Source organism: Lycium ferocissimum, chromosome 8, assembly GCF_029784015.1.
Source record: "Lycium ferocissimum isolate CSIRO_LF1 chromosome 8, AGI_CSIRO_Lferr_CH_V1, whole genome shotgun sequence".
Classification (NCBI taxonomy): domain Eukaryota; kingdom Viridiplantae; phylum Streptophyta; class Magnoliopsida; order Solanales; family Solanaceae; genus Lycium; species Lycium ferocissimum.
Window position 1 is genome coordinate 23,021,184 of NC_081349.1, and position 72,089 is coordinate 23,093,272.

At 35.3% G+C, this 72,089-nt stretch overlaps 4 protein-coding genes and 2 long non-coding RNA genes across 10 annotated transcripts in view; 4 read left to right on the forward strand and 2 right to left on the reverse strand.

Moving 5' to 3' along the window:
- Window positions 1-11,166: 11,166 nt before the first annotated feature.
- On the forward strand, window positions 11,167-33,566 carry LOC132067584 (protein DETOXIFICATION 14-like). 2 transcript variants are annotated; one of them, XM_059460855.1, is made up of 6 exons: window positions 11,167-11,517; window positions 31,217-31,761; window positions 31,860-31,946; window positions 32,045-32,101; window positions 32,183-32,421; window positions 33,031-33,566. In XM_059460855.1, exons 1-6 carry the CDS (start codon window positions 11,212-11,214, stop codon window positions 33,300-33,302), a joined length of 1,506 nt encoding a protein of 501 aa, XP_059316838.1. In that variant the 5' UTR covers window positions 11,167-11,211; the 3' UTR covers window positions 33,303-33,566. The 2 variants fall into 2 exon arrangements, with proteins under 2 accessions (XP_059316838.1, XP_059316839.1); XM_059460856.1 differs by lacking the exon at window positions 11,167-11,517 and adding an exon at window positions 29,312-29,792.
- A 735-nt stretch (window positions 33,567-34,301) lies between these two features.
- On the reverse strand, window positions 34,302-41,135 carry LOC132067587 (uncharacterized). Of its 4 annotated transcripts, XR_009417179.1 has the most exons (10): window positions 40,357-41,135; window positions 39,078-40,263; window positions 38,708-38,771; window positions 38,544-38,630; window positions 38,163-38,254; window positions 38,002-38,073; window positions 37,597-37,675; window positions 37,375-37,484; window positions 35,909-36,001; window positions 34,302-34,608 (listed from the first exon to the last, which is right to left on the reverse strand). It is a non-coding gene; the product is annotated as an uncharacterized LOC132067587 (long non-coding RNA). The 4 variants fall into 4 exon arrangements; XR_009417181.1 differs by lacking the exon at window positions 34,302-34,608 and having other exon boundaries at window positions 35,870-35,984; XR_009417178.1 differs by lacking the exon at window positions 34,302-34,608 and having other exon boundaries at window positions 35,870-36,001.
- On the forward strand, window positions 35,664-36,627 carry LOC132067589 (uncharacterized). Its single transcript, XR_009417182.1, has 2 exons — window positions 35,664-35,791; window positions 35,903-36,627. It is a non-coding gene; the product is annotated as an uncharacterized LOC132067589 (long non-coding RNA).
- A 14,573-nt stretch (window positions 41,136-55,708) lies between the features above and the next one.
- Window positions 55,709-60,469, forward strand: LOC132067590 (uncharacterized). The gene is made up of 4 exons (XM_059460860.1): window positions 55,709-55,902; window positions 56,004-56,097; window positions 58,105-58,314; window positions 59,587-60,469. Exons 1-4 carry the CDS (start codon window positions 55,828-55,830, stop codon window positions 60,282-60,284), a joined length of 1,077 nt encoding a protein of 358 aa, XP_059316843.1. The 5' UTR covers window positions 55,709-55,827; the 3' UTR covers window positions 60,285-60,469.
- A 338-nt stretch (window positions 60,470-60,807) lies between these two features.
- Window positions 60,808-66,898, reverse strand: LOC132067591 (sec-independent protein translocase protein TATC, chloroplastic). Its single transcript, XM_059460862.1, has 4 exons — window positions 66,526-66,898; window positions 63,396-63,703; window positions 62,146-62,436; window positions 60,808-61,248 (listed from the first exon to the last, which is right to left on the reverse strand). The coding sequence occupies exons 1-4, from the start codon at window positions 66,770-66,772 to the stop codon at window positions 61,039-61,041; spliced, it is 1,056 nt and encodes a 351-aa protein (XP_059316845.1). The 5' UTR covers window positions 66,773-66,898; the 3' UTR covers window positions 60,808-61,038.
- Window positions 66,899-68,008: 1,110 nt separating this feature from the next.
- LOC132067592 (origin of replication complex subunit 4) overlaps window positions 68,009-72,089 on the forward strand; it is an 8,920-nt gene continuing 4,839 nt past the window's right edge. Inside the window, exons 1-4 of the mRNA XM_059460863.1 lie at window positions 68,009-68,198; window positions 68,875-68,965; window positions 69,124-69,180; window positions 69,313-69,360. Coding sequence (XP_059316846.1) covers window positions 68,089-68,198; window positions 68,875-68,965; window positions 69,124-69,180; window positions 69,313-69,360 — 306 coding nt within the window. The 5' untranslated portion in view covers window positions 68,009-68,088. The remainder of the gene's footprint in view (window positions 68,199-68,874; window positions 68,966-69,123; window positions 69,181-69,312; window positions 69,361-72,089) is intronic.

Consider the following 72,089-nt stretch of genomic DNA (forward strand, 5'->3'; position numbering starts at 1 on the left):
AAGGAATTACAAATTTTATCCGGACCGGCATACTCATGCCTTATGGGCGGACTTGGCATAAGTATGCCGGGTCCGGCATAACTTTGATAATTCCTTCACAAAGTTATGCGGGTCGGCATAAAAGTTTGCCCTTTAAAAGTATGCCCCATCCGCATAAACTTGTTAAGGATTTACTAAACTTATGCCGATGGGGCATACTTATGCCTTATGGGCAAACTTTGCCTTGAAGGTCAGCTTTAACTTTGTCTTTGTAAAAGTTTTTTGGATGGAATAAAATAGACTTTCAACCAAAAAAAAAAAGTTTGCCTTATAAGGCAAAGTTTAAATTTTGTATGCCCCCTCCGGCAGACTTTTAGTTATGTTTAACTAAAAAGGGAGAAACTTTTGTCTTGAGGGGCAGACTTTTAGTGTAAGTGACTTAATATATATGAAAGGGTAGAAGTGTAATTAATTAAATTCTTATCGGGTTATCGGGTAACCCGTTAAAAAACCATTCTCAAATGCCATGACAACCTAACAGTTTTTTTTTTCATTTTTAAAGTGCACCGAATTTGTCACTCAAATGTGCCGAAATTCAAAGATCAAACCATTCTCAAATGCCATAACAACCTAACGCTTTTTGAGTGACAAAATGCACAGAATTTGTCACTCAAATGCCCGTAATTCAGCTTCAAAAGCATTCTCATATGCCATAAAAAAATAACAATTTTTTGAATGACAAAATGCACGCATTTTGTCACTGAAATGCACCATATATAAACAAAACAATTCTTAAACATTGGGTGTAAATAGCAGAATTCAGTACCATTTCCAACATAACAAAAAACAAATGGTACATCTGAATACCAACATGAACAAAGCAGTTACTTCAAAGTCTTAAGTCTTAATGTAGCTTCAAACAAACAAATTACAACACTTCCAGCTGGCACTTAACATTAGATCTTCCATCGGTCTCTTGGCGATTGAAGGATTGGTGCTTTGCCTTGCTTTAGCCCTTACTTGATCTCTAATCTCTTGAAGCCTTCTTGTTGTGAGTGCTTTAGCTCCCTTCCACTTCAGAGTACTTGTTGGTTTGAAACCAATATCACCAATTACATCAGCTGATCTTACTATTTTTTTTGGTCCAGTAGATACTATTCTTTGACTTGGCAGTCCAGGCTATTTAAAAAAAAAAAAAAAAACATAAGTTATTGTTATTAAGAGAACAGTACAATATAGTAATGTATGAATACTTACATTAAAAGTTGTGAAGCCATTCTCAGCTTGAAACACACCTACTCCCATCACTCTTGGCCTTTTATATGGTGTTGTTCTTGCCACACCTTTTCCTTTTCCTCTAGTTGCAGCAGTTGAACTAGGTGCAGTAGTTGAACTAGGTGCAGTAGTTGAACTAGGTGCAGCTGTACTTCCGGAGCAGTTAAACCAACTTTCAAGTGGATGATTAACATCCTCTCCCACATTTCTTCCCACACTTTTTCTTTTTCCTCTAGTTGCGACGATTGAACTACGTACGCGATTGAACTAGGTGCACGGTGTTGAACCGGTGTACTGTTGAACCAGTGTAGTAGTACTTCCGGAGAAGTTGAACCAACTTTCAAGTAGGTGATTAACTTTTTCTCCTCCCACATTTCTCCCCACACCCCTTCCACTTCCTCTACCACCTCTAGTACTCTCTCGGTTCTTTTTGTACTTTCGTGACTCTTGAAGAAGTTTCATGTGCCACATTTGGTGTTGTGTTAGTTGCGGATGGAACTTCAAGAAGAATTGTACTTTTCCTAGTACCTCGGTTCTTTTTGTACTTTCGAGCGGCTCTTGATGAAGTTTCATGTGCCACATTTGGAACTTCAAAGACAATTGCATTTTTCTTAGGTACGCCTCTCCCTCTCTTTTGCGTGGCTCAACTTCAACACTTGTTGTTTTCTAACATACAAACACACATATATTAGAAGACACAACCAATATTAGAAGACACAAAATAAAATAGTACATTACCTTTCTCGCCCATCCTTGTTGTTGAACTTGATGGAATTGATGAACCAGGATGATCATGTGCATCGGTTGAACTTGATGGGCCCGATGAACCAACATTTTTCAAAGTACATCCTCTTCGTTGTGACCCTTAACATGGCAGAGACCACATGTCATAGTCATACCAGTTTTAGGCAATTTCCCACACTTCTTTGTTTCATTTTGCTCTTTCCTTCTATTTTTTTTGGGCACCGCTTCGGCATTGGTTTCACTGTGGTGGTGCAACAAAGTAGGATGTCTATTATCAGGCCAAAAAGGCATATTATTTACAGGCTGAATGAAGTGAGAATATGTCATCAAATATCTCTCTTTTTTGTAGCAGCTATCAACATATTCAGTTGGGTCATATTGTTTAAAAACCATGGCAGATATGGCATGTGCACAGGGTATCCCCCTAAGCATCCATGATCTACAACTACATACCCTCTTTCTTAGACAAACAGAGTGTTGTTTGTCTCCATCCAACACTTCATATCCTGATTCTCCATTAAATTCCGATTGAGCAGTCCATTGCCTTGTCAATATTATCCTCCAATATCTTCATTCCCATTGGAGAAATGTCCCTATCCAAGTATTTGCAAATTGACTTAACCTAGCAATTCTAGTCATAACCTTTACTCTTATCTCCTCAAGCATGCTAATGATAGTTTTGTGCCTAGCCGCCAAAATCCAGGCATTAAAACTCTCACACATATTATTATCAATCGAATCACACTTCACATCGGTGTTAAAAAACATCTTGCACCAATACTCTTTGTCATAGTAGAGTAGATCATCAACTATTCCATTGCCAAGTTTTCCCAGTAACTTCAAATTTGCATTAAATTCTGCCTCATAAGTGCTTTTAGCACACTTCCAAAATACTTGCTTCCTTTGAAGCCCTCTCCATTCCTTTGACCAGTTAGCAAGAATGTGCCTAGCACACCTTCTTTCTTCACATTTCGGTAACAGTTCCTAGTTCCGATTCAAGTCCCTACAACAGTTGGCATCAAAGAGTGAAAAAACAGAAACAATAAAGAATAAAGAAACAGTAAGTATGAAAATAACTAGAAGGTATGATAAGAACATACCTTTTGCATGTCTGAAATAATAGTGTAGCCTGTGCCATCTCCTAATCCCAAGTCCTCCTTCAGCAAAGTCAAGAACCAAGTCCAAGTATTTTTGTTCTCATATTCCACTACTGCCCAAGCAAAGTGGAAGCATTTGGTTATTCCCATCCCTAGCCACAGCACATAGTAATTGCCCCCTACTAATTCCTTTAAGGAAACAACCATCTAATCCTATGCATTTCCTAACAGCCATGAATGCCTTCTTGAGTGCATCAAAACAGATGTAAAAAAGCTTCAAAAAGCTGGCCGACCAAGATCATTAGCATCACCAAGTTTAACAACACAACTACTTCCGTGGTTTGTCCTCAACAACTCATCCTTATAATCAAGAATTCTCCCAAACTCAAGAACATGATCTCCCATTATCTCCTTCAGCACCTTAGCTCTTGCTCTCCTAGCTGTGGTCTTACCAACATGGACTTTAAACTTCTTCCTAACTATCTCTTGCAACTTAAACACTCTAATGTTTGGTTGTTCAATTATTCTCTTTTTTAAGGCATGAGCCAAGAATTTAGCATTGCACAAGTAATTTTACGGAGGATTTTTCACACTTATGAACCGGAATGTAAGTCCTAATAATAAAATTATTACTTACTTTGTCAAGGCTAGCAAACAAAAGCCACTTGCAACCTTTCTTGCAACACCTCACCCTTACTCTATTAGGCTCATTAACATACTTCTCAATCTGAACTCTCCTCTGGATTGCATACCTAGTGACTGCATCTCTAAACTCCTTCACACTCACAAAAGTCATTCCCAACTGCCACACAATTTTTTTACAAGTTGGATCAAATCTCACACCCTTTGTACCAGATTTTTTTCTTTTAGATTTTGACGCTTTTACCCTCCTATTGCCCCTCCTCAAACCAATATTCATCATCATCGTTTCATAGGCCCCAGATCGAACTTGGGTAATATGGTTCATCACCCCCTAGTCCGCCTTCTAAATTATTTTTACCTACTTCGCGGTCTCATCAAATCCCAAATACTGGTCACCACCACATGGTACTTCTTCTGTCTTTTGGAATTCTTTCCTCTCTATTCCTCCTTGTCGCTTTTCTTCTCTCATTCTTAAGCTCTATGTACTCCTCATGTACATCACCGAAATAATCATCCTCTCCGGTCAAGTCACCATTTTCGTAACTGACTTTCATCGGTTGATTCATCGCATCCCTTTACCGAAAGTTCCGTTTTCAGAATCTGATGGAGCAGCAACTAGATCTATTGGATCTTGAGTGTTTGGAAGTACTACTTCTAATGGAGGAGTAGTATTTGGGGCAGTATCTAGGGCATTTTTTGAGGCAATATTTAGGGTTGAAGCTGGGGCATTTAAAGATACCTCACCAACTTCAATGTTTTGACTAGCACTTCCTTTAATGGTCCCTACCCCTTTATAAAGAGAAGAATCAGATTCCCCCTCATCCATGTGCACATATACTTCCAAAATCTGCCCACTTTGCAAAGTCCTACCAAATCTTGAAAGAACCCTATCATTGTCAATATTTCCTAAAATGCCACCGTTAGGTGGCCTAATACTAAAGTTGCAACATGAGTTGTACCCTAGATCCGTAATATAACCCTTGACTCAAAATAAGAAAGCGTATCAACATCAACATTAGTAAATTCACTCATTACCCCACCCACATATCTTGCTTCATCCTCATCATCTTCATACACTAAGTCCCCACCATGATACAGTCTTACAGTGATAAATGTAAACCCACTCATACCTAAATGCAAACAAACACAAATAACAAAAAAAAAATCATCATAATTCTCAACAAACTAAGTAATCGACAAAAATGAGAAAAACTCACTAAAGCAAAAAAGCAGTGTAGACATGCAAATCAAGTGGAAATTCTAACATTTTACCAGCAATTCAAGAAAAATACTACTTTATTCGATTCATCAAAATCGCAAACATAAAAACCCCTAAAACCCTAGACTAACACAAACCCAATTAAATGTAGTAAAGTACTAACCTTTGGTCGAAATGTAAGCTTAACCTTCCAACTGACCGTGAATCAACAAGTTGTACCACCAAAGAGATCAAAAAACAAAAAAAAACCCTAGACTATACTTTTTTTGAACCGAAAGGAGGTAGAACGTTTGATTGAAGAACTTAATAGTCTACACTACATACTTCTTTTCACTCTATTAATGATGACTAGGAGAATTAAGAGGAATTAAGGATTTAGGGAAATTTTGTTGAAGAATCGAAGAGGTTGGCTGATTTTTGGGTTATGCTCTTTTGGTCAAACGAGCAATGTATTAAAATTAAAAGGAAAAATGAATTGTCTTGGGGCCCACAGCGCGTGTGTAACACAGATTGTAATATAACTGGGACACTAGTCCAGGTCAGCACAAAAGGTGCAAATAATTACGGGAAAATATAGTTTAGGGGATAATAGGACCCCTTGAAAGGAAAGGTGTGCCCTAGCAAATTTGATACAAGTTGGGGGGGTAAAGGCTTTATCTTATCCTTATCAAAACTTGTTTGGTTAAGTCTTCTTGAAAGGCTGTATCAAAAAATTGTTTCAGAAAAAACTTTATCGGAAGGAGAACAATTACAATTATTCAAACACGTTTTAATGCACAAGCTTTTCATTAACATATTTTTAACATAAATTTTGATGATTTGCGACAAAGTTCTTGTGTAAGTGATAAAATATTGGTCTCAATTGCATAAAATCTGACACACAAGTTTTTCCTTAAAATTAAGTAATTCTTGTACATAATTCTTTTAAAATGAGCTCAGAGTAATTTCACTTATTATTACTGCACTTCACCCATCATAATAATTAAGTTATACGATGATCATTTGTCCCTAAGTAATTAAAATTTAAAGGGCCAAAATTACCCCTGAACTTTGAAAAATAGTTCATCCATACCCTTCGTTATACTTTAGGTACAATTTACCCTTACGGTTATACTATGGGGTCAATTATACCATACGTGTAACTATTACCACATTAGCATCATCCTAGCCCTTCAAAATTATTTTACCCTCAAATAATTTTTTACCCACTAATACGAAATTATTTTTTTTTCAGCCCAAACTAATACGAAATTATTATTTTTTTTTTGCTGGAAAAATTATCCATATTATTTTTGCTGAAATTTTTTTTTTTTGGGTCGGATTGAGTTATTTTAGTGGGTAAAAAAATTATTTGAGGGTAAAATAATTTTGAAGAATCAGATGATGCGCGCGTGGCAATAGTTACACGGCAGATAATTGATCCCATAATATATAGCTTATAATTGGCCCTAAAGTATAACGAAGGGTATGAATGAACTATTTTTCAAAGTTCAAGGGTAATTTTGGCCCTTTTCCGTAAAATTTAACCATTTTGTTCACAAAATTTTATTTACTCTAACAGTAAAGTTACAAAACTTTGTGCACCATAATAAATTGGGGAAATAACATCAATGCCCACTACATATAAAATAATTACCCTTACTTTCATACCCCTAAAACTATTTATCCTTTCTACCCATTGTAGCTTTTGTAGGTAATTGTCTTTTTTTTTTTTTTTTTAATTTCTATACTTCTTCTTTTTTCATTTTTTTTTCTTTTCCTTTTTTTTGTTCATTTATTTCTTTCCCAAATCATACTATTTTTATTTTCTTTTTCACCATAATTTGATTTCATATTTAATTCTAGCTCCTCTATTTTTATTTTTTTCCTCTATTTTTTTAGTTTCTTGTTCCTTTTAATTTCATATATTTCTTTTTTTTTATCTTCATAATCTAATTTCATTCACCTTTTTTGGTAGTTTTATTTATTCTTCTTTTTTTATTTCTGGTGATTTTTATTTATTTTTTTCTATTTTTTTTTTTAATTCCATTTTTTCAAATTATTTTTTTTCTTCAGTTCCTTTTTTTTCATAATCTAATTCTACCTTTTGGCTTCCTTTTTTTTTTTTTTTTTAATATCAATAAAAAGGATGACTGATATATTATTTTTTTTATTTTTTTCTATATCTCAAAAAACAACGTATTTTAGCATATAGTATACCAAATCAGTAGCACTTGAAGTATACAAATGTAGTATATTATGATACCCATGTGTCATATACCATATACTAACATGGTATCATTGGGGTCTGTCATTTCATTCCTTTAAGAAAAACACTCAGTCCTCTATGATACCCATATGGTATATATTATATACAGATAAGGTATCATAGAACGTTGGATCATTCCTTCAAAAAATATTACTCAGTCTTCAGTGATACTCACATGGTATATCATATACTGACATAGTATCATACGACAGTGATAGTCCATTCCTTCAAGAAAACATTGAGTTCTCTATGATACCAACCTGGTATATCATATACTAACAAGGTATTGTAGATAGCAGATTCATTCCAACACTACTCAATCCTCTATGATGCCCAGACGGTATATTCATATACTGCCTGGGTATCATAGAGGACTGGTTCATTTCTTCAAAAAAAAAAAAACACTCTTCGGTCCTCTATGATACCCACACAGTATATTCATATACTTCTAGGGTATCATAGAGGATTAGTCCATTTCTTTGGAAAAAACCACTCCTCGGTCCTCTATGATACCTACATGGTATATTCATATACTGCTAGGGTATCATAGAGGACTGGTTCATTTCTTCGAAAAAAAACCCACTCCTCGTTACTCTATGATACCCACAAGGTATATTCATATACTGCCAGGGTATCATAGAGGACTGATTCATTTCTTCGGAAAAAAACACTCTTCAGTCCTCTGTGATACCCACATGGTATATTCATATAGTGTCATGGTATCATAGAGGACTGGTTCATTTCTTTTTAAAAAAAAAACACTCGTCATTCCTCTATGACACCCACGCGGTATATTCGTATACTGGCAGGGTATCATAGGAGATTGGTTTATATATTCGAAAAAACCACTCATCGATCCTCTATGATACCCACACGGTATATTCATATACTGCCAGGATATCATAGAGGACTGGTTCATTTCTTCGAAAAAACACTCATCGGTCCTTTATGATACCTGCACGATATATTCATATACTGTCAGGGTATCATAGAGGGCTAGTTCATTTCTTTGGAAAAAACACTCTTCTGTCCTCTATGATACCCACGCGGTATATTCATATGCTGTCAGGGTATCATAGAGAACTGGTTTATTTATTCGGGGAAAAAAAACTTCTCGATCATCTATGATACCCACATTACCCAAAAAAATTAAAATATTTCAGATCCATTAAGTTTAAGCCCAAAAAAAACCCAATTGTAATAAGCTCTCTTTTGCTTTTGTATCCCTAATTTTCCACTTCAGTTGAGAAAATCAAATATCCTTAACAAAGAAAGGTGACTAGGATGTGTCTTTAGGATTAATGTATGTCCTTTATGTTTTTTCTTAATTATTCTTACTGTATATATATAACACCTAGTAATCCGATATTATGGTTATGGTTATGGTTTTCTGTTCTTGTGTATCCTGTTTGTTTGATTTTGATTTTAATTTGTTAGTTTTATGCTTTATTGCTTTTGAGAATATGAATTAGTATAAATGGAATCACTTCTAATATCATATCAAAAAAACCTAATTGAAAAAATCGAAACCGAACCAAACTTCAAAAAACCGAAACTGAAAGAACCGAACCAAACTAGTTTGGTTCGGTGTTCGGTATCCACCTTTAAAAAATCGAAATCAAAATAGCCAAACCGAAGTTTGATAAAATCGAACCGAAGAACCGAACGCCCACCCCTACTTCAAACAAACCGCTAGCATCATTACATAACAAAATTCTCACACTTTCTTGTTTTTTCTTGGGCACACCGCCACAATCGAATTTGTTTTTTAATTTGATTTCCTCTCTCATAAAGATTCAATCTTTTGCCAAAAAGGATCTTTTCCCCCGCTCTAACTTTATAAAAATCCAATCTTTTCCCAAAAGGGGTCCTTTTCTACAAGTTGAAGACTCTTTTTTCACCCCTCTAACCCAAGCTTTTCACAATCTTTTCCCAAAAGGTTTTTTTTTTTTTTTTTAACCAAGTTCAAGACTCATTTTCCCCCTCTAACTCTATAAAAATCCACGCTTTCACAATCTTTTTCCAAAAAGGGGCCTCTTTTATAAGTTCAAAGGGGTCAAAATACATAAATCATTAACCGAATTTGGGCAACATCTAAAATACAATTTCATTAAAAAAAAATATATATATATAAAATCAAAAAATACCTGCTTGTTCAGAGTTAATTGTTGTTCTCCGGTATTTGTCTCTACAACATTCTTCCCTTTGCTACTAGAAGCAACATCGGATGTTTTCTCCTCTTTGTGGCAGTATCAGAATCATTTTTTTTCTCCAAATTAACAGTTGAAGGATTTCTGATTCTGACAGGATCATGGATTTTCTTAGATCTCCTTTCAGCAACCAATTTCTCAGCAGAAGCTGCATCAACATCATGTTGTTCTTTGAGAAATACCCAAATCAAAAGAAGGAGAATCTAAATTTTGAAAAGTATGGGGGTATACCTCTCGTAACCCTACTAGATATGCTTTCATCCGCCATTAATTGATGTTTTTCAGTACTCAAATTGGGAAACCCTGAGCATTGAAAGTTAAAAGGCTTGAAAAAAGTTAAAAATATTGAATTAAAGTGACCAAAACACACAAAATAATGAAAGCTTACACAAATACGTCACCACCCACAAATCTAGGCACAATGAATTGTGGTGGAATCGTGCTTGATGGTAATGGAAAGATTCTAAGTGGAATCGTGCTTGATGGTAATGGAAAGATTCTAAGGAGAAAAAAACGGCTAAAATTTATGAAAAGGGAGAGAGAAACGTAATGTATATTACGTGAGTTTCAAAATGGGGATTTGGGATAGTGGTTACCGTAATTTACGGTGTATTTGAGAACTGATAAATGTAAGTTCTTTGTTGTATCCATGATAGGTAATTTAGAAAAGTAATTAGCTATTATTATTAATTAAAATAAAGGGTAGTTATTAACATTAAATAGATACTCAAAGTAGCTATAACAAGTAAATTTTCCATTATTCAAACACATTTTATTGCACGAGTTTTTTTTAAAAAAAAATTGTCCAAACATAGTATTAACATCTTTTTAATGCTTTATGACGAAGTTGTGGCTCTAATGCATAATTCTTATCTAAATGAACTCGGACTAATTTCACCTATGGGCTGCGATCACTACATTTTTTCCATTATAATAACAAGTAAAATTATTATTTATCACATTCAAAGTGTTTGAACTTTATTCATCATATCAGTAAAATTAGTAAAATTTATGCAGTACGGTCACAAGATTTTATCCTCTGTAACAATAAAGTAACAAAAATTTACCTACCATAAGAAAATTTGCACAAATAATAAAGATCATGTCGCACTGTTTTTTTATCTTAAACCCCGTAAAAAAATGTGTGAAAACAAGTGTCACAGTCAGAAGTTGAAGTCCAATTTCTCGCTGATTACTAAAAGACTTGTCCCGTGTTCAATTAATTAAAAATTAAATACACTTATAGTCAAATATCATAAAGCCTAAAATCAAAATTTATTAATAACACAAATATTAAAAGTAATAGTACCCCTTTAATTAAAAAATACCCCATGTTCATCGTGGGAAGCAAGGAAGATTAGATTAAAGATGGATTAATTTAACACTTTAGTCAACCAAACTACAATCCAATAAACAGTCCGCAGAGACAAACAAACGCCTCTTCAAACAAACCATTACATAACAAAAACTTTCTTGTTTTTCTCTGCCAGACTGCCACAGCGCCACAATCCAATTTGTTTTTTAATTTGTTCTCCTCTCTCATAAAAATTCAATCTTTTCCCAAAAAGGATTTTTTTTTTTTTACAATTTCAAGACTCTTCCCCCCCCCCCCCCCCCCTCTTCTTTCTAACTTTATAAAAATCCAATCTTTTCCCAAAAGGGGTCCTTTTTTTACAAGTTCAAGAATCTTTTTTCCCCCTCTAACTCTATAAAAATCCAAGCTTTCCACAATCTTTTCCCAAAAGGGGTCTCTTTTACAAGTTTTTTCCCCTCTCATAAAAATTCAAGATTTTTACAATGTTTTCTCAAAAGAGGTCCTTTGTACAAGTTCAGGACTCCTATTTTTTTTTTTTTTTTAACATGGAGAATATAGAAGAAGGATTGTTATTGAAAGAAAGAGAATTAGTAGAATTGAGATGGGGAGTAATATGGGAAGAAATGAAGGAAGTTGGTTATTTGGCTGGACCAATGATAGCTGTGACACTTTCAATGTATTTGTTGCAAGTTATATCAATGATGATGGTTGGTCATTTGGGTGAACTTTCTCTCTCAAGTACTGCCATTGCTCTTTCTCTTGCTGGAGTCACTGGTTTCAGCTTTCTTGTAAGTACCTATCCATAATTATTTCTTGGATTTAAGTTATATACACTGTAGTGTTAAGTGCAATTTAACTTGGTATAGTAAGTTTATTTTTCAGATAGTTATAGTAGCTTAACATGAAGAGTTGCACAGAGTTTAACTTATATATTCCGACTGTCAAATCACCTTTATCTTTATAATCGGTAGCGCGTCTTATTTTCAAGATTGCGAGATCTCATTTTTAATAGAGAGTATATATATATATATATATATATATATATATATATATATATATATATATATATATATATGTATATTATCGGACTGATGGTGTTAAAAATTATTATTATGGATGTTGATGTATATAAGTTAAGCTCAGTTTTACCTGTATATATATGTTTTAGGTGACCTGATAGTGCTGAAAGTTATTTTACTATGGATATTGATGTGCATAAGTTAAACTCAGTTTTACCTGTATATGTATGCTTTAGGTGACCTGATAGTGTTAAAAATTATTACACTGCCAATGTCGATACATGTATGCCAAACTCAGTTACATATAGTTGTAGATTAATTTTTAAACTGACAATGCAATTTAACTAGTGATAGAAGGTTCTCGCTCTATATTTTAGGGTGTCATACTCATACTTAATACATATACAGTGTCACTGTAACATCCCAGGCCACCGCTTGTAGAAATTGTCCGCTTTGGAGCCTTCGCGCCTCATGGCTTTAAAATGCGTCTACAAGGGAGAGGTATCTAGGCACTTATAAAGCACCCTTCGTTCTCCTCCCTAAGCGATGTGGGATTCGCCTAATTTATGTGGGATTCGCCTAATTTATGTGGGATTCGCCTAAGGCAAGACTTACACTCACCCCCACCCCCCCTCCCCCTTGGGACTCAGCGTCCTCGCTGAGGTTTGCCCCACCACCGGCCCGACACCGGCTCTGATACCAACTGTAACATCCTAGGCCACCGCTTGTAGAAATTGTCCGCATTGGAGCCTTCGCCCCTCACGGCTTTAAAACGCGTCTACAAGGGAGAGGTATCCAGACACTTATAAAGCACCCTTCGTTCTCCTCCCCAACCGATGTGGGATTCGCCTAAGGCAAGCCTTACACTAGTTTTGTCACACCTAGTACCATGGCCTGGGCGTAACACGGCACTCGGTGCCTGACTGCATGTGACCGAGCGAACCACATAGCTTGCTGAATCATCATGAGGCATACATGAGCGGAAGTATAACACGAAACATGATAGGCTTGAAGAAAATACATAAAGTCATAATAATCCGTAAAATACTAGTTTAAAACATAAACGCGGATAATATCATAACTGAGTCAAAATGGCTAACCGACTCTGAAAGTCTGACGTGACATACTGGCTTGTCTAGTCTATGAAACCTCTAACATGAGTCTGAACATGAAAACATACTTGCTGGGACAAGGCCCCCAGCATACCTTTAGATGCAAAATCAAATAAAGAAGAACAATATCTAAACCCCGGATGAGATGGGGCTCACCAATAATGTGGTATGTGCAGATCCTAATGAGCAGAGGCGTCGTCCTGTAAATCAGTACCTGCATCGTGAAATGCAGGCTCCCAAGGCAATAAAAGAGGACGTCAGTACTTTGAATGTGCGGCATGTGAACACATGAGAGAAATAGCAGTGCACATAATATATAGATATGAAACCGAAACATGCATCGAAACCGAATACTGAAACCGATCATGAACATGAATACTGAAAACATGAAATAATTTGTAATCGAGAGATGAAAACATGATAATAACTGTAATACCGACATGAACCACCACGGGGAGAAACGTGGAGTCTGATCTCTACCCGATCAGCTAAGCCATCTTGTACCTTGCCGGGGTACAAGACGTGAACATGACATGAATGGATCCAAAATCCCTCAATGGGGAAAACATGAAGGAATCGTCCTAATTGGGCGGAGCGATCCTTATCCTACATTGGCATACATAGTTTCGGGCTATCTGAGCCTTCTCGGTATTAATACAACTCCCGAACATGAAAGGTAACTGAAGACATGATTTCTGATTCTTAACATGAACATGGATACATGAAGACATGACAACAAATACATATATACAAGCTTTTCATGTAAATAAGCATAATACTCCCTCCGGATAAAAAAAAGAGTCCACTTGGCCTTTTTTCTTTGATAAAAAAAAGAGTCCACTTAGCAAATCAAGAAAGAATTAACCTTGTTTTTTCATATTTGCCCCTATTAAATATTATATGATCAAATCCCAATGCCTATTTAATTAGGGGTAGTTTAGTCAAATTGCCTATTTTTGTCTAGGAGTTAGTATTTTTTTAAGGGGTGTGCAAATGGCTAAGTGGACTCTTTTTTTGATCTAGAGGGATTATCTCATAACTTGTGTTATAGAACCCATGGGATGCAAATTATGGGTTTTTCATAGATTACCAACTGAGTCTCAATCACCAAAACAATAATTTAAGACTAACCAACGGAATTATAACTGACAATATAATATATTATGGTTCAAGTGTCTAGGGTTTATCATGAGTATACCTAGAATCCTAAACCTAGTGTGTATAAACATGGAATACTGAAACATGGGGAAGAACAAGGATGTTCCCACACGTGGGTAGCGTCTACATAACTGGTAATGTTCCAATTTGCAACAAAAATCTAATCTTGGAAGGAGAATCCTAACCCTTGGTCTTGAATTCCTATAATTGGGTTTTCTTGAAAACCCTATGTTAAGAGTATGAGATTCTACTTAGGGTTCGAGGGAAATTAATGGAATTCACATAGGATAGTGTTAAGAGGCTTACCTTGATGCTTGGAGAAGTTGAGAGGAGAGGGTTTTCGTGTTAGGGCTTGAGAGGAATGGAAATAATGAAATAAAACTGAATTCCCGTTCTTTTAACGTTTCAGTCGCGGCAGATTACGGATCGTGTTACGGTCCGTAACACATGTTGCGGTCTGTAACACTGGACCGTAACATGGGCCAAAATTCCAATGAACAACTTAGTTTGGAGGTTAGGTTACGGTCACCTGTTATGGGCCGTAACATGTGTTACGGTTCGTAACGATAAACCGTCCTTTGGTCCAAAAGTTACGAGACGGTGATTTTCCAAGCGTGCCTGTTACGATATGAGAGACGGGCCGTAACACATGTTACCGGCCATTCCTTGAAGCGTAACACATAATTTTCTGAACTGAAACATATTTTCGATTCAACATTCTCCTTCTTGGGTTTCTAACCTCCTGAGTCATGAATACGGTTTAGTACGGATTTTACGAGGTGTTACAAGTGAATAAAACTAAAACTCTTTCTTCTGTAACTACTAGTGGGAAGAAGCTCGTGCACAATATGCACTCACAATTTTAATTTTCTAAGCAGTGTTGATTAAATAATTTTTAAACTTGTCATCTAAAATATATTTGTGTGAGAGTAAATCATCTAATTAAGAATTTAAAATTTTCTCACATTTTCTGTGATATTTGCTAAAAAAAAGTGTGTCCTAGAAAAGTTCTCTAAAAAATATAAGCATGTTTAGATGGGGATTATTTTGAAGTTGTAACACTTTTTTCTACAATCATAAGGAAAACACTCTCATGAACATTAGATAAATCTAATAAAGTACATTAGGCTGAAAAAAGGAAAAAAATTGAGCACGTTAAAAATTGCTACTGAAAATTTCCTTTGTCCTTTGGGTAACACAAATATTACCATTGAGAAATTGTTAAAAGTTGCCAAATGCAAGATACCTATGGAACCCACATGACCAAGAAGTAATCCAAAAGGATGCAGAAGAGTAAAGAAATTTAAGTGGGCCCACGTTCACATAAAGCTGCCCAAGCAAAAAAACAAGTACACAGCAGCCTAAAATTTAATTACCACAATGGGCTCCAAAGCAATTTTATTTACGAAAAATAAGAGATAAACTAAGTGCAAATAAAAGCAAAACCAGGAGCAAATAATAAACAAGTAAGCAGGGATGTCAACCAAGTGCTGTCCGCTTCAGCTGCACACTCTCACTTTGGAAAATGAGGTAAAAGGGAGATCTCAGAGTGGAATGAATGGAATGAAGGATAAGGAATTTCATTTTCTTTTTCTATTTTTTTTATTTTACATGGTTGATTAAGTTTAAAGGGGGCTAGATTAGAATTTTTAAAAGTTTAGGATAAATAATTAAAAGTAAAAAAAATCCAAAAAAACCCCATACGACCTCTTCCTCTCTCATACGATCTCTTTCTTTTCTTTTCTTCTCCTCCTCCTCCTTCTCTTATTCTTCTTCTTTTTCTGCAGCTTCTTCTTTAGATCTGAAAATATATACTATTATTTTTGAATAAGAGTTCTTGGGGATTGTTAAAAATTCACCTATGAATATTGTGTTATAAGGAGATTTGATTTTTCAAATTTGATTTTGTGTTGATTTGAAGTGGGTATTGTTTGAAATTGTTAAAATGATATTTAGAGGTTGAATACAAAATTTAAGATCATTCGGATGTGATTTTGATTGATCTAGATAAAAATCGTCCTTAAGTTGTTGTTACATTAAGAACTCGTAGTTGTTTATAAAAAGAAGGGATAAGGCACCGTTACCCCCAACTATACCGAATTCACTGACACACCTACCTTTCAGGGTCCTATTACCCCCTAAAACTTATTTAAAACGGAATAATTACTCCACTAAACGCCGATGCCCACTCTCGTATGGGAGAGTGACATACACTCTCCTTGCCACATGTGTATTTATTTGTTTCTTCTTTTTTTTTTTTTTTTTTTTTTTTGACTTACGTGTCAATTTTTTTTTTAAAATAAAAATAAAAAACTGAATTTTCATTAAAAAAAAATGAGTTTTAAAACCCGCTTTTTTTTTTTTTTTTTTTTTAATTTGAAAATTTGATTTTTTTTAAACCCATTTAAAAAAAAAAACTAAAAACATGGATTAAAAAGCTCGAATTTTCTTTTAAAAAAAGGATTTTTAAACCCTTTTTAAAAAAAAAAAAAAATTGAAAATTTGTTTTTTTTTTTTAAAACCCGTTTTTGAAAAAGAAAAAAAAGCGAAAAATGATTTTTTTTTTAAATACGGAAAAATGGATTTGTTAAAAATATGGAAAACTTGATTATTTTTTTAAAATGTCTTAAAAAATCTTGATTTCATTTTCTTAGGACACTTTTATTTTCAAATAAAATACTGGAAAAATGTTTTTTCTTGCCAAAATGTGAAAAAAACTGAATTTTTATAAAATTTTGAAAAAATTAATTATTTTCTTAACATGTGGAAAACCCGTTTTTTAAAACTAAATGTGGAAGACTAGATTTATTTTCAAATTTTTAAGAAAATGCGAGATTTTTAAGAAAAAAAATTAAGTTTTCCCCTTTTTATGTTTCTCACTCTCTCAAAGAGAGTGAAACACACTCTCTTTGCCACATCGAGCGTTTAGGGGTAATTATTCCGTTTTAAATAAGTTTAGGGGGGTAATAGGGCCCAGGGAAAGGTAAGGTGTGTCGTAGCAAATTCGGGTATAGTTCAGGGGGGTAATGGTGCCTTATCCCTAAAAAGAACATGAACTAACACATGTTCCATTTATAAGCAACAACAATTTGTTTAAGAAACCTGTTGTTAATTACTTACATATGTATAGAATATGTGCCAGTTCAAGTTCTATGTTTAAACAAACATGATTTTTTTTGTTACGAAATTCGGTGGTTGTTTATATTGTTCTACATAGTATATGAATAATTTTTAAAATTCATGGAACTTGAATTGACAGAAATTTTATATATAAGCAACCGCATGTTTCTTAAAAATCTTGTGGTTGTTTACACATGAAATCTTTGTAAGTTCTGGTTCGATGTAGAAATAATTAATCATGAATTGTTAAAAATTATGTGGCTATTTACACATGAAGTGTTTGCAAGTTCGTGACTGTGTATAAACAACCTCAAATTATTTAAAAGAATATGTGATTGTTTACAGGTGCAATTTGTTGCAATTCAAACTATGTATGTAAACAACTCATGGTTGTTTAAACAATTTGTGGTTGTTTATACATGCAACTTTTGCTAGTTCAGATTTGTGTATAAGCAACCTTAAGTTGTTTAAGAAAAATATGGTTGTTTACGTCTGCAACATGTGCAAATTCATATTTTGTGTACTAAACAATTACGAGTTGTTTAAAAAAATTGTGTCTGTTTACATGGGCTCTTTGCAAGTTCAGGTTTTATGTATAATCAACCACGAGTTATTTAATTAATTTGTGATTGGTTACGCATGTAACCATTGCAAGTTTAGATTTTGATCCTAGGGTACATTTACAAAGAGAGCAGACAAAATTCATGTCCATATGCATCTATTTAAATTTGGAAAAAAAATTATTTAGTTGTTGTATTTTTCAAAAAAAACATGTAGCTGTTTAGAGATGAAAGTTGTGGTTTATTGACTTAAAATTCTGCTTGCACAACCACAAATTATTTAAAAAATGTGTAGTTGTTTAAACGCACCCTAGTTGTTTACAATAAACAACAAGAAGTTACCCATGTTGTTTACATGAGAATCACACTCTTTGTAAATTATTAGTAGTAAACAATCATTGATTATTTAAATAAATACTGATTGTTTACGATAAACAACAAGAAGTTGTTCGGACAGTACCATGGTGTTTACGTAAGAACCCACTTTTTTGTAAATTATAGTAAACAATCAATGGTTGTTTAAACAGACACTGATTGTTTACAATAAACAAGAAGAAGTTGTTCAAGCAACCATTTGTTATTTACATTTACTTACGTGTAGTTCTTCATTAAGTCACTCGATTGACATTCAATTATTATTAAATAAATATTCAATTAAGTCATGTTATGTATAATTAACTATTAACTTAATAATAATTGAACGTCAAAATAGTCATTTGACAAATAGTTAAATTTTAGTTTATTGATTTAATGAAAATTAAACATCAGTTGAGTGATTCTAAATAATAACTTATTGATCTAGTGATATTGAACATTAGTTGGGTGATTATATGAATAATCGGACATTACCTTATTAACTTGATAACATTTGAGTATCGAACGAGTCATTCTACAAATAGGTTAACTTTAACTTATTGATCTGATTAGAATTGAACATCAAATGAGTGGATCTATTAATAATAATTTAATAATAACTTATTGATATAGTGATAATTGAACGTCAATTAGGTGGTTCTATAAATAATCGAACATTAACTTATTGACTTGATAACGATTGAACATCAAACGAGTCATTTTACATATAGGTCAACCTGAACGTAGTGATTTGATTAAAATTAAAGATCAGTTTGAATGACAACAATTAGGTAATTCTATGAATAATCGAACATTAACTTAGTAACTTGATAATAATTGACCATCGAACGTGTCATTCTACATATAGGTTGACCTTAACCTATTGATTTGATCAGAATTGAACATTAGTTGAGTGATTAGACTGCTAATTTAACAATAACTTATTGATATAATGATAATTGAACATTAGTTGTGTGATTATATTGATAATCGAATGCTAACTTATTGACTCTATAATAATCGAACATCGCACGAGTCATTTTTACCGATAGCTAAACCTTAACTTAATGATTTGATTACAATTAAACATCATTGAGCGTTTTTACTAATAATTAACAATAACGTATTCATCTAGTGATAATGTGAAAATTAATTGAGTGATTCTATGAATAAATAAATAAACAACATGTTTTTGTTTAATAAAGGGATAAGGCACTGTTACCCCCCTGTACTATACACAAATTTGCTACGACACACCTTACCTTTCCTAGGGTCCTATTACCCCCCTAAACTTATTTAAAACGGAATAATTACCCCCCTAAACGCTGATGCCCACTCTCATATGGGAGAGTGACATACACTCTCCTTGCCACATGTGTATTTATTTATTTTCTTCTTTTTTTTTTAATTTTTTCAGCTTACGTGTTAATTTTTTTTAAAATAAAAATAAAAAATTAAATTTTCATTAAAAAAAATGAGTTTTAAAACCCGTTTTTTTTTTAATTTGAAAATTTGATTTTTTTTAAACCCATTTAAAAAAAAAAAAACTAAAAACATGGATTAAAAAATTGAATTTTATTTTAAAAAAATGATTTTTAAAACCCTTTTTAAAAAAAAAAATTGAAAATTTGTTTTTTTTTAAAACCCGTTTTTGAAAAAGAAAAAAAAACTGAAAAATGATTTTTTTTTTTAAATATGGAAAAATGGATTTGTTAAAAATATGGAAAACTTGATTATTTTTTAAAATGTCTTTAAAAATCTTGATTTTCATGATTTCTTTTCTTAGTACACTTTTATTTTTCAAATAAAATCCGAGAGAAAAGTGTTTTTCTTGCCAAAATGTGAAAAAAACTGAATTTTATAAAATTTTGAAAAAATTAATTATTTTCTTAACATGTGGAAAACCCGTTTTTTAAAACTAAATGTGGAAGACTATATTTATTTTCAAATTTTAAGAAAATGCAATTTTTAAGAAAAAAAAAAATTAAGTTTTCCCCTTTTTTATGTTTCTCACTCTCTCAAAGAGAGTGAAACACACTCTCCTTGCCACATCAGCGTTTAGGGGGGTAATTATTCCATTTTAAATAAGTTTAGGGGGGTAATAGGGCTCAAGAAAAGGTAAGGTGTGTCGTAGCAATTTTGGGTATAGTACAGGGGGGTAACAGTGCCTTATCCCTTTAATAAATAACCGTACATTTATCGCAAACAACTCATTATTGTTTAAGACAATTACGAATTGTTTAAACAACGAGTGAGTTGTTTAAACAATCACAAGTTGATTGCGTTAAACAATATGTGGTTGTTTACATTAACTTACATTTAATTCTTCATTACTTTACTAAATTGATATTCAATTATGAATAAATTAATAAATACGCATTAACTAGATGTTAATCTACTAGTAAAAATCGGTTGATGTTTAATTATCATTAATTCAATAAACGTAATGTTAACTAGTCGTTGGACTCTTGTTCCCGATTGAATGTTTATATTCTCTTTCCTCATGTATGAGGAGGTATTTTTCTCCAAGAGCTCTCAAGAAATCTCTCAAAAAATTTCAAATGGCACTAGATTTATAATGTAGTTATAACACATGGACAAAGTATTTTGTGTAAATAATCATAGGATATTCTGAGGATATTTGTGAAAACAACAAGAAGAAGTTGTTTAAACAAGGGAGAAGTATTCAAAACACACTCCAACTTTGGCCAAAATTGCTATAACACACTCCAACTTTGCGGGAGTCCTATGACCCCCCTGGACTATTTTTTTGTGTATTATTGAGGATATTATTGGGTGACGTGGACAAAAAAGTGAGTCCCTCAATATTGGGTATTATTGAGTCCACGTCACCAATAATACCCTCAATAATACACAAAAAAATAGTCCGGGGGGGGGGGGGGGGAGGACTCCCGCAAAGTTGGAGTGTGTTATAGCAATTTCGGCCAAAGTTAGAGTGTGTTTTGAACACTTTTCCCTTTAAACAATATATATACATGGAGCCTATATGTGCAGTGCAGGTTCTCTGTGTAAAAAAATATACTTATTTTAAGACAACTACAAGGTTGTTTAAACAACCTAACGTAAAACTTACATGTCCAAGTTCTTTGTGTAAGGAACTTTGTAATTGTTTAAATATCTTAGTTAATTTAAACATGTACCATAGCTGAAAAACATACAAATGAAGAATGTTGAAATAATTTTTTATCTTAAATTCATAGAATAGACATAATACCATCTTTTTTGAAGTAATATACACTGGATTGACAAAAAAATTCAAGAACCAAGCACCACAGATAATATACATTAATTTAAATATTTTAAAATTTTCTTCACTAATTCAAATGCAAAAGTAGAAGGTGAGATTGAATTTTATTTGGGAACTGAGATCGAAGAAGAAGAAGAAGAAGAAGAAGAAGAGAGAAGAAGAAGAAGAAGAAGAAGAAGAAGAAGAAGAAGATATGAAGAGGAAAGAAAATGGCGCTGTTGCAAAGAGGATGAAGAGAAGAAAAAAAGCGTATGTTTTTTTTTTTTTTTTTTTGGGGGTAAAAAGATGCTTTTATATATGGGCCTTTGTGCAAATTAAATAAACTTAACAGTATATGAAAACTTGGTGGTTAAATATTTAAGTTCTACAAAGTGGTGGTTAGACCGACTATGTTGTATGGGGCGGAGTGTTGGCCAGTTAAGATCTCTCATGTTCAAAAGATGAAAGTTGCCGAGATGAGAATGTTGAGATGGATGTGTGGGCACACCAGGAGTGACAGGATTAGGAATGAGGCTATCCGGGACAAGGTGGGAGTGGCCTCGGTGGAAGACAAGATGCGAGAAGCGAGACTGAGATGGTTTGGGCATGTGAAGAGGAGAGACATAGTGCCCCAGTGCGGAGTTGTGAGAGGTTGGCCATGGATGGTTTCAGAAGAGGTAAGGGTAGGCCGAAGAAGTATTGGGGAGAGGTGATTAGACAGGACATGGCACAGTTATAGCTTACCGAGGACATGACCTTAGATAGGAGGGTATGGAGCACTCAGATTAGGGTAGAAGACTAGTAGATAGTATCGTTTATTCTTTCATATTAGCGCATTATCGCATTATCGCGATATAAGTTCTTGTGCTTTGATTTCTGCTACTATCTGTTATTTCCTGTACTTTGATTATCTTATTTTATACGTGATAGCTACTGCCCTTTGCAAACTGCTTTATCATGGCTTAGTCGCTTTCGTTATTTTCATTTCCATATCGCTTTGAATTTTTTGGCTTTATCTGACCTCTTTTTATGCTTTCTATTGAGCCGATGGTCTTTCGAAAACAGCCGTACTACCTTGGTAGGAGTAAGGTCTGCGTACACTCTACCCTCCCCAGACCCCACGTTGTGGGATTTCACTAGGTGTTGTTGTTGTTGTTGTTAAGGGTATATAAAAACTTGGCTTTTAAATGAGTCTAGCCTCATTAAGATGAAGTCCCTTTAACCCAATTTTTAAAACTTGAGTCTTACATCCATAACTCAAAAGTCTCTTTTAATTCCACCTTATATTAGGAGAAGAAGACCGAATAATGTGTTATGTTTACCATTTACAGTGAGATATCATAAAAATTAAAATCAAAATCGATAACGAAGATATCAAAAGTAATAGGTAGTACCCCTTTAATAAGAAAACGGAAAAGGATAAGAAAACGGAAAAGGCTCAAATATGTCATCCAACTATCGGAAATGGCTCATTTATGCCACTCGTCAATAGTTTGGCTCATTTATGCCATCGAACTATAGGAAATGGCTTATTTATGCCACTCATCAATAGTTTGACTCATTTATGTCATCGCATGTTACCAAAATGACTCATCCATGCCATATTTCATTAAAGCTGATTTTACAATACCATATATGACACGTGACTTCCAACTAGATTATGGTTGTGGGTGGGTAAGGTGTATGGATCGGATTTTTTATTAATTTGGTATTTAAAATTGGGTTAGTTTAATCAAACGACGTAGACCTCTAATTGGAGGCCACGTGTCATATCTGGTATTATAAAACTGGCGTTAATGAAAAATGGCATGGATGAGTCATTTTGGTAACGGCGATGGCATAAATGAGTCAAACTATTGATGAGTGGCATAAATGAGCCATTTCCTATAGTTCGATGGCATAAATGAGCCAAACTATTGACGAGTGGCATAAATGAGTCATTTCCGATTTGTTGGATGGCATATTTGAGCCTTTTCCGATAAGAAAATAATACCTCATGAACTTCTTGAGAAGCACCATAAATAGATTAGTTTAGTACTTTAGTTAGCCAAACTACAATCCAAGAAACAGTCAGCAAGACTAACAAACACCATATACTAACAAACCACTAGCATCATTACATAACAAAAGAATCCGCGATTTTTGTAGCACAAAAAATAAAAAGTTGAACCAAACTAGCACAAAAAAAAAAAAAAAACATTAGTAGGTTTCACGCACGAATGGGTCAACAAAAAGTGACCCCTCCTTCCCCACCACAGATCCGATCTGTTCCCCCACCCGCCATTAAACCCGAATCAGTGGTCCCCAACCCCCTCAAAACGCTATTTTCGTGTTGTTTTTCAATCCAAAACTCAATATTCTTGGTATATTGAAGTGTAGGAACAAGTTTCTAAGGTTGGATTTCGGAATAGAGCGGCGTAGAACCCATTTCAAAAACTCAAAAAAAGCTTCAATCTAGGTATTTCACTACGAATTTTCTATTACATTGTTAAATATATTATTACCCTAAGCATGGTCATTGTGTAACTGTGGTGGATTATTCGTTTTGCGCATTTTTTTTTTTGCTTTTTAGGCGTCCGTATCTGACCGTTGGGGCGCCATTTTTTTATTTTTTTTTAATTTGTTTATCTATTGTTAATTATTTATTGCTTGTTTATTTAGTATTTGTTAATTGTTCGATTAGCGACTTAAGTATTTATTAATTGTTAGACTAGCTATTTCAATTGTTAGACTGGCTAATTATTTATTTAGTTTTTGTTAAACCAATTGTTTATTTGTTAATAATTCCTTAACTGTTTCATTAGTTAATTAATTGTTTATTTGTTAAATATACGATAATAATTTATTAATTTTTTGATTAGTTACTTAATTGTTTATTTATTAAATATATGATAATAACTTGTTAATTATTTGATTAGTTAGTTAATTGTTTATTAATTATTTCTACTAATTGTATGCTAACTAATTGTTAATTATTTGACTTATCTTTATATTTTAGGATTGAAAACCCGTAGTTTAGGATTCATAACCCGTAGCTTAGGATTGAAAACCCTTACTATAATTTTCTATAAAAGATTACATAACTAATATTACTTGTTAATGATTTATTTAAAATACGTAAAACAGATGGGTCACCACAATCCTTAATAAAATTTTCGATAAAAAATTACATAACTAATATTACTTGTTAATGATTGATTTAAAATACGTAAAATAGATGGGTCACCACAATCCTTAATAAAATTTTCGATAAAAGATTACATAACTAATATTACTTGTTAATGATTGATTTAAAATACGTAAAACAGATGGGTCACCACAATCCTTAATAAAATTTTCGATAAAAGATTACATAACTAATACTACTTGTTAATGATTGATTTAAAATGCGTAAAACAGATGGATCACCACCCTCTTGGTCCGGGGCCCTTCGACCGAGAGTTACTGTATCTTTAGCCCAAGCATAGGTCGCAACATATATGGACATCCGACCCGCTTGTACCGAGTCTCGTGTCCGTACCCGGTTAGGGGACTCAGCATGGGAGATCTTAGCTGCTCGCCACCCACATCCTCGTGTCCTGGATATACTACGCGGGGCGATATCTACCGGTGCGTCGAAGTTGGTCGGCACGCACGATAGGTCGCTAGTGACGGCATTGATCGAGAGGTATCAACCGGAGACGCACACATTTCATCTCCGCACGGCGAGGCTACCATTACCCTTCGGTGATGTGGAGGTCATTTATGGGCTACGGTGTTGATGGACGCCCATTGTATATCGAGGAGCCTCCGTGTGCCGCCTTATCGGGATGAGTTGACTAGGCTCACCGTGGGCCGCTCACGGCTCCGGACGGTCATATTTCCGGCCGTAGTCGGCTTTTGTTGTCGGCCCTTTACGCTCACTTGCGCCTCAGCGTACACGCAAAGATCCGATTGGAGAGGACAAGCCTCAGCCGATGTTGACCGACACGCGCGTCTATACCTACTCATCATATTTGGGGCCATCCCGTTCCCGAACACTTCGGTTCGCATATGAGCTTCGAGGTATCTTCGGTATATCGACGATCTCGCCGAGATAGGATGTTATAGTTGGGCGCCGCCGTGCCGGGCTACATGTATCGAGGATTCTCGCCGATGTTCTATGGGCACGAGGGTAGAGGTCCCCGCATTTTGCTCGCTCCTTCAAAATATATTTAAGTGTGTGTAATTAAACACAAAATATATTTTTTTAAATGACGACCGATAAAATATTTTTTAAATGACTATATCGTATATGGGTGCGGACTAGGTTGAGACCTTTTCGGCCCCATACCGGCTCACCCTCCCGCCGACTATCTTACCGTGCCGATGCCATACGCGCGGAGATGGTCGCGGGCGTACGCCGACGTGTGGAGACGCACCACGACCTTCTCCCGTTTGGGGATCGGCTAGACCGCATGACGGCGCAGACTGTGTGTTCATATTTTAGATCCACACGCTAGACCACATAGCTACTATTTTAGTCTTTTATTGTTAACTAGTTCAATTATTTTTACAGGCTTTTATATGGACGCCGTATGATCATATTTCGGATGAGCTGCCGGCGTTTTGTAGGGCTGGTCAGCACATGTGGATGTCGCGGTGTCCATTGATACATATGGATATCGTTGAGTATCATGCGCCCGACTGCGTGTTACGAGCGGTTTGGGTATGTATGCATATACCCGCGGCTACGGTTTGGGAGCATGACCACTATGCGAGGGACGAGCGTGCGGGCGTCGATGATGCATGGCGACTCCATACGCAAAGCACGTGTCCGAGTTGGGATGCGAGGATGGCGAGCATAGCGGTGGTCCGGACATGACACTCCCATCCATGTGTACATAGTGGTACATGCGGATCACTCGCATCATTATCGGCAACCCTCTAGGCGTCGTCCAGATGGCCTGGGATATGTAGCTCTTGCAGGAGCGTACGAGGCGCTGGTAAGTTTTATTAGTAGCATGTGTTTGTTGTATGAATTGGTAAATAACCAGTTTTCAAATCTTTATAGGAACTATTCTCAAAACTCGCCAAAGGGTACCAAATATGGATGTTGGTCAATCCTCTCAGTTCGGTGGAGTTGATCATTCTCCACACCATGACAGTGCTTATGAACAACAGTAAGTTCATCACCTTGATATTAAATTATCTATATATATATATATATATATATATATATATATATGATGTTGGTATTTAAAATATGTTACTTTTCGTGTAGGAGGATGAATGCACTTAATAATAAAGATTTTCCTAATTCTTATGAGTCATCATCAAGTGATGACGATGAAATAGCTAATAATGCAGAGGTAACCGATGATGATGATGTTCAAGTTGGTATGACCAACAATATTCCTCAAAGCCAAAACCAACAAGAACCAATGCACCACCACGTACCACCATCGATGGCTAAAAACCCAACTTGTGAAAGCCCAATTCAGTGGTATTTTAACAATATCCCTTATCTTGACAGCCTGCAGGGTCGTGATGATGCATTTGTCTTCACAAGAGAAGATTATGATAGTCGCCTAAAAATCTGGATTAAACCAAAGGATCTCAACAAAGATCGATGCTACCTTGCAAAGGGAATGTTGTTCGCATCCAAAAAAGCATTGCAACGGGTTGTCAAAATTTATTGTTTGAAGGACATGAGGGAGTTTAAGGTTGATCAGTCAAACACAAAGATATGGAGACTAGTTTGTAGACGACGGTATCAAGGCTGTGTGAGTGGTTGCTTCGGGGAATTGTTAAGCCTGATGGTATGTGGGCTATCACAAAATTCCGCGAAAGACACACTTGTGATATGGAAGAAAATCGAGCAGATCATTATAATTTAGATATAAACATGATTGCTCAAGTGTTACTTAAAGACATCGCCGAAACGCCAAGGTAATTTATCCTACCTAGTACATTATATGTCTTATATCAATTGAAAGATCATTACTAAATGTTGTTTGTTTAAACTTGTGCAGGTTCCCCATTAAAGATTGTATTCGAAACGTTCAAACCGTATATAGTAAAACTATAAGCAACAGAAAGGGATTTCTCGGGCGTAGACGCGCTTTTGAGATGGTCTTTGAAAATTGGCATACTTCTTTTCAATCGCTGCCAAGGTATATGGCAGCTCTACAACATTTTAATCATGTAACTGTTGTAGAGTGGTAGCTTATAGAGGGTAAAATCTTCAACTTCGTATTTTGGACATTCAAACCATGCATTGATGGTTTTGCTCTGTCGACCGGTGATATCCATGTACATGGTACGCATGTATATGGTGCCTACGACATCAAGCTCCTAATTGCAATAGGAATGGATGCCAATGGATCAATATTTCTCTTTGCTTTCGCAATTGCCGCTAACGAGAGCAACGACACATGGGGGATCTTTTTGACCCGATTGAAAACTCATGTTATTAAGGATCGTACCGCATATGCGTGTCACGTCTCGATCGTCATAAAGGCATATTGCACAATATGAATAATTTACCGGGTGGCAAACTCCTCCCTTTTGTTTACCATCGCTATTGTTTAAGGCACTTGAAGACAAATTTGCAATCAACGTTTCACAATGGCACTCTAAACAAATTGATGTGGGGGCTGCGCTGGAGCATCAACAACGAAAATGGGTACGCAAAAATGGATCGATCAGCGGAGTGAACCCGCAGACATTTGGTTGATGAAGCTCGAAGTTAAAAAATGGACGCTTCATGCCGATGGAGGCAAAACACGGGGCATACGCCACAACAAACAAACTCGAGTCTTTCAATGGCTTGCGAAATCGCTCGAGGACTACTGTCACCGCAATGGTGAGAATGACTTTCAAGCGGGTGGTGGAGCGATTTGTGGTTAGGACAAGCGAAAGAGATATTAGCCGACGGCGGGACATGGATGCCAAAGCCCTTCAAAACTATGGAGCATTATAGAAAATGTGAGCGCCACCAAATGACCGAGTATGACCCAATTCAACATGTGTATGAAGTTAGGACGGATTATTACAACGGTAAGGGTGGAAACGTGCATACCGTTTACGAGGCAACAAGAACATGCACTTGTGGTAAGTGGCAAACGTACCACACGCCGTGTTCTCATCGTCATCGTAAGTGCTTCGAGAGAATGAGAAAAACGGTAACAAATTATGTGGCGGGGGAATACAAGGTCCACAGTTACCTTAGAGCATATTCCGGCCAATTCCACCCACTTGGTAATGAAGCTTATTGGCCCAACGAGCCGTTTTCGATAGTTGCTAACAAAGATTACATCAGGAAATTGGGCATTAACTCACAGAGTCGTAGACCCAATCAAATGGATGTTAGTGAAAGAACTTACTCTCGCAAGTGCTCTACATGTAAGCAATATGGCCATGACAAGCGTTCGTGTGAGCAACAAGGCCGTGGTAGTACAAGCACATCTCGAAGTAATAGAGCCTCTAGAACTTGAAGATTGTATTGTTATTGTAATTTATTATTGTATTGCTTTAAATTAGTATTGTAATTAAATGGAATGAAGTATTTTTTAATTAGTATAAACCTCTCGTATTGGATGAATTATTATTAAATCAAATATTTATATTTGTACATTCAAATATAATAAAACACTTAAATCAAAACCCTATAAATATGACAAGTTTCAAAACTTACTTCGGGGCACTTTAGAACCCCTAAAACGACGATCCAAACGTTTAGGTGGACTTGATGTAATGAGCCGATATTATTGTACGCAAAAAAAAAGATATTAAGTTTTATATAAAATATTGATATTTTGGGTTTTGAAACATGACTAATCTTTGCCCAAAGTATGAAAAAAAAAACGTGATTGGAAAGGTAACACAAAAGAAAAGAAAAAAACAGAAGGCCTCCTTCACGCACGAAATTCGTGCGTGAAACCTACTAATATTTTTTTTTTTGTGCTAGTTTGATTCAACTTTTTTTTTTTGTGCTACTAAAGTCGCAGATTCCATAACAAAATTGTCAAACTTGTTGTCTTTCTCTGCCGCCCAACTTGACTTTTTTCTTTTCTGTTTTCTCCTCTCTCATAAAAATTCAAGTTCTTTCACAATCTTTTTCCAAAAAGGGTTCTTTACAAGGTGTTTTCATAAGGGGTCTCTTTGCTTTCCTCTCCCTTTGTATAAATCTTGAATTTTCACAATCTGTTTCCAAAAGGGATCTTTTTACAAGTTCAAGACTCCTTTTTTTTATTTTTTTTATTTTTTTATTTTTTTATGGAGAATATAGAAGAAGGATTGTTATTGAAAGAAAGAAAAAATCATAAGGGTAGTATTGAATTGAGATGGGAAGCAATTTGGGAGGAAGCAAAAGAAGTTGGTTATTTGGCTGGTCCAATGATAGCAGTGACACTTTCACAGTACTTCTTGCAAGTTATATCATTAATGATGGTTGGTCATTTGGGTGAACTTTCTCTCTCAAGTACTGCCCTTGCTCTTTCTCTTGCTGCAGTCACTGGTTTCAGCTTTCTTGTGAGTACCTATTTATGATCCTTTCTTTGGTTATGTGCATGGACAGGCGGAGTCGGGATTTCTACTTTATTGGTTCTGGATTTTAGAACTACTTCAAGCAATAATTTAGTTCTAAATTTAATCTGTACATATTTAATATTAAATGAATATCCTAAGACAATTATACTGTTTGGGCAAAAGCACGGGCTTCTACCTCCGTCCCTGCTGACAATATAAGTGCAATTTGACCAATTATAGTAGGTTCAAACTCTATTTTCCAGGTAACTATAGTAGGTTAACATGGAGAGTTACAGTTACATAGAATTTAACTTATATGCACCGATTGTCGAGTTAACCTTTACTTTATACTTTATAGGGAACATGTCTTATTTTCAAGTTTAGAAATTTTACTTCATATTGGAAGTTACCTGTCTATATGTTTCAGGTGACCTGATAGTGTAAACTTCCCATCTATGGTTGTTTCTTGTATTTCTTGTATTTGGATTTAAGTGTTAGGTTCACACTCTTGGTTTTCAGGAAACTATAGTAGGCTTAACATGAAAAGTTACATAGAGTTTAACCTATATACACTCATTGTCAGGTCACTTTCACCTTTATAGTAGGTCACACGCCTTATTTTCAAGATGCAAATCTCACTTTTTATGGGGAGTTATCTGTATATATGCTTTAGGTGATCTGATAGTGTTAAAAATTATTACATTGTCGAAGGCGATGTTTATAAGTTAGACTTAGTTACATATAGTTGTTGGTCTACTTGTACACTATCGGGAATTTAATCTTGGTTGTAGCAGGTTCTCGGTCTATAATACATATCGAGTGGATAAAACTTAAACTCTTTCTTCTTTCTGTAACTTGTAATGTGTTATGTTTACAATTTTGGGAACTTACTACAGTATTTTGATGTCTGCGAGGTTGTTATGTTTCAGCATCAGCAGGAATAGAAATGGTCTTTGTGGGTGTGTAGGGAGGGGAAGAAGTGGGTTTTTTTTGGGTTCCGGGGGGGGTGGGGTGGGTGTTGAGCAGGCATTGTATAAACTTTAAGCAATGAAGATATAAAGTATTTAGTTGAATAGATTCAATTTGGTTATTCCCTTTTTGTTTGTTCTCTAGCTTTTAGTCTTCACATGAAGAGAGAAATTGAATGGGATTAAGGTAAAACATAAGTAAAGGCCAAGGAGAAACCAAAGAAGAATAAGAATGTGTTTGAACTATAGTTTAAAGGCAGTCTTTTTTTTACTGTTTTATTTTTTCAACTTAGAGGGCATAGTTATAATTCTAGTGTGATTAACAAGCTTTGGTTTTCCACAAAATAGAGCTGATAAGTTTTTCTTTGCTTTATAAATGAACAAACTGTGTAGTAATAACTGTATTTTTAACCATTTTTTGTGCCTCTCCACTGACTAAAATTTAAATGTGCCGTGTAGTTAGGAATGGCCAGTGCACTAGAAACCCTTTGCGGACAGGCTTTCGGAGCTAAGCAATACCAAAGACTTGGTACTCAAACATATACAGCCATTTTGTCTCTCTTCATTGTTTGCATTCCTCTCACGGTCTTATGGATATATATGGGAAAGTTGCTTACATTCATCGGGCAAGATCCTCAGATTTCTCACGAAGCCGGAAAGTTCATGAAGTGGCTTATTCCTGCTCTCTTTGCTTATGCAAATCTTCAGGCACTTGTTCGGTACTTTCAGATGCAAACTATGATTGCTCCAATGCTCATAAGCTCTTGCATTACGATATGCTTCCACATACCGTTGTCTTGGGTGCTAGTGTTTTACTCTGGCTTAGGTAATATTGGTGCGGCGGTGGCTATTGGTATATCGATGTGGTTGAATGTCATAATCCTTGCTTCGTACATGAGGTTGAATTCTGCTTGTGCAAAAACCCGTGCACCAATGTCATGGGAGATCGTCACGGGAATGGGAGAGTTTTTTCGATTTGCTATCCCTTCTACCATCATGATTTGGTACTTCCGCGACCTCCCTCCGTCTATTTTAATATTTTAATTAAACTTTTTTCGCATGTATTTTCGACAAAATTCATGCTACGTGTTGTATTTTGTAGTCTTCAATGGTGGTCATTTGAGCTGCTTATCTTGCTATCCGGGCTATTACCGAATCCCCAACTTGAAACTTCAGTGCTATCCATATGGCATGTTCTGAATCTCTCTCGTAAATGATTGGTTCAGTTAGTAATATTATCTAAAAGGTCCTAGAATTGCTAATTTATTGTGACATTCCATTTTGCAGCCTGAACACCATTTCAACCCTTTATGCAATTCCATATGGTCTCTCTGGTGCTGTAAGGTACGAATTTAATCCAACTTTTCACGTCCATGTGGGTTGTTTCTCAAATATGTGGATATTGAACTTCCTGTTTACTTTCAGCACTCGAGTTTCTAATCAATTAGGAGCTGGAAATCCTCAAGGAGCTCGTGTATCCGTGGTTTCTGTAATGCTCATAGCAGCCACAGAGACAATATTAGTAAGCACAACTCTATTTGCCTGTCGAAACGTATTTGGCTACATTTTCAGCAACGAGAAGGAAGTCGTGGACTATGTTGCAAGCATGGCTCCTCTTCTATGTCTATCGGTCATAACTGACAGCTTGCAAGGAATCCTTTCAGGTTAGACTTTTTCCACATCTAGTTACTAGAAGAAAATGTAACACCTACGAGTTTCAGATCCCTTTTGCCGGAAAATTGTACCATGTATATTGGTTAAACTTTTTCCACATCAAGTTACTACAAGAAAAGGTAACAGATACCAGTGGCAGAGCCACATTACTTACCAAAAAGGGGCTCAACTGAATTCCCTTTGCCGGAAAATTGTACTCTGTACAGTCAAACCTCTCTGTAACAACATTTCACTATAACGGCCAAATATTTTTTGGAACCGATTTTTCATGTTATGTTATATTATATGTTCTCTATAACAGCATTTTCGCTGTGGCAGCCAAAAAATAGCGGAACAAACAACGCCTTTATAGAGAGGTTTGACTGTGTATTGGTTAGACTTTTTCCACATCAAGTTACTACAAGCAAGTGTAACAAATACCGGTGACGGAGCTACATTTACCTAGGGGGTTCAATTGAATTCCCTTTGCTAGAAAATTGTACGATGCATATTGGTGAATTCTTTCTTAACATGCGTATATATAAATTGTTGAATCTGCCACTAACAGATTACAGGTCAAGACGGGTGTATGACTAATTGTGGTATTATGCACATTCTAGGTGTCGCGAGGGGATGTGGTTGGCAGCATATCGGAGCCTATGTCAATCTTGCTTCATTTTACCTATGTGGAATTCCTACTGCTGCTTCATTGGCTTTTTGGCTCAATTTTCGGGGGAAAGGGTTGTGGATCGGCATACTTTCTGGTGCAGCTCTGCAGACTATTCTACTCTCTGTGATCACTTGCTGCACAAATTGGAAAAAACAAGCTGCAATGGCAAGGGAGAGGCTTCTTGCTGATGAAAAATTATCTATTGATCACAGGCTGATGTAATTGAGAGGCCTATAGATGAATTCAACTACACACTGTTGAAAGTCTTGAAGGAGTTACAGAAGGTTGAACTAAAAGAAAATAGAGAGGTTCCAATTTAGTGAAATTTTTGCCGCTTGTCACCTTTTTTCGGGGACAGGTATTTAGTAAATGACACTCTTTTTATTTCTCTTGCAACTTGTGACGGTAAACTGAACGATCCGTAGGAATATACTTTTTATACAATTGAACACTAATGAGATATATTATTAGAGATTCAATCAGAAATTAATATTGTCAAATTAATACCTAATTCACTGCGACGATTTCACTAACTTAACATTGAAGCTATTGACAAGATGTCCAATTCAATCTGTAATAGTGATATATTTCAAAAAAATTAACACTGAAAAAAGAAGAGGATCGGAATCCATGAGAAAAAAAGAAGAAGAAAAATGTGGCATAACTATGGAAGTCGTAATTCTTTCATATTTAAACTACTTTTATGAAAAACTTACAAAAATTTCTCTAATAAATAAATACTCCTACAACATATGGGGGTTTGACTTCAGACTCCTCGGTCGAGTAGTGTATGAAGAATTGCCTGCGAATGAGCAAAATCATGCATATGCTAGTTAGTACTAGTCCACAAAGACCAAATAATTTGAAGGCTTTTTGTTATTTCATAAGTGGCTTATTATTTATTTTTTATAACTATCTGGTATTTGGAACCCAGATAACTAATCCAGATTCAGGCCGCATAGGAACCATAACTTGTTATATTTTTTAATAGAAACCCCTTCGCAACTGGAGGGCAGAAGTATAATATACTACTTTGATCCAATAACTTGTTAGGAGTAGGTTTTGGCTATATATTTTTTTACTATCTTCTTTATTGAAATTATAAGAATAATTAGCAGAAATGAACAAGTAAAAAGGAGAAACAAATGACTTCTCAATGTTTTAAACAAGCTATGAAACATTAGATCTTTTTTATACACATGCATTAAAATTTGAATAAGATTTATGAAGTACTAGATAATGAACATGGCATTAAGGAAAATTCTCTACTTGCTTATACCGACTGACTGGAAAGTGTGTTTATTTTTTTCATGATATTGATATCCGCAACCACCCGAGTATATTTCAGACTAAAAGAATATAATTGTTCCTGAAAGTAACTTATTGGACAAGAACGGTATGATTTCAGTCCCTGATGTAGTTCATGTGATAAGATCAAAAGCCTCACTGGACGGAATTCAACAGATTGGCCATGCCCTCTGTTGTCAACCAAGGATATCAATTGGCGTTGTCAAAGATGTTCAAATGCCTGAAAGAACATCAAATTTTTGTCATTAATTTAACCTTTAAAGATCCAAAGCTGAATGTTAGGCAAAGTTTATTTCTATTTGAGTGATTGTACACACCCGGAGGCATACATTCCGTTAGGGGTGTACAAAGTATACCGACAAACCGCACCAAATCGATAAACCGAGAAAAAAACCCGACTAGTAGTTTGGTTTGACTTGATTTGGTATTAAAAAAAAACCCCGATCATAATTGGTTTGGTTTGATTTTAGCTAAAAAAAGTCAAACCAAACCAAACCGAACCGACATTACATGTATTCAATTTTTAAAATATTTTGTACAAAAAAATATTTATTTGTAATGTAATTTATACATATTTCTTAAATTTTTTCGTAGTTTTTTATCTATTATCATATTATTTAAGCTTGAACTTAAAATTTTGAATATCAATAAGTTTTATATCCTATGAATGTTGGTAACTCATATAAAGTTCAAACCAAAACCAACTCAACACTAATACTAACAAAAGAAATTCAATTTTATCACTAGGAATGACAATAATATTGGATATCTATTCTTTAATTTTGCATAATTGGTGTAGAGAGTGAAAATACATAACTTAAGTTTTTTTTTCTTGTCATGTAATTAATACTTATTAGCCGTACTTATTTTAGCATGACTTAGTATTTTTAGATTATGGTCATTTTCTTTATGACTTATTAATTAGCAATATTTGTTTTAACCGATTTTATTATCTTTTGTTGAATATTGTAATACAATGTCACCACTCTTCTCACATTTTGTGTTATTTTCTTATGAAACACCTTAATTATATAGTTGTATCTTACTAGGACTAAAGAAAGATTTGAAGTAAAAGTTATATGTTTTGTATCAAGACTATTCCGAAAAAAAAACCCGAAAAACCCGAGAAAACCGAATAACCTGAGAAAACCCGATGTTAAAAAACCCGAATTTTAGTGGTTTGGTTTGGCGTATAAATTTAAAAATCCGACGCAATTGGTTTGGTTTGGTGTTTAAAAAATCCGAACCAACCTGGTCCATGTACACCCCTACATTCCGTGCATAATAGTCGGTTGTTGGGAATGAATCATCTTCGCTTTTTTTTTTTTTTTTTAAACTGGTATCTGTCAAATCTCCCCAGACCCCACCTGATGGGATTATACTAGGTATGTTGTTGTTCTTTGGTATCTGTCGAATCATGTACAATTTCATGTACGCTTTTATACTCGGGAAGGCATGAGAACATGGTTAGTGACACAGGATTCACACTATCAACAAAAGGGATCATGTAGTAGTCAAACCTTTCATTACTGAATTGAAGTTAGTAGTCTCTTGCTCTTTGACTTCCTACCTCCTCCAGCAAACAAGAATATATAACTGTAAAATGGAGCAATCTGCATCAACAATTCGTTGTGTTGTTTTCAGTTTGATTCATCTTAAATCCCCCACTATCCCGAATTACCAATCCTGACACATAACATGGGTAGATTGAAATAGATAAAACTGGAAAGCACCCAAGGGTGTGACCTAGTAGTTAGTAAAGTGGGAGGAGAACCATGAGATCTCCGGTTCAAATCATAGCGAAAGTAAAAACATTAAGTAATTTCTTCTCATTTGTCTAAGCCTTGGTGGACAATGTTATCTGTTGCTGGTGGGAGGTAGCACGTATCCCGTGGAATTAGTTATTGCTGGTGAGAGGTAGCAGGTATCTTTGTGGAATTAATCGAGGTGCGCATAAGCTGGCCCAGACACCACGGTTATAAAAAAAAAATTGATAAATTTGGAATCAAATATCTCCAATTCGCAGTGTACTAACAAGTTTATGGAGAAATATCTAAGTTCCTACTCCACAGTTATTAATCAGCTTAATTACTCTTAAATGTTTTGGTTTTCTTAAAATAACTACTATCCTTGGCTGTACTGAACGAGTTATTTGAAATAAGATGCAACAACTAAGCTTTAATTGAAGACACATCATATATAAAATGGTTTGTGAGTGACTCACACCACATCTCCAACAGTATGTACTATTGGGGCCTACTCAATTTTACAGACTCACAATGTCTGAGACTAGTGTGTCACATAAGAGAATATGAGTGAGAGAGGATATAGGGATAGCCAAAGAGGCCGAGTGTCGAAGAGAAAAAAATGAAGGGTGTGTTTTGGTATGTTTCCAATTTTCCCATGTGTACAACAATTTTCCCATGTGTGGTTGGTCAAAATGTTTTGGAAAACATTTTCTCCGTAAAAACAAGTTCCTTACAAATCAAGAAAATGACTTTCCTAGTACAAGTAGGAAAAACAAGTTCCATAAATGGCATTCCAAGCTCATTGTCTCCTCCCCATCCCCTAACTCCCCCAACCCTTGGCCACCCACCCCTGACGCCCCATTCCCCACCCCCCGCCCACCTCACATCATAGTGTTTTCCTAAATTACATATAAATGCTCTTGGGAACAATATTTTTTTTTGCTTACCAACCAAACACTATAAGTAAGTAAGAAAACCACTTATTTTCCAGGAAAACATTTACCATATTTTCCTTCATACCAAACACATCCTAAAAGGAAGTAAATCTAGGGAAAAGAAGGATGGCAAAAGGAGATGAGGAGCTGGAACAATGACGATGATTGGACAGAGGCACTGGACTGGAAGGAGAGAGTCCAAGTGAATCGACTTTGGGCTGGTAAATGTGTCCGACTTGTTTTAGCTCCACCCCAAAAAAAATCCGGAAAAAACTAGTCATCACAGAATAGAAAATGTTATACCTTGCAAGGCTTCGAACTTGGGTTGCCGTTGAATACTTGATAGTGCTGCTTTAAAATTATCAAGTGATAATAATCCAGATTTTGTATCCATATGGCACACAGCAGCAAACCTAATGGAAATTAACATACGATGAGTTCTAATTTAAGAGAAAAAAAAAAATAGATGTTTGATACAGCACTGTGAATGCATAAATTAGGTAATTCAAGGATAGGTAGACTTACAGAAATCTCAATAGATGGTTATAAGTTGAATCAGAATTGCATAACGACTCAATGACGTCTTTGAATTTTTCATAGTATTCTAATAAATGTTAAAGGATACTTTAATATCTGCTAGCAGAAAACTTATCACAATTCGTCAAATATAGCAAATTTGACGCTTGTTTTTATGTCTAACCTACAAGAGACATTTTCAAAAGGAAACCAACTATTTTAAACCTTTTCTTACAAGAGAACGATAAATATCTGGAGAATCTCATTTAGGCTTAGCACAAATGAGTGCTTACCACTGTCACTCTAATTATTCTTGTCGATTCCTCTCTCTTTTCAACTTTTCCTGGTCTCCTGCAATCATTTCACTTGTATTCATTTATTGACAATGAGAAGAGTAACGAGTGAAAAGGATACAAGAAGCCTTTTCTTATAAGCAGCTACATAATGGGGAGGAAGGCCTGGCTCCGCTAGCAGTAGTAAAGCGTGCTGCAAAATTTCGATACACAGATTGTCAGTATATATAAAATTTCCTGAAGGCAGTAAATCAGGAACTAAGGCATGCAATGAGAAGTTACTTTTGCAAGTCTTCCTGTGAAGGGGGTAGAAACAACAGCTTTCTATGCGAGAAACGAGACCTTACTCTCTTCTCTAAGAGTTGATCAGCATCCTGCACAACACAAGTTTTAGCACTCTTAATTTTACTCAAAACTTCAGTAAGTTCTCCACTAGGGCTTGTTATATGTAGTCAAAGCTGATCTTGTTCACAAGCAATTCAAAATGAGATAATATTTTTCTCGAAATAGGAAAATAGAAAAAAGAAAATGAGCATGCTCATTTTGATTTTCAAGTCCCAAAATACAAAAAGCAGTCTGGTCATAATGATGCTGAGGAATGAATAGTTCATAGAGAAATAGAACACGAGACAAAAATATTAATGCTAATACTGAGGAACATACCAATCTGCAACTCACACCAATGACAACAGCTTGCGAAGTTACAGACTGCATTGCATCTAGCAAACTATAGAGTAATCGCTGTTTACCCTGCAAATTGCAGATACACCCAATCCTGAAAACTTGACATATTTCTCATATTTTTCTTCACTATATGAGAATCTTACCTGTGTAAAAAGGTCAAACTCATCCAACACAAAGATAATGGTCTTATGAGCCAATCCACAATCCCTGATGAGAAATTACATTATAATGAGCACATGCACCAGGAGAAGAAAACGAGTACATGTTCTCTAAGAACAAATTTAAACATTCTCGGGCACTTTGGAAAGAGTCTTTTCTCTTTTGGCGATACGGAGTCTTTTCTCTTTTGGCGATGCATAGGCAAAAAAGCAAAGAAGGAAATTACAAGCCATATAGACACATCTTAACATGGAGTTATCATCAAATGAAGCCTGTTAAAGGAAATACATGATGTCCAGTTGATGCCTTTGGTTAAAATGTAAATTGAAATCATAATTAGTATGGACACAGTACCATCGTTGAGAAAACCAATTGATTTTCTATGCAATCTCCTGCAAGATGAAATAACTATATCAAAAAATGGATACAGAGGTCAAGGACAACATTATGGACAAATATCTAAAACAAGAACTGATATGTAACACCCTTTGTTCAAAGAGGTATATATTTTAACCGTTCCAAGGAAGATAAAATAGTTAAACCAAAAGTAGAAGAAGATGCAGATGAATCCGGTATTTAGTGCATCTATATTTGAATATTTTGATAATGCTAACAGAATTTGCTTGGATACACTAAATATCCTCTTGGAAAGTGAACTCTTGCTTAATCAATTCCTAGATATCAATCTGTAAGAAAAGCAAAGGAAGTGATAATTTATGCACAAAAGTTTCAATTGACTGTGGTCTCTCTCTCTTCTTGATTAGGACGAACCACAACTTTAAAACTTGGGGATAATGGGTCTGGCCCTCTATCCTCCTCGATTTACATACCAGGCTTAGTTTGTATGACACAGGGCTTGAACCTGTGACCTAAGTCACATGTGCCTCAACCTTTGCTACTTGAACTAAGACCTGGGGGCAACTATTCCGGTACAATTTCTGCTTTCAAATAATGTTTATTGGCATGTTAAGGAAGTTGCAAATTATTCAGAATTTCACACTACGCTTGCATAACCTATCTTGAATTTAGAATTTCAGCTTTCTTTTTGTTGCATAACTCTACCAGAACAAAGAGCTGATTTCTAGAGCCAAATCAAGTTTAAACACAGATATAAAACCACAAAAAGAAAAATCTACCAATGAATCAACCAAAAAACAGCATTTATTCAGTTGATCTTTTTCCTTCTTAGATGGTAACACAAACCAACTAGAACAACCATCGTTTTTTTTCTAATGTCAGATGGTCCAGTGAAAAATCATTAAGTCTTAGCAAATTGTTCGAGCGGTTATTGAGGTAAACTCTTGAAAGTATGAACAATCTGATACCTAAATTTACTGATTGGATCTAGGTAAGAACATATGAAAAGGTGTAAACATTTTAGGTATGGAACAAAAGTGCCCACACTGCAACATATGTATAAACTCTTATAAGGAACAGAAATCCAAACTGTACAAAAGAAAATTAGCTGAAAGAAGCAAGATTGTATTCATACCTTTACAGCACAATTGTCCTCACTGTGCAAGAGTCCATTTAGTTTAATCTGTCATCAACGTAGCAATTACGTTAAACAAATTAGTGACATTTATTTTGGAACAGAAATATATCACTGCCAAATCATATGCTAAATCATTACTGCAGATCATGTCCGGATACTCTTGCAGTAAATCCTTGATAACCATCTCTAAAATCTGACATAAACAATAATTTACAAAATTAATTACCAAATCAATTTACTTATTTAACCTAACAGTGAAATAAAAAGACAAAGAAAACAAGAAGAGAGGCAATGTAACAAAACCATAGTGTATTGAAATAGATAATTGAAATTACACGTACAAATATAAGAGTTCTACTAGTAATCAAATCTTCCAAGGGAAGAAGAACATAAAAAAGGAAGAAGTGAGGGAGGTTAAGAAACTAAGAAAAATAAAGAGACAACTTCATAACATAACCCTAAGGGAACATTTTCTCCTCTACTTGTAGCCCTCTCACATGCTCCTTTTAGCCAGGGTCCCAAACATAATTTGCCAACTCTCCAAACGGGTCCTCCACAGTGGCCACATTCATAACAACACTCCCACCCTCAATAAGAACCTTGCCCTCCAGGTTCGGGTTAAGAGCAATGTAGTAGCACGCTCCCCACTAATTGTCTACATATCAAAGTCTTTTATATGGCCAAAGAAGTATATTTGCCACAACAATAACATTAAGCACCCAAACTTTATCTGGTCATCAGTGGAACCCCCAAGGACAACCAAGCTCTTGCACAATGGCATCAACGACAGCAACTTCAACGTCAACCATTTAGTAGCATCAGGCTGTCCAAACAGTGTCCTATAGGACATTCCATATTTGCATCACATTTGCAATTTCTTGGCCAATGATACCATATCCAAACCCCACAAATCCATATAAAATAGCTTTATAAAAGTAAGCAGCAATTCTTTGAGTCAATGAAAATATACATCTTGGCTTTTCGAACTCAAATGCGTCACAGAGAAGCACTCTAGAAGCTATTTGCAGACAACCAATAAACTCTTGAGATTCATAACAGGCAAACAAAAACTAAATTTGTGCGAAAACTCAAGAAAATAAAACATAAAAGTCTAACTAACCGCAACTTTTCCGCAACCACGAGGGCCAGGAAGTAAAGCTGAGTTGTTACATGCTTCAGTTACTGAACTTGACATTATATACTTCAATTTACTGAAAGAAATAAGAGCTAAACGCAATTACACATAAAGGGGTATTGAATAAAATTCTTGAAACCCCACTTTCAAAATAGAATAATTGTTCAATTTGGAGTGAAAAAAATCAAGAAAGATGTGAATAAAAATGGGAACTTTTTCTCTCTCTCTTTTTTTCTTTTTGTTACCTGTAATTGCTATGAGGGGTGTCAGAAAAAATGGTGAAAATGAAATTGGGATTGCAAAATCTTGTTCTGAGCAGAACTTGACCTTGCTCTGCTGGATTTTCAACACCGATTTTGGTCGAATTTTTTTACAGAGGGAATTTGGATTGGCGGGAAGGTGGCGGCAGAGAAAAGGACTGTATAAAATGAAGGGCAAAGGGTCAAATATACCCCTTTACTTTAGTTAATTAATCTAACTTTACCCTAAAATCCGCAAAAAGTGATCAAATATACCCTAAGTTAATAAAACCCCTTGTACTTTGCTTAAGTGTAAATCCCCAGTTCAGTTAAAATTAACCATTTAATTAAAAATAGCCAAGTCCCAAAAATTGACCAGCCCCGACTCAAAAAGTATAATCAACCCGGCCCAAAAAATATATTCAAATATAGCTGCACATTTCTTATTGAACTTGGAATCAATGTTCTTGTACCGGAAAGTTAGCATCACTTCCCAATTAGCATTAAGAAAATGAGTGAATCTTAGAAATTAAGAGGAGTGTTATGTTGGATGCTAAATTTGGGATTACAAAATTGTCCAGGTAATGGTGTGACCAGGTAATGGAATGATTTGCTTGAACATGGAAACTGAAGTTAGATATGCAAGTTTCTTGGAGACTAAAAGACTGCTATGGCTAGTGGCATCCATTTTTCTTATGGTTTTGATGATTCAGTGATATGAACTGGAATTTAAGACGGCTTTGGAATGAATTGAATGACCCTAAAGATGGGAATTGATACCTTCTTGAACAGATTCACTCGAGCTCAAAATGAATAATGGAATGACAATAGAAATAGGAAATGAATTCTTATTTCATTGATGTCAAAACATGAATTATACAATGAAGGAATTGATCTATATAGCTGAAACTAGGCGGGAAATGCAGTTACAGTCGAGTAACTGATTTTTGGAATTGTGGCACATCCGCCTGTCAACTAACTTCCCACGCGCCTGCTAACTGATTCTAACTACTTTCTTGACAACTAATCAATTAACTAGTTTGGCCAGCTAATTATTCAGCTAATCAACACAAAATAAGAGTGAATTTACATTGAGATCATATCAATACCTTCCTCTTCAAGCATCCTTGTCCTCGAGGATTGAAATGAGGAAATTTCGTGGAGAATTCATGCAGTTCTTCCCATGTGCTATATTCCAGAGCAGAGTTCAACCATTTAACCAAAACTTGTGTGATTGCTTTGCCCCTTCTTTGGGCTAATTTCCTGTCAAGAATAGCTTTAGGAGCCAATAAGATGTGACCAGAGTCTGAGTGAACTTCTGGCAATGTGGTGGATGCAATATGAGAGCCTAACTTCTGCTTCAACTGAGAGACATGGAAGGTTAGGTGAATTTTTGACCCACTAGGCAATGCTAAAGTATATGTTGACACCCAATTTTGTCCCGCCTTCCCTAACTATTTATTTATATTTCTAGTACTTTGGAAATTTAAGAAATAATTATTTATATTTTATTATAATACCGGCGTTCATTATTTTATTGCAGTCACTAGTTGTTATTATTTTGTTATTATTATTATTATTATTTTTTTATTTTTTTATTTTTTGTTACCAGTATTTTGCATTTTTATCATTTCGGCATTCTTACCAGCTCACGCACACGCATCGCATTTATTTTCGTACAGCTAAATAATAGCGTTTATTTACTGTTGAACTTTAAAAATGTTATCGCACGACTATTACGACAACGTATAATTTTATTTAGTAATAAATATACTTTATAATAAATAGTATTTTAACACACGTTAATATATAATTAGTTGGAGGAGGTCTTTTATGCAAATTTAGAAGCCCAAAATAGCACAAGAAGAAAATATATTTTTAGCCCATCCGCCCCAATCAATTTATAAACATTTTTCGGAACAGCCTATTGTACTTAGCCCACCATCCATTTAAAATAAAACTCGACCCAGCCCATATTTTTTTAAATTCATCAACCCAACCCATTATCTTCAGCCAACCCGGCCCATATAGTTTATTTCACCTCACTCAACCCTAAATGAAATCATCCGCGCCTCCTTTCTCCCTTCCCCCTTTCCTTTATCTTCTTCGACGTAAACGGAAAATCGCAGAGTTCTTTTCGATCATACAGGCCATGCACGGCCATTTCGGGGAAAGGAATTAATGACTCGTCCTTTCCCCGTCAGTTTTCAACCATGGTAAAGTCGTCGTCTTCTTTCTTTTTCTGTTTTTGATCTGAAACGATTTTAATGTATTTTGGCCCTTTGTGAGTTCAAATCCATCTCCTTTATCAGTTCTTTTTTTTTATTATTTTCGGGTACGAAAGTTTTAATGGGTTTTTGTCTGCTTGTTTCTTTTCGGATCAAGCGTCTGAAATGCCGACAAAATCCGAACGTTTGTATCGGGGTTGGGGCGTTGTTGACCAAAAAACCCCGCCCAAAATTTCGAATCCCAGCCAAACCCTAATCTAAATCTATAAATACAAACCCTAATGGGACTTAAAAAAAGGGAGGAGAGAAAAAAAGTTGAGCAGCGCCTCAATCCCCCTAGAAAGAGAATCTTCATTAGTCTCAACATCTCTTTGTGTTTATTAAAAAAATATTAAGCTTTCATTATCTTTTGCCTCTGTCAATATTTCGGATCTGAGTGCATTCAAGATTCAAAGTTGCTAATATTCGAGTGTAGATCCAAGACCCCGCATCCTGGTTCGCTGCACTCGAAGAAGGTAAACAATCCTTTTTTTTAGTTAATTTAATTTCAGTGTTAGTAGTTTACTAGTATTGATGTGTTCATGTATGTTGTGTTGCTTCAGTTGATTTAGTTTCAGTTCAGTAGCTCAGTAGCATCGGTGTTTGTTTATGTCATTTTAGTTAATTTAGTTTCGGTTAACAGGGTTCATGTGATCATGCCTCGATCCAGTTTTGCTTGGTTTCAGTTTAGTAGTGTTGATATGTTCATATAATTCCATGTGTGGATGATTAAGTTAATAGTGTTTGGTTTTACTTTCTGGGTATGTTCATGATTGGGATCTGTTCTACTTAGTTATATGACATTTTGATTTAGAGAGCATGTTAGGTCAGTCGCTCTGTTTGTTCTAAGTCCAAATGATGGTCGAGATGTTATCGCTGTTTTTCGGCGTCATTTTTTTTAAATCTGTTTTGTGCCTTAGATACTGTTTTAATTAACTCTTGGTTAATAATAACTCAACATGATTTAGTGTGTATTCGTTTGCCCCCCTTTTAGTCAATTATCTGTCAATGGTAGGTCAGTATAGTATATGTATTCCTTGGTTGTTTGAATCATAGCGCTGGTGATAATCTAGTTAGTATGACTAGTGTTTCATTTTACCGATTGATTCATGTGGTTAATCTTGTTTCGAGTATAGTTCAATTTATATCATTCGCACGTATTATTCGGTCATTTGCCTTTGGTTTAGTTTGCTAAGTTCTTCTTTGAGACTCGAGACTTAAGAATGGCAAAAATAAGGTTTAGCTTAGTTTGCAGCCTTCAACTTAAATAAATCCTGTCTATCTTAAGTACAACGAACTCGTCTACGTAGGTCATTTAGCATTAATCCCATCTTTGGCTAGGGTTATACTGTCTAAGTTCCCTTTGGCTAGGGTGATCTTTGTCTAATCCCATCATTTGTGCGTGAGTGTTGTGTTTGCCCTTTTGTTGTTGCTTGCTGTTACAGCCTGGTTTTGGTACTACACTTTTGGTGCTATTGAGTTTTAGAGAAATAGATCCTACATTGATAAGTTTGTTGCTGCGACATTTTTTTTCGAGCTTGCTGAATGTCGGGAATAAAACCCACTGCTTTGCTAAGTTTGATCTTATTCTTTGATTATGTACTAATCCTTTTCCTTTTCTTTTTATGCATGACCACCGCGTACGAGTCCGAGGGACTCGCTCTTCTCCTGAATTCGGTGTTAGGCTAAAAGCCCAACGCAATCTGTCATCTCTGCCCGAACCTCTGTCCACAACAAAAATAAAACAAAAATTTTGGGCCAAAGCCCTATAGACAGGAACAGCCCACAGCAGCAGCATATAAAATTTTCTGGGCCAAAGCCCATACAGCAGCAGTCCGAAAATGGGCTCAGCCCATTTAATTACATGTGTTCCTCCATTTTATTTTGTGCCTTTAATTTGTATTATGCAACTAACCCTTTATTTTTTTTGTTTGTTAATTTAGATGAAACTTAATGAAGTGATAGGTTTAGTTTTAGCGTAATGGGTAGTTGAATTAAGGGAAAACTAACAATTAATTCCATAAGTTTCATTTTCTTCCTTTTATATTAGAGTTATTTATAGTAGCTTAATATTTACTTTCAAAATAATTGATTTTTAAATAGCATATTTTGAATTAAAGGAGTTATGTTTTATTTATTACCATCTTAGAAATTTCGAAACATCACTAATACGCAAACACAAAATCAAATATATTTCATAAATAACTCTCCAAGTTTTGAGTCAATTATGCATATTTTTAAAGTATAGTTAATAAAAAAATAAAGAAAACTCTCATCAGCTATTTTTGTATTTTTGTTTATACTCCTAAAAAATGCAAAAAACTAATTAATACCTCGCCACTTGAATTATGTCAAATATTTATTAAAACGCTGCATAAACCCCCACTTTCTTCTACTTATATATTTTATGCAAATCTTATTTTAAATAGCATTTTTAGCTAAAACCTTAGCAACATTTATAAGTTTTATTTTAAATGACATTTGAAGTTTCCTTTTATGCAAGATCATTATATTTGATACAAGCCTTATTCTAAATAGCATTTTTTTTAAAGCCTTAGCAATATTTACAAGTATTATTTTAAATAGCATTATTATATTTTCCTTCAAAAACTCAGCAACATTTACAAGCCATTTTTCTTAAAATTTAAATATTATATTTACCCTCAATTAATTAACCTAAGTTTGGCCGGATAACCTTAGTTACGGATCCTAGAGGATGCCTAACCCCTTCCCTTTAGGATAATTAGAACCCGTACCTAGAGTTGACATTAAGCAGACCATTAACGGAAGTTTTACCTTAGTTAATAAAATAGGTGTCCTAATTCACCATTAAATTAATTAGGTGGCGACTCCTTAAAACTAGCAAAAATAGGAATCTTCAATATGTTGTACTCTAATTTGGACCCAGTTTCAAATGGGGTATAACAGTATAAGCTACAGACCCCACCTTAGTAGTAACTTGGAAAGGACCATAGAATTTAGAGGACAGCTTCTGAAATGAGTGATATTTGAGTGAGAGTTTCCTATAAGGTTGTAACTTAACAAAGACCCAATCACCAACATTAAAAGATCTCTCAGTTCTGTGTTTGTCAGCTTTCACTTTCATTCTGTTTTGAGCCTGAGCTAACTGAAATTTCAATTTCCTGAGAATAGCTTCCCTTGCTTGCAAACTTCTATCAACCACATCCAACTGAGAATCAAAAGGTAGATATGGCAACAATGGAGGTGGTTTTTTTACCATGGACTGCTTCATATGGGGTCATGTTAATAGAGGAATAATGAGAAGTGTTGTACCACCATTCAGCAAGGCCCAACTAACTAGGCCATTCCTTTGGTTTTTCAAAAGGCATGCATCTTAAATAGCACTCCAAACACCTATTCACAATCTCAGTTTGTCCATCAGTTTGGGGGTGGTAAGCACTAGATGTGAGTAAATGTAACACCCCGTAAACTTGAACTAGGTGTGAATATATAAAAATCTAGTATTAAGATGATATTTTATCTATATGAATCCATTCTTGGTGAATTCGGGTGGAGGATGGTCGTTTTGAAGTCAAACCAATTAGTGAAGTTCTTAAGGCCTCTTAAATTAGCCTAAGTTTTGGTAGGTCTATCTTCTGGGCGATTTTCATGAAAATGTGTTGTGAATTTGGAAACACTTCCTCAATGAAAGTTGTATATCTTTGAAATATCTTTCCAACGGTAGGTCTCCCAGCGCAAACGGAGCTACGTACAAGAAGTTATGCCTATTTTACCGAACACTGTGCAGAATCGACACACGCTGGAATTCCAGGCGCGTGCGGGCGCGTGCGATAGCCATGCGTCACGCGCCTATCGCATAAAAACCCCTTCTCTGAATATTGACCTGCAGATAGTCGTGTGATGGCCATGCGTCGCACGCCCATCGCATAATAGGCCCAGATTCGGGTCAAAAGTCAGGTTTACGCGTTTTAAGTTATATTTAAGCTTGGGGTTTATTTCCCCAACAACCCTAGTCACGAAAAATCACCCTAAAGTCAGGAAGAATAAGTTCCAAACCTCAATAACCCTACAAGTAAGTTTTATCATAATTCTAGGTTGAATTCAAGTCCCTAATCCCTTTCTAACATCAAACCCATGATTCTTAATATGTTTTGTGATCAAAACCTAGGATTTGCAACATAATTCTTCCCAAAGTGATTCAAGATAGGGTTTGGGTGCTCTTCATTAGAAAAGTTATTTGTTAAACCTTGTTTAACAAATTAAGGTATGTCTCTTTTGAACATACTCTTTCTTAGTTCTTACGAACTTTTTGGTTGTGGTTGGTATGTTTTATTTAAAAATCATATTTTGGCTATAAGGATGATTTGTATGTCTTCCTTTTAAAAATCTTATTTTGGATGTATGTCTCTTTTGAACATACTCTTTCTATCGGTTCTTACGAACTTTTTGGTTGTGGTTGGTATGTCTTATTTAAAAATCATATTTTGGCTATAAGGATGATTTGTATGTCTTCCTTTAAAAATCTTATTTTGGATGTATGTCTCTTTTGAACATACTCTTTCTATCGGTTCTTACGAACTTTTTGGTTGTGGTTGGTATGTCTTATTTAAAAATCATATTTTGGCTATAAGGATGATTTGTATGTCTTCCTTTTAAAAATCTTATTTTGGATGTATGTCTCTTTTGAACATACTCTTTCTATCGGTTTTACGAACTTTTTGGTTGTGGTTTGTATGTCTTATTTTAAAAATCATATTTTGGCTATAAGGATGATTTGTATGTCTCTCTCTTACAAATTTATTTGAATGAAAGTCACCTTTTGAAACTATTGTTGAAACCCTAAATTTTATTCAAGATTCTGCAATGAATGAGGGAAAAAGTAATCGTTTCATGTTTCTTGAACCCTAAATTATGTATAAATGCTGGTTAATGTGTGTGAGGGAACAACCCACATTAAACCTAAATCGTAACAAACCCTAGATATATGTATAAGTTATTATGGGTGTTTTTCTCTATGAAAGATGCTTACCAATGATGGTTAGGGGTTGGTAATGACACCCTTGTGATAAATTGGGATATGGGAATATTTTATAAAGAAGTCATGCGTTTTCAAAACTTTGATTGGAATGACTCATTCTTTCGATATGACCTAATGAACCTTTAATGTTATTGATGGTGTGACTACTCTGAGATATTTTGTGAATCGGCTTCTATGCCATGGACCTTGTTGCTTGTGTTTGCCTAGCCATTCGGGAGGATGAATGGTCACCGAGGGTCTCATATTCCGGTGTGCTTACGCCTAGCCATTCGGGAGGATGAATGGTCACCGAGAATCTCATAGTCCGGTGTGCTTACGCCAAGCCATTCGGGAGGATGAATGGTCACCGAGAATCTCATAGTCCGGTGTGCTTACGCCTAGCCATTCGGGAGGATGAGTGGTCACCGAGAATTTCACATTCTGGTGTGTTTATGCCTAGCCATTCGGGAGGATGAGTGGTCACCGAGGATTTTATAATCCGGTGTGGTGCGCTGTGACAAGGGAACCCTATGGTGATCCCCTCGATGTGATTGATTCTTGGGCATGTATTGGCATGTGTGACATTCTTATCCTATCATGGAATTATTGATGACTATCTTAATTGACAAAAAGGGGATATTCGAAAATGTAACTTGACAAAAAGGCTTTGTGAATGATTTTTGATATTTATTATCGAGATACATAAACTGAATAACTGTCTTTACGTTGATTTCATATGATTTTCAAGACTGATTTCTTCATGTATTATTTTACTTTATTTTCGTATTATTCATTGTCCCCGAGGCACTCACTGAGTACGAAGTACTCAGGCATACCATTGTTGTTTTGATGGTATGTTAGGTAACGGAGAAGAGCAGGTTCTTGATACTCCAGGCGTGTAGGAAGGACTTGTTGTTGCGGCTGATTTGGTGAGCCCACAGATTCATTCGTGGGACACCCTATTGATTTACTTCTTCATTACATTAGTTGTCGGGTTTGCGTCCCGATGATTCAGGCTATTACTCATTTATCTTAGAAGCTCCCTAGTCTACATTTGTGGGTAGTTATTGAGTTATTGATTAACTCTTGGGCACCTCATTATGTTTGACAAGTAGAGATAACTAAAGACTTCCGCTAATTTAATTCTTATATGCATGAATTGTTTACCTTTATTTTATAAACTCGTTGAGGCGAATGTTGAACTCCGGGTTCAAGTGTTATTATTGTATTGTTAGGTTCTTCCGATGTTGTTCATGACGTCGGATGCCGGTCACGTCTAGGGTGGGTTTTGGGGCGTGACAGTAAATAAACTTTTTGCAATTTGAATAACTCTTTCCAAAATTTGCCGACAAAAATGGGATCTCTATCTGAAACAGTGGTCTTAGGCATACCATGAAGTGTGAACACACCATCCATGAATAGTTGTGCAACATCTAGTGTAGTATATGGATGTTTAAAGGCCAAGAAATGTGCTGCTTTACTAGCCTGTCTACAACCACATAAATGGCTTCTTTACCAGCAGCTTTGGGAAGACCTTCTATGAAATCCATCGGAATATCTTGTCAAACTCTCTCAGGAATTGGCAAGGGCTGTAGCAAGCCAGGAGTATCACATTCTCTCACAAATGTGTACACATCTTGCTTCATCCTCTTCCAATAAAACTCTTGTTTGAGTCTGTGCAATGTTGCAGAAATACCAAAATGACCCTAGTAGAGCTAGCATGAAAATGCATTAATAGTGTCTTCCTTAAACTGTCATCAGATCCCACCATCATCTTCCCTTTCCTACTTTGAACCAACTTCTGGAGTTTAGGATCACGGGAACAATTTTGTTTGGCTTCTTCAACTAAAGGAATTTGCACACCTGAGATGCTGCATAGTTGAACCACTTCAGCCTGTCTTGACAAGGCAACATTCTCCTTGTCCTTCCTATACATGATAGAGTAGTCATAACTAAGCAACTTAATCAACTATTTTTGTTGACTTGGTGTGGATATTGTTTGGTCAAGTAGGTATTTAAGACTATGATGGTCAGTCTTAATAAAAAAAATGTTTACCAAGCAAGTAAGGTCTCCATCTCTGAACAGCAGTAACCAATGCAAACAACTCTCTTTCATAAATAGAAAGTGCCATATTTATGCCAGATAAGCCCTTGCTAAAGAAGGCAACTGGTTCATGATCTTGTGCAAGTATAGCACCAATACAATGACCTGATGCATCAGTCTTAATTGTGAAATCCTTAGAAAAATCAGGAAGAGCAGGTATTGGTGCAATTGTGAGTGCTAGTTTAAGCTTCTCAAAAGCTATTGTGGCATCTTGGTTCCAATTGAAACTACCCTTCTTCAACAAGTCATGTAAGGGCCTAGCAATAGTTCCATACCCTTAAATAAACCTCCTCTAGTAACCAGTCAATCCCAAGAATCCTCTGAGTCCCTTCAATGTTTTTGGTTGAGGCCATAATGAAACAACTTCTACCTTATGTTGATTCATTGCTACTACACCCTCAAAGATTATATGACCTAAGTAGTCAATCTTAAGCACCCCAAAATCACATTTACTCTTCTTCACAAACAGTACATTGTCCCTTAGTATTCTGAAAGTTTCCTCTAGATACAACAAATGATCAGGCTAAGTAGAACTATAGATAAGGATGTCATCAAAGAACACAAGAATGAATTTTCTGAGATATGGATGGAAAATTTGGTTCATCAAATTTTGAAAGGTGGATGGGGCATTTGTAAGTCCAAAAGGCATGACTAAGAATTCATAATGGCCATGATATATTCTGAAAGCAGTTTTAGGTATGTCAGGCTCAAACATCCTAATCTGGTGATACCTAGATATAAGGTCCAATTTTGAGAAAAATCTAGCACCATGGAGTTCATCCAGCAATTCTTCAATAACTGGGATAGGAAACTTATCCTTAACTGTAAAGTTGTTTAACTCTCTATAATCGACACACATCTTCCATGATCCATTCTTTTCTTTACCATGACAATATATGAAGAGTAAGGACTAGTGTTGTTTCTAATTACACCACTGCTTAGCATTTTATCAACCATCTTTTCAATTTCATTCATATGTACAATAGGATATCTATAAGGTCTGATATTGATAAGAGAAGTACCTTATTTGGGGATGATTTTGTGGTCATGACCTCTAGAAGGAGGCAGTTCAGCAGAGGTCTCAAACAAGTCTGAGTACTTATCTAAAACAGTTGTCAAATCTTGCTTCTGCACCTCTGCAACATTTTCTCCTTCTATAGAACATAGACTGATTCCTTCTTCTTGCTCCTCTTCTATAAGCGTTAACTGAGATTATACAAAGGTCAGCAGGTTGAGCAAGCAGTTTATCCATTTGACCAGTTGGAATCATTCTAACTGCATGTGGTTGTGCTCATCTGAGGGACACCTTCCTTCCATTCATACAAAATTCCAACTTAAGTTTTCAGAAATTCCACATGATATCTCCTAATATGATCAACCATTGTATTCCTAGCACCATGTTACAACCCCCAATAGGTAGTATCAGTATATCAAATTTAAAACAAACCCCCTGCATCTTCCATTCTACCTTCTTACACACATATTGACTTGGAGCCTTGCTCTCATCAGTTATGGATACATTTAAAGGGGTTATAGCAGCCAATGTACAACCCAACCTCTCAGCAGTGTTATAGGCTAAGAAGTTGTGGGTACTTCCAGTGTCAATCAAGATCTTGATGGCCTTGCCTCTTACAGTCGTTACTCTCATAGTTCTAAAATCATGAGTGCCTGTCATGGCATGCAGGGACACATGTGGTAGAATAGCACCATTAGAGTTTGTTTCTAATCCTTGAGCCATTACAGCCAACGAGTCGCCTGGATCCATCATCACTTCATCTGCTACTTCCACTGGTTCTTCATAATTTTCTACTTCCATAGAGAATAACTGTCTTTTCTTCTTACAAATATGACCAAATGAATACTTTTCATCACAGTTGTAGCATAACCCTTTACTTCTTCTTTCGTCCATCTCAGCAGGGGTAAGTAGTTTTGGATTTACGGCGATTTAGAAGCGCTAGATAGTAATGCTATTAACAACAGTGCTCATTGGTCTAGGGTTATTGGTTGGTTTAGAAGAGTTATATGGTTTAGAATAAGGTTGATTACTACCTTGAAAAGGTGATGCAAATCTAGTGGTGTTTCTGGAGTTTGACAAATTGAAGTTTTGGAAGAAGACTTGTTGTTGGATTTCTAGTGTTTGTTCTTGGATTCTTGCCAAACTAATGGCCTTGGCTAAACTTCTTAGACCTAGCGTCTTAACTGTCATTCCAATCTCAGGTTTTAACCCCCTCACAAAACAATTAACCACATACTCCTTAGACAGATCTACTTTAGTCAGTAATTCATCAAAAATATCAACATACTCATGAACAGAACTTACTTGCCTCAAATCTTTGAAATCACCCATGGGATCATCAAAGAGTTCAGTCCCAAATCTAAAGTACAAACATTTGATGTACTCCCCCCATCTTGGCCAGTCCCTTGTTAATCTTTGCTTCATGTAAGCTTGGTGCCATTGTAACGCTTTGCCTTCCAATCGATAAGAGGTAATTTTCACCTTTGAATCATCAGGGATTTCACGTACTTCAAAGAACTGTTCACATTTGTACAACCACTCTTTCAACTTAGTACCATCAAAACTTGGAAACTCTAGCTGGTATTTGTGATTTGTTATGAATTGATCTCTAAGCCTCTCATGTCCCCTATAATCAGCTTCATTAACTGCTACATTAGGTCTTCTATTTGCTCGATTGTCCATTTTCATTATGCACTCTATTCTCCTCTAAATCAACTCGAACTAGAGCATTTACAGGATTCATGTTTCCCATTAACAACCTTTTGATTTCCTCAATTGCTTGTGCTACCTTAGCATCTACAGCTTGCTGCATTTATGCAACAGAAGTGACAACTCCTTCCATTGATCCTTTGAGAGTGTCAACTTCCCTTCTTAGTTCTTGCATACGAGTGTCGTGGTCTCCCATTTCACAGATCAGAAGATCGAGGCTCTGATAGCAACGATATGAACTGGAATTTAAGACAGTTTTGGAATGAATTGAATGATCCTAAAGATGGGAATTGATCCCTTCTTGAACAGATTCACTCAAGCTCAAAGTGGATAATGGAATGAGAATAGAGATAGGAAATAAATTCTTATTTCATTGATGTCAAAACATGAATTATACAATGAAGGAATTGATATTTACAGCTAAAACTAGGAGGGAAATGCAGTTACAATTAAGTAACTGATTTTTGGAGTTGGCGCGTGTGCTGTCAACCAACTTCCCACGCGCCTGCTAACTGATTCTAACTACTTTCTTGCCAACTAATCAATTAACTAATTTGGCCAGCTAATTACTCACTAATTATTCAGCTAATCAACACAAAATAAGAGTGAATTTACATTGAGATTATATCATTCAGTATTTTGGATTCCCAAATGTTTATGTTGTACCCTCATTATTTACTTCCATCAAAGGTCAAGTAGCATTTTTAGGCAACTTTCAATCTGGAGAATCATTTGGTAATTCTAGTGTGTCGGGAAACCTAATGTCTGCAGGTGTTTTAAACTCTACTGCCACAAATGTTGTTCATGCAAGAACAACCAATACTGAGCTGTCAAAGACAAGTGATGGAACCGTTAAAGACTTTAATGTTACCGTGAAGAGTATAATTGGGTGGGGTTGATTACATTTTTTGGATCGGGGCGGGTCAACTTAATTAATTTAAAACGTCAAATAATGAACATATCATGCAATTTTAAAATTTTAATCTTAGGAAAAAGGCATAATACATAAACATACCCTAAAATTTGGCCTCAGCTGACAAGTATGCCCTCCAACTTTGAGTATGCACAACTATGCACCTCAACTTATATAAATTTGAACACGTAAACACAAATGATGACGTGACACACAAATTATGGAGGTGTCTAGATGATCATTTTGTAAGTTGGAGTGCTCAACTGATACAGTGAAGACAAGTTGAGGTGCCTACTTGTGCACACCCAAAGTTGGAGGGCATTACTTACCAGCTGAGTTCAAGTTTGAGCTTATGTATTATGAGCCCGTTTGGATCGGTTTATGAAGCCAAAAGTCATAGAGCAATTTGCACGATTGCCCTTCAAAGGCCTTTGGTCTTTAATTTTTTCCTCAAATTGCTGGTCTTTAATTTTTGCTTTTAGCTTAAAAAGGTGGCCAAAAATACCCCAAGGTTCTGGGTTCGAACTACCTTTCAGTATAAAAAAATAAAATTCGCAAGGCTAAGTTCATATGAAACTATGTCTACTCGCTATGTAGTTACATAAAAACTATGCCGGACATGGCAAAGGTTTTTATGAAACTACATAGAACCTATGCCTATATGCATACTTGCGAAATTAAGGCAGAATTTCATTTTCACGAACCTTTGCCGGATAAGGCATAGGTTCTATGTAACTTCGCCCGAGTAGGCATAGGTTTTTAGAAACCTATTACTTACGAAATTATTATTATTTTCGACTCTGCTGGGGATCGAACCCACAATCACTGGTACGAAAAGGGTAATTTAGCCCACAAAGTTTTATTAAATGAGAAGTAGTGACAAAAATTAAAGACCAGTCCGTATGAAGGACAATCCACACAATTTTTTGGAAGTCATAAGTTAGAATTCTAGCTTATGATTTTTGACTTATTTTTGTCATTTTAGCTTAAAATGGAAGTGTTTAAAATATTTTTTTATTTTACCCAAACACTAGGCATAAAAAGGTATTTTGGCTTAAAAGCTATATGTATACAAAAAGTTAAAAGCGTACAACAAGTTTCTTTATTTCAATTGGACTAGAACCTAACATAAACGAGGCCGTTTCCGGATTCATACTTCATAAACCCAACCCTGTTCTTGTTTCCACTATTCTGTAAGTGTTTGAGGGTTTTAGGAGAGGAAAAAAAATGGGAAAAGCAGCAAAGGAGCAATTGAATAGAGCTCTCAATGAGCATCTAAACACAATTCATGAAACTCTTCAGGTTAAATAATTAATTAATTAATCAATTCTTTCTTGCTTGTATTTTCAATTATTTTATATGGTGTGATTTATGGAATTTTGTTAAAAAAAATTGTTTTGTAGGTGTTGAATCAGACACCATCTTCATCTCTTGAAAAAGTGAGGTGGCAAGAGGTTATTCAAATGGGTGAACAGCTTTATAAACAAGCCACTATGGGTTAATTTCTTTCTCTCTTTTATTATTTAGTTTTACCCCTCAAAGTTCCATTTTTATGCTTTATATTTGCCATTTTTGTACTTATAGTTGGTTTTGCTGAAATGGGTTTGTTTCCATACTTATATTTCTACACTCAATTTATGGTTCTCTGTGTTTCTCTCTTTTATATTTAGTTTTACCTCTCAAAGTTCCAATTTTTATACTTTATGTAGGCCATTTTTGTGCTTATATTTGGTTTTGCTGAAATGTGGTTGCCTCCAAAGTTAGAGTTCTATACAATTTATGTTGTTTTTAATAAAATACTGCACTTTACAACTACAACAACATACCCGTTGTAGTCCCACAAGTGGGGTCTGGGGCAGTGGCGGAGCTAAGATTTTCAGTAAGAGGGTTCAAAATGTGAAAAAGTAAAACCATGAAGAAGCCAAAGGGGGGTTCAACGTCTACTATATATAGATAAAAAATAATTTTTACCATGTATAAACAGTGTAATTTATCATCAAAGGGGATCGGATGAACCCCTTGGCCCTTCCTCTCTCCGCCTCTGGTCTGGGGAGGGTAGGATGTATACCTTACCTCTACCTTTATGGGGTAGAGAGGTTGTTTCTGAGAGACCCTCGGCTCGAAAGAAAGAAAAGGATTTGGAGCATGGTATTGGTATCAAGAAAAATATGACAACAAAATAGCAAGATAAAAAGCAAATGAGGCAACAAGAAAAGAAACTAGGTGATTGCTAACTAATACTACTAATAAGGAGAACACTCGGCTACCTACTAACCTTCTATCCTAATCCTCGACCTCCACACCTTTCTATCTAGGGTCATGTCCTCAGTAAGCTGAAGATGTGCTTTATGGTTAGATATTATATTTGTAAAGATGATGGTTGATACTGGAAGTTCTATTTACTCCTTGAGCATTTAGTACCCTGTTGTAATGCTGTGGTGAGCTTTCTTTTACCTAATATCCTTTTGATTATAGATGATATTATAGTTGTAGTGTAAGGTTGGTTCTTATTGTAAATGTTTTGGGTGTGCGCACGACAGAGAGATATTCCAAAGCTCAAAACTCCAGGCATAATGAAAGGGACTTTGATTGAAACTTAGAATTTCAGGATAAAGCGGGATGAAAACGGATGGTACAAAATGCAAAGTATGTTCTAAATGAGTGGTATTCTATTTACAAAATAAGGTTAGTGTTGCACCAAGGTTATACTCCAACTCACCCGCCTTCTCTATCCACATCTATGATTTTTCACCAAGGTTATATTCCAACTCACCCACCTTCTCTATCCACATCTATGATTTTGCACCAAGCTGTTGACAATAATTATATCAATGATCGTATTCTCATTTGAAACAAATCTTACATTCTTATTTCCTAATATCCATTAATTAAGTAAAAGTGTGCATGTTTTACAATAAACTGGATTCATATTTTAATAAACTATGTGGTTTTGTCCACCTTGTAAAATCTCCCATATAAATTAATTCTAACTGTAATAAGGCAGAGACACAAGAGTAAATTACTTTTAAGGAAGCCTAAAGATGTTAAAATGTCGATATTGTCCTACTTTAATAATATGAAATCAAGGGTAAATTATTAGAATCCCATCATTTGTTAAATGAAAAAAGCGACTGGTTTATATATAACGCCTCATTTTCTGGAGATACTTTTGGTATCCAGATTTTGCATTTGAAAATTGAGATGATTCATATTGCTTTTTGATTTTTCAATTATCTATCTGCAATTCCAAATATTGATATCTAGAGGTCCAGAGCAAAACACAAACAGAAGGAGCTGTCTCTTTTATACATGTTATACTAGTTAAAAAATTGAACTTTGAAATCTGTTTTGCTTTGTTTGACTCCCTGTTCTGTTCTTTCTTTGTTTTCCTTTTGTTTTTTTGGGAGGATTGAGGGGTCCAATTGTTGACTAACCGGGAGGGCATGGTTAGTTCTGGGCATTTATAGTGTTGGTAATTGACGGTTATTTTTCATTCTGGTGCAGTTGGAATGCTTTGGACTGGAGAAACTCCAGAGGTTAAAGCACTCGAGGAGAACATGGCTTCATATTTTAATACACTGCAAGGGCTCCTTTTGCTCTCCCACTCTAGTACAGTTGGCGCGGGACCTACCCTTTCTTCTTGCATTCATGCGTCCATTAAACAAGTTGTTGATAGCAGTTTCATGTTGATGAAAGAGTCCGTGTCTTCATATGGTACTCTCTCTCTCTCTATGTACTTATCTCTCGTCAGCCCAAGTCCATGAAAATATGAACAACTTACAAATTCATAATGTTAGGAAGTAGGGGTGTCAAATGGGCGGGTCAAAATAGGTTGAGTTAATGACCCGCCCAGAAGTTACTTGGGCCAATATGGGTTGGGCTGAAATGGGCTAAAATGGGTCATAACCCAACCCGCCCAATTCTTACTAAGTTTTAATTTCTTTGTTTGTTCTTTTATAATTTTTTTAAGTACCTAATAAAACTATATTTCTTTATTATGACTACATATAACATATCTAACAAATAAATATCTTTTTGAAAATATTTTGACAACGTTCTCATGGATCAATTTGAGCTTCATATCAACTAAAGTTTTGGATGGGCTGAGCTAGTAAATTGGTGGGTCATTGACCAACCCAAATGCGTTGAGCACGTCATATTTTCATAGACTAATTTTGCCACTCCTATTAGGAAGTATTAATGTATTTGAAATGGAAAAAGGTGCAGTCATCATATTGCTTTACAGTAGTGTTTATCTTTTCTGAATTTATGCATATGTCGTACATCAATAATTACCCACTTCAACATACCTAGAATCCTTTCTTAAGCATACGGGGATTCACCAGTATAGTCCCCCTTTTCTGTCGCATATTATAGTTTCATCAAGAAAATAGAGAGCATAAAAGGCAGCACTTAGCTAGTTTTACCCAATAACTGGCTGAAAGGAAAGAAAGAACCCCTTCGTACGACCACCCCACCCCCCGAAAGAGATTGAGAACAGTTTTATAATAGCACAAAACCGATAAAAAGAGGTAGATAGCATTTGATTTACTAGGGTAAAACGATTTAGGCAAAGTTTTCTTTTTGAAAACACCTTCCAATGAAAATATTTTTGTTCTACTAAGTGGGCCCTGTTCCTTCATTGCTGAGAAAGTATGACTCACTTTCTGATACGAGTATATCTGCCAGTTAGTCAACAACACCAAATGCGTTGTAAACGAAAAGGTACCATTTTTAGGTATCAAAAACCCGAGAGATATTTATCCTCAATATTAAAAAAACTGATTAGTTATTAGTCATGGAGCAAATGAAAGTGAATATTAGAGAGCACTAAAGACAGCAGCAGCAGCGTTGGACTTCCTCTCTTTCTGCATACTAATTAAAGTTGATTTTTTTTTTTTTTTTGGTACTTTCTGCTGTTCAATTTTATTCATCTCACCTTACTTATCAAAAAAAAAAATCATTCATCTCGCTTATCATATGCAGGATCTGATAACAAAAAACAGAAATTATCAATCCCACAGTTGGTGGGCACTGTCTGGGAAGCTTGTTCTGCTCTTAAGAAGACTCCAGCCACAAATATTACAGCTATAGGTCGAGCAATGACACAACTTGCTGTTTCCATGAAGGATGTACTTCGTGAAATGAATGAACTGAAGCCAGCAGATGAATCTTCTGTTCAAGATTCCGCCGAAGGAGAAAGCAAATCCCAGTATAGCGATGATTCATTTGCAGGTGATCTAGGCAATGATCTTTCTCCGGAGGAGATGAAGATTGCTCGGTTAACTATTGATGTTGTGTCTGCAACACTTGTGGTCATGAAAGAACTAATTCGCTCCATTACAAGCTTGCTTAAGCAGGAAAGTTCTGTGGTTACGGCTACTTTTGTTCCCTCTCTAGAGAGACTATTAAAACTTTCTCAAGAAATCGGGCTGCAAATTGACGAACTCGGAGCTTCTCTTTATCCTCCACAAGAAATTTCTGCATTGAAGGCTGCTATGGAGAAGATATCATCCACTACTGATGAAATACAGGTGGAGCTGGAAAAACTTAAAGGGTGTTCTGAAGATTTTGTTAAAGTGTGCAATGGTTTGCGGAGTTCATTGAAACAACTGGAAGCTGAATTAGATCAATCAGATGCAACTGATATTACGCCCAAGATAGAAAACCTCGTTATCGAGTAATTTTAGTAAAGGAGAAAGGGAAAGGGGAGGAGAAATAGAAATGCTTCTGAATGAACTTCTTAGTTTTGTAGCCATGAGCATTGAGTAAAAGTTCTTACATATATTTGGATGTGTTTTTGGGTTTTTGTGACCTTATGCCATTAAATGAATATAGAGTTATCAAGCCAACTGCTTGTTTAATTCTATTGTCAGACTTCTTTATAACAATCATCCTCTATAACAACATTTTACTGTAACAACCGACTTTTCTTTGGAGCCAATTTTTATGTTATGTATTACATATTTTCTACAACAACATTTCGTTATAGCCTCCAAAAAATATTCGAACAAACAAAATGCCGTTATAGAGAGGTTTGACTGTACTGGTGTTTCGATATTCATAGCTGAATTTTACAGAACTATTCTCTAAAGTATTTGAAAGATAAGTTACATCAACCTAAATAAGATTATGACATTCACAAATTGTTTTCGTTCTCTGATGTCTTTTACTCTACATCATTTCTAAGTCCATAAATAAAGAATATATAATGCAAACCCATGACTATTTCTTTCATATATTAGTGAAAAGATCCGATAAAATGACATTGGGAATGGAGTGTCAGCTAAGCTCCTAATTATACACATTGGACAGTGACAATAGTAAATGATAGTATTCAAAAAACAGATCACATATCCTCCCCTCAAGTCCTTTTATGCTACATGAATTTTGGATCCCTATCTTGGTATATGATGCAAAGAACAGAAGTGCACTCGCTTATCGCCCAGTAAGCTTAACCGCCCATGCTCCACCCAAGTAAAGACCCAAAAGGGGGCCAGCTAGAAGCATTTGGGTAAGGGGATCGGTTGATGGTGTGAGCACTGCAGCAGCAATGACAGCACCTACCACCACGTATCTCCAAATCGACAGCATTTGATCTCCCGACACAAGACCAGTTTGTCCCAGAAGCAGTTGAATTACAGGAACCTGTAAAAGAGATGCATTGTAGAACTGTTCATTGGATTGAAGCAATTCGGATACCATGAGGATATCAACATCATACAATATTCCCTCCATATCAATTTGTTTGTCTTAGTTTGACTGGGCACAGATTTAAGAAAGTAAAGAAGACTTTTGAATCTTGTGGTCTTACACTAAGATATGTATAACGTACCAAAACACCCTTTAATATTGTGCTCTTAAAATGCCATGTGGGTTATTGGAATTAGAGAGTTGCCAAATTAGGAAAGAATCATTCTTTTTGAAACAAACTAAAAGAAAGTAAGACAAACAAACTGAAACTGAGGGAGTAGCATTTAAAGAGTGAATTCAGAAATATTTTCAGAACTAGCCTAGGTTGGAGACCAGTGCAATAATCTTGACTGTTTCACCACTAAAAATCATCATACTCACTCTTTTTTATTTATAACAGTGGTGTTTGGACAGGGTTATGCGCACCTCTATTCAGTTGGGTACCCATTATCTCCCACCAACACATGTACTACGTAACTATGTCCATCAAAGCTTAGATAGATGGGAAGAAATCGCCTAACGTTTTTGGTCTCTATTGGATTTGAACCATGATATCACATAGTTTTCACTCACTTCACTGACCGCTATGCTCCAACCTTGGGAGCTTTAAATTTCGAATACTCGCTTCTATTTTCAACCCAAAAATTGTTCAATTATGGCCAAGGTGCTTTTAAGCAAGCATTAGTTGTAAGTCAAGCCAGCCAAGAACATAAAAGTGAAGTATACGGCCAAAGGTTTGAGAAGAACAGCTAAATTTCCTTCCGCTAAACTGTAAATTTCCTTCCACTAAACTGTTTGGCATGTTCTTATATACTCATGCAGAAAAGAAAATAGCACAAGCAAAAGATCTACCTGGAAAGACAGTCCTGTGCTGAACATGAGTACGAGCACAAATTCGAAGTATTGATCAATGGACCAAAAAGATTCCACGGCCCCTTCTGCATAATTAACAAAGAAATTCAAGGCTGCTGGAGTGAGAACCAAGTGTGAGAAAACAATTCCGGCATAGAAAAGCACCGATGATCCAAGGACAATTGGTGCCAGGAATCTTCTTTCTGACATTGTTAAACCAGGAAGAACAAAGGCTATGATCTCGTAGAGAATCACAGGAGCTCCTAGGAGAAGCCCACTATATCCCGAGACCTACATCAAAAGTGTGAACAGTAAAAGTTACTAACGTGAACATGCCACAGTAGTAAGAATTCCAACGTCAAAGTTGAACCCAACAACAAAAACATCATGACGGTTTGACCAAACTCTAATCTCAGGTTTGAACTATTTTAGTTAATCATCAGTTTCCTTGATATATTAGAGAAATAATTTTCTTATAACAGTGGTGTCCCGGCCAACTTGCGCGCACCTCGACCAATTCCATGAAATACCTGCCATCTCCCACCAGCAACAGCTGCGAGGTAACTCTGTCCACCAAGGATAGGACATATGGGAAGAATTCCCTAGTGTTTTGTCCCTCCTGGGTTTTGAACCTGACTCCTCATAGCTTTCAACCCACTTCATTGACCACTAGGCCCACTCCCATAGGTACTAAATTAGAGAAATTATTTTAGTTAAGCTTTTACAATTACAGAGTTAAGCGAACATTAGAAGTTCCATGAATGGATAGAGCCCATTAGTTTGTAAGCAATTATTTTAGCAGAAGTCCCTTGCAAACTAGTTTTTTTGAGACTGAACAAGTCCCTTGCAAACTATTTTTTTGAGACTGAAGAAGTCCCTTGCAAACTATTATAAGCACATTTTTAGGCGAAGCCAACAATAAGCACATTATAGAGTTAAGAATCAGAAGATGACAACTTAATACTTCAGTAGTGGAAGATATATGAGAGAGAGAGAGAGAGAGCACAACACAAAAATTGTAATTATTTTAATAATGGCCCAAATAGAAATTGACATTCAATCAAAAGGAAGTACATATTTCAGCATATAATCAAAGATACAAGCCAGATACAGGCACAAAAACAAACTTTTAACCCTTAAAGGACTTGAACACAAGAAATCTCCACCTAGTTCACGAAATATATTTCATCCTAGTTAAACGGTTACAGGAATGAGTGGTAAAGGAGATTTAATTAAAGATGCATTGTTACCTTTAAAGTAGTGAAAAAGAACTCTCCTGGACCCAGTTGCAAAAACCGAACACCTTGGGCTAGAACGGGGGCTTCAAGAATCAATATAAGTTCTTTTGAGAAGGCAAAACATCCCACTATAGCAGCACCAACAGCCAAAACAGACACGAAGAGTCTCTGACGCAACTCCTCCAAATGATCAAATAGAGTCATTTCTTTATCATCCGGTAGGAGCTCTTTACTAGGGTAAAGGAAATCATAAACAATACCCCCTTCGCTATCCGATTCAGCATTCTTAAATACACTCTCGCTTGAGCCATCACTGACATCTGAATTTAAAAAATAAATGCATTACTACTATCTTCTTGATTTTTTTTTTTTAAAAAAAGGCATTATTACAATCTAATTACAGGAATTTTTTTTGCAGTCATGGACAATCACCAATCCAGCACAACGAAGAAAGAGAATAAAAGAAGGGAAAAGGGCCAAATTTACCCCTCTACTTTACTAAATTGTTCAACTTTATCCTCTTCGTTACACTATCTGGTCAACATTACCATTGCCGTTATAAAACTTATCAGATTTAATCCCAATTAACGTTTTCCCCCAATCTGGCCAAAATTACCCACATTGACTTTCAATTACCCAATTCAAACGGATTGCCCATTTAAACGTGCACCGTGACCCACCACACCCACACCAAAACAAAATAAAATGAAGTTTCATAACGGCGAGGGTAATTTCTTTTTTTTGGATCAAGTAAATTACTTTCATTCATAAACATGGCAAACGGACCGTATACAAAGTGTATACCAAAGGTAAGGAATCTACAAAATATGATTCTTTACAAACTCCACCCAATTATCTACACAACATGGAACTTTCTGTTTACACCAAAAGAAAATAAGGGAGCGAAGACTAATCCTCAACTGAGAGAAACTCGACTCTACTCCTTCAAAAGCTCTCCTATTTTTCTCTCTCCAAACCTGTGGTCTAAAGCAAGCCATAGGTATTTGTGTGGCTATAAATCGTTTCATTAAAGGTAAAATAGGAAGTTTAAAGTTAAATTGTCACTAGATATAGAGAGGTGTCATTCTTTTTGGGACTGACTAGAAAGGAAAAAGTGCCACATAAATTTGGACGGAGAGAGTAGTTTATATAAAATGACAAAGAAGTGAAGAACATGTGCAGTTTCTCACATTTTCATAGAAAAAAATAAGCATACTCACATTATTGAACTTAAGGCAAGGGGACCAATTTCAATATTTTACAAGTGCATCATATTCCAGTCAACACCAAACAGAAATGTGTATTATTATCAGCAATCTAGTCAACCCTAATAATACAGCAGAATGACCCCTCAGGAAGGAAAGAAACAGAAGAACTGTTGAAGGAACTCTTGCAAAGAGCTATTACAATGCTGACATACAGTACGGTCAAGCCTCTCTATTACGGTGTCGTTTGTCCGGATATTTTTTGGCTGCTATAGCGAAATGTTGTTCTAGAGAACATATAATACAGTCAGACCTCCCTATAACAACCATCCTCTATAATAACATTTCACTAGAACAACCATGTTTCTGAGGAACGATCTTTCATTATAAGAGCATTTCGCTATAGCAGCCAAAAAATATCGGAACAAAAGACACTGCCATAAAGGGATTTGACTGTATGACATGATAAGAAAGTCGTTCCAAAAAAAGAAACTTGACCATTATAGTGAAATGTTGTTATAGAGAGGTCTGACTGTATATGGATGACTATCCCTGGAGTTATCCGCACTGTGTGGACAGAAAGAAATAAGGGCTTTTAGGGAAAGGAAAATGTTATTAGACTCAAGTATAAATGCCTTCTTTTATCATTTTGGTTTAACATAAATAACATAGATGAAGCAGAAACTTTGTCAGACTCCCTCAGCTCATTACAAACACTGTAGTGAATTGAAAAAAGAATAGAAATGGAAAAAAGCACAGTTGAAGGAACTCTTAGAATCACTAGAGAGTTGAGACAGAAAATCCCCTTTCTCCTTTCCAGCTAATAGTGATGGAAGCACTAAAGTAGGATGCTGAAATTCTCCATAGACATGGAATGGATTGAAGGGTTTAAGGTAATAAAGTTAACAGGGAAGTTGTGAAGATCTCCATATATTATATGCAAATGACACCTTGGTGTTATATGATACGCAAAATGTCTAGCTGAAGTTTCCTCAAAGGTCCTCTAATACAACTTACAAGTTGCAACTAACAGCCACAGATAACTAGTGAAATTATATGTAGGAATCTGAAGTTCAACAGCCGTAATTCTTAATTCATACAACTACTTAATTCCATTCCTATTACCTAGCTCTCCTCAATTAATTTTGAAAGAAACCACAAGCATATACCAAATTCTATTCTTTCTCATAATACCTCCCTAAAACCCAATTCTCTCCAAGATCTCCATGTAATAGTCTTACCAATCCGAGCAATCATTTCTATGATATATAAGAATGATTAGCTATGACAATGGAAAACAAAAAAAACAAGCCCTTTCTGAACACTTGCAGCAATAAAGAAACATAATTAGCTACAAGGAACAACCCAATTAACTGTTAAACTTTTATACCAAATACCCACTTCAGTAACTCAAGTAAAACCAGCAATAAAGAAACATAATTAGCTAAAGTAACAACCCAATTAGCTGTTACACCTTAATATAAAATACCCATGTCAGAAAGCTCAAGAAAACCATAAAAAATTCAATCTTTTACATAATAATCATATGGGTATTTCTCTTTTATTCATTTTTGCATACCCAATTAACTATTACACCTTTATACAAAATACCCATATCAGAAAATTCAAGAAAACCATTAAAAGCTCAATCTTTTACATAATAATCATCCGGATATTTCTCTTTTATTCATTTTGGGTATCCAAATAACTGTTCCAACCTTTATACAAAATACCCATATCAGAAAACTCAAGAAAACCAGCAATAAAGAAACATAATTAGCTAAAGGACCAACCCAATTAACAATTACACCTTTATACAAAATACCCATATCAGAAAACTCAAGAAAACCAGTAAAAATTCAATCTTTTACATAATAATCATCTGAATATTCATCATTTATTCATTTTGGATAAAGATATATGTGGGTATTTATTACCTGGCCTATCTTCAACAGCTGAACCAAGACTAGTAGCATTTGTACCATTAATTTCTCTCTGTTTTTCAATGGAATCTTCAACAGCAGAACAAACAAGTCTACTGAACTTTTTGATGTATTTTCTACTAGAAAGATTCAATTTTGGCCTTGTTGTGTTGATATTTAGAGAAGTTCTTGAATTTAAACATTTGAAACAGTGAGTTTGAGTCAAGTGAAGATTTGAGATGAGAGCACTTGAACTTCCCATCTCTCTTTTTTTTTTTTTTTTTTTTTTCCTCTGATTTGGTTTTGTTTTGTGGTGTTATTTTTCAGAAGAAAATGGTGGATGGGATGATTGGTCCTCACTAGTCTTTACCAAAAGATATCTTCAGATCCTGGCGTACCCCAACAACCATCCAAACAAGGTTTAAATGTAAATTAAGTAAGTGTTCACGTGTTTTTGGTATAAAAATAAAAAAATATTTTCAGTGGTTAGCTAGGAAATGAAAAAATATTTTGTTACAAAAATACTACTGTCGTAACAATGTTAACAAAGAAAGATAATGCTTTAATGATTTCTAAATATCTATAATTTATGCTCCCTATCTCAAAGTACTTGTCATATTTCACTTCTTGAGATATTTGACTAATTTTATTTTATATTTTAAGAATAAAATTTGGATATTTGAAACTATATAATTGCATTTCTTCTCATATTAATATAATAAAAAAATGCATCTTAAAATATTAATCAAAATTTATGTTGTTTGATTATCAAGAAGCAAAATACAACAAATATTTTGGGACGGAGGAAGTAATAAATATTTTGTGTTGGTTGGAGCTAGAGAGGGCAACCTCAACGCCAAATACTTTTTTTTTTCCAATTTTAACTTCAATTTAAATATTATTTTTTAATTTCAATTAAAATATTATCCAAGTGCCTATTATAAGATTTAGAATTTAGCCAAGATGTCTTTAGTTCGAGCACCGTTGAGTACGGAAGCACTTTGTTAAGCTTTAGTCTTTCTTACCCCCCCCCCCCCCCCAATGTAGGACTACCCGACACGAATCCGGATTAGCTGGAGCCCAATGCAGATACCGGATGGGAAACCAAAAAAAAAAAGATTTAGAATTTAGCTTAATCATTGTCTAAATTTCTATAAGTTAAATCTAATATTTTATCTATAAAATTAAAAAATATATGAATAAATATTGTATTCGATCTAACTTTGTCCAGAAAGGTAGTTTCTTAATAGATAATGATAAAAAACACACCTCAATTATAACATTTTTTTGAATCTTCTACCTAAACTATCACCACTGGTTTGCAAAACGCGCCTCAACTATCAAAATAGAGAGTTGAGTTAATAGAGATAAAATCTAGATGAGAGCCTAAAAAGGGGAAATTTAAGTAATTCGGCCCAAAACCCATTTTGAGTAACAGGCCTTCTCTTCAGAAAAAGGCCCAGGCCCAGTCTAAGAGGCCACAAAAAAGTTCCTTCACTGTCAGTCCCATTATTCCCGCCAAATTTTCTTCTCCACCATTTTCTCTCCCAAAATTCCCTCTGTAAAATATCCAGCAAAATGGGTGTTGAAAATCCAGGAGAGCAAGCTCAAGTCCTTCTAAGAACAAGGCTTTGCAATCCCAATTTTATTTTCACCATTTTTTCTGACTCCCCTGATAGCAATTACAGGTAACAAAAAAAAAAATCCCATTTTTATTCACATCTTTCTTGATTTTTTTTTCCCACTCCAAATTGAATAATTATTCCATTATTAAAGTGGGGTTTCAAGAATTTTATTCAATACCCTTTATGTGTAATTGCATTTAGCTTTTCTTTCTTTCAGCAACTTACAGGTAAAAAAAGTTCCCTTTTTTATTCACATCTTTCTTGATTTTTTTTCACTCCAAATTGAACAATTATTCTATTTTCAAAGTGGGGTTCAAGAATTCAATACCCTTTATGTGTATTTGCGTTTAGCTCTTATTTCTTTCAGCAAAAATTAGAGGCAAAAAAAAAAAAAAAAAAACTCCTTTTTTATTCACATCTTTCTTGATTTTTGTTGCACTCCAAATTGAACATCTATTGTATTTTGAAAGTGAGTTTTCAAGAATTATATTCAATACCTCTTTATGTATATTTGCGTTTAGCTCTTCTTTCTTTCAGCAAATTGAAGCATATAATGTCAAGTTCAGTGACTGAAGCATGTAAAAAAAAAAAATCCCATCTTTATTCTCATCTTTCTTGATTTTCCACTCCAATTGAGTGTTATTTCATTATTTTGTATCCCCAAATGGCCAAAGTAATTTTTCTGAGAATTTATGGAAGACCCTCTATTTGTAATTGTGTTTACTCTTCTTTTTTTCAGCAAATTGAAGTATATAATGTCAAGTTCAGTAACTGAAGCATGTAACAACTCAGCTCTACTTCTTGGCCCTCGTGGTTGCGGAAAAGTTGCGGTCAGTTAAGAGTTTTTATATGTTTTATTTTGTTGAGCTTTCGCACGAATTTAATTTTTGTTTGCCCTCTTCTTCTTGTTTGTTTATTTTATTATTAGGCTAAGTAAGTAAGTAAACTTGAGTTGGTAATTGATTTTGTAATCTGTTGTTTGTGTCAGATTTTAGAGATGGTTATGAAGGATTTACTGCAAGAATATCCAGACATGATCTGTGTGGTATTGATTTCAGTATATGATTTGGCAGTGACATAATTCTGTACCAAAATGAATGTCACTTTTTTATTGACTTTAATTGCAATGTTGATAATGTCACTTTTTTATTGACTTTAATTGCTATGTTGATTACAGATTAAACTGAATGGACTCTTGCACAGCGAGGACAATTGTGCTTTAAAGGTACGAATACAATTTCCCTTCTTTTAGGTTGGATTTTTGTTCGTTATAAGAGTTTATACTAATGATGCAGTGTGGATTCATATGATTTTCGGCATTTCTGTTCAATATCTAAAGTGTTTACGCCTTTTTCATATGTTCTTACCTTGATCCAATAAGTTAATTTCGGAATCACATTACCCAGACTTATCCACTTTCAAGGGTGTACCTCAATAATGCGCTCGGACAATTGGCTAACACTTAAATGATTTCTCAGCGGACCATCCGACATTAGGAATAGGTGATGGCTATTCTAGTTGGCTTGTTGTTACCATATAAGAAGGAAAGAGATCAACTAAAGAAATACTGGTTTTCTTTGGTTGATAAATTGAGAGATTTTTAGAAATCAAGATAGATTATGCAAGTGTAGTGTGAAATCCTGAATAATTTGCAACTTCCTTGACGCGCCAACAAACATTCATGATGTAACTGGTATTTATTTTGGAAGTGATATCTACCGCCGGGAGAAGAATGTGAAATATATGAAATTTGCTGTAAAAGCTTCTCAGGAATCAAAATCACACTCTAAACAAATGTGGAAGGTGCAAATTGTTGGATACATTAAGTGCACAACTAAAAGTCCCTTACTTGTTAATTTAACGACATATCTGATATTTGCTTAAGGGGCCAGGATCTTCATGTGCATGCATTAACCAATCAACTTTGTTGCAATCCTGGAATAGTTGGGGTCACTTATATGAATCCTCTATCCATTTTGCACTTTTTGTGGCTATTTCATTACAAATAATTAATTTGTCTTCTAAGAGAAACGGAATCTCTAAAACTAAAATTTTCTATTTTTCACTCTTGCCGACGTACAAGTGTTTAATTAGCTTAGAAATACTCTTCGCAGTCAACATAACTATTGTAAGTAATCCTATTTTAATTCCATATTTCACGTTTTTACATCCTTTTTTGGATGAGTAGTTCCTTAAATTTTTTGTGATAAGTGTGGTAAACTGATAAAAGTGAAACTAACAACAAGAGTATGTTGGTAGTATCTAACATGAATCACATTAAAAGCAAAAGTTAGTCATCACATACAGTGTAATGAGTTAATAAAGTCAACCATGGGCTCTACATCATATATATCATGTACATCTGACATGTTTCCCCGAAAAGAACGCAGAAGAATATGTTTAAATTTAACTTATTACATTTCCTCTTTGTATTTAAAAATTCTCGAGTTCCTCTCTCATAATCCATATGGTCCACCAAATGGAGCCAGGATTAAAATTTGGACAGATGTTTGGATTGGGACTACAGATTTGAAGAGCAAGTATTCTGATTTATTCAGATGCTTTGTGCTTAAGGATGTATATGTTTCAGAGTCTTTTTCCATCTCTGTTTGGAATCCTGAATTCACAAGGAATCTAAATGTTCGGAAGAGGAAGCTTTCTGTCATCTCACTCAACAGTTGAACACTATTTTGATTGATCAAAACAAGGAGGATAAATTGATTTGGGTGAACAGCAAGGATAAAATGTTCTCTGCTGGTGATTGTCATGAACTGTTATTACAGCAGAATGGTCAGGGAACATTCAATTGGCCCTGGAAGATCATCCGGAAATCAAGCTTCTGCTAAAGTTGCCTGGTTTTGGATGGATTGTCACTTGGGAGGCATGTTTGACTCAGAATAATTTACAGAAGAGGGGTTTTGCTTGAATCAATAGAAGTTATTTGTGTGAAGAAGGTTTGGACAGAATAATTTACAGAAGAGGGGTTTTGCTTGAATCAATAGAAGTTATTTGTGTGAAGAAGGTTTGGAAACAGTAGAACATCTATTTTTGCATTGCAGAATTCCCAGAGAATGCTGGGAGTTGTTTGTTAATCAAACTGGTGTTTCTTGGGTTATTCCTTTGAAGATTAAGAGTTTAATGGAGTGCTGGCAAACTCAATGGATGTCAAGAAACCTGAAATGAATCTGGACATTCCCATATGCATCTTTTGGACTAAATGGCTGGAAAGAAATAAGGCTTGCTTTGAAGGAAGAAGGATGTATGTTTCTAGAATTAAAAAATCTTGTATTTGTCTGGTGTTATAGCAGTAGGGTAGATAACGGATCAGTACATGGATTTCCTTAGCTTGCTTGGGGGGATTACCTGATGTGCTGAGGTTTTTCTTATCCTGTTGGTTTTGTACTTTTTTGTACCATCTTGGTACCCTTTTTTAATAAAACTCGACCTTATAAAAAAAATGGCTGCTGGAATGGCATTCCGTACTTGTAATCTTGCAGTGTAGAAATTCCGTGTTACAACATCATTTATCATATTAATCTCATGAAATGCTGAATTTTGATATTTGGATTCTTTGCATTTAGACGCCAGGATCCCCTTTAATCTCACTTTAACTTCATTCTTCTTATGCATGCTAAACCTCCGGTGCATATTTTATGTCTTACTCTACTTATTCTAGAACCTTATTATTTAGGGTGATTTCGATATTTCTAGCTTTTATGCATTGTATGTTGATAGTAATAATTCCATCGACAATAGTCGTTTAATATCCGTTTAGATAATTTGTGAATGTACCATTTCATCATTCATTGGTCTATAATGGCAGTAACTTGCCTTTTACCTCTTTACTATGGCTTCATGTATGATGAATCAAATGTTTGGAAAGAAGAAAAAAAGAGAAAGTGCCAAATCACTCCAATTTCTTCTTTAATTGAAATAAACACATATGTTTACCCA

Bases quoted from the DNA above. Each gene is read 5' to 3' on its own strand.
- LOC132067584 (XM_059460855.1), top strand. From the start codon at position 11,212: ATGTTTTCTCAAAAGAGGTCCTTTGTACAAGTTCAGGACTCCTATTTT. The intron at 11,518-31,216 runs GTAAGTACCTAT...TGTGCCGTGTAG, and splicing joins TCACTGGTTTCAGCTTTCTT to TTAGGAATGGCCAGTGCACT. The intron at 32,422-33,030 runs GTTAGACTTTTT...TGCACATTCTAG, and splicing joins CTTGCAAGGAATCCTTTCAG to GTGTCGCGAGGGGATGTGGT.
- LOC132067590 (XM_059460860.1), top strand. From the start codon at position 55,828: ATGGGAAAAGCAGCAAAGGAGCAATTGAATAGAGCTCTCAATGAGCAT. The intron at 55,903-56,003 runs GTTAAATAATTA...ATTGTTTTGTAG, and splicing joins CAATTCATGAAACTCTTCAG to GTGTTGAATCAGACACCATC. The intron at 58,315-59,586 runs GTACTCTCTCTC...TATCATATGCAG, and splicing joins AGAGTCCGTGTCTTCATATG to GATCTGATAACAAAAAACAG.
- LOC132067591 (XM_059460862.1), bottom strand. From the start codon at position 66,772: ATGGGAAGTTCAAGTGCTCTCATCTCAAATCTTCACTTGACTCAAACT. The intron at 63,704-66,525 runs GTAATAAATACC...TTTTAAATTCAG, and splicing joins AGCTGTTGAAGATAGGCCAG to ATGTCAGTGATGGCTCAAGC. The intron at 62,437-63,395 runs GTAACAATGCAT...CTTTTGATGTAG, and splicing joins TCTTTTTCACTACTTTAAAG to GTCTCGGGATATAGTGGGCT.